Source organism: Desmodus rotundus, chromosome 7 (assembly GCF_022682495.2).
Source record: "Desmodus rotundus isolate HL8 chromosome 7, HLdesRot8A.1, whole genome shotgun sequence".
In the NCBI taxonomy this organism is placed as follows: Eukaryota; Metazoa; Chordata; class Mammalia; order Chiroptera; family Phyllostomidae; genus Desmodus; species Desmodus rotundus.
Window position 1 is genome coordinate 89,922,796 of NC_071393.1, and position 72,089 is coordinate 89,994,884.

The 72,089-nt window shown below is 42.8% G+C and overlaps 1 pseudogene; it reads left to right on the plus strand.

The window, feature by feature from the left end:
* The first annotated feature begins 7,237 nt into the window (after nucleotides 1-7,237).
* On the plus strand, nucleotides 7,238-37,750 carry LOC112311030 (LYR motif-containing protein 1 pseudogene; annotated as a pseudogene).
* Nucleotides 37,751-72,089: the final 34,339 nt, after the last annotated feature.

A 72,089-nucleotide genomic window follows, 5' to 3' on the forward strand; every position in this document is an offset into this window, starting at 1 on the left:
TGCAAGCCCCAGGCACAAAATGTGTTAGAAGTTCTACCCCACCAAAGTATTTTTGGTCAGGAATTTTTCCCCTCAGGTGGCTGAACTTTCTTTCTTTTTTTTTAATTAAATGTATCGATGAGACATTGATTAATAGGATCATATAGGTTTCAAGTGCACATTTCTATGATCTGTATATTGCATTGTGAGCTCACCCCTCTCCCTGCCGACTGGGATGTCCCAGGGGGTCGGTGCTCTTTGCCAGGGGTGGTTTACAAGGTTATACAGGGTAACACAACCTCCTCTGAGTAAATACCTTCACCAAAACATGACTCAATTTCTGCTTGACAGCTTTATTGTTGCCATTTGTCTCCTCTCTCTTTTGTTTTCTTTTTCCCTATTTTTCTTCCAAAGAGTTGGCTGTAATCCCCTGCATAAACTCTTGATTGTTTGTTTCGTTGCTGTTTGTCCACAGAAAAAGCCACCCCATTAAAATCATTGACCTCTCTAACCAAAATTGGTTGTAGTCACCATATCGTAGAAGATCAAACTGCTTATCATCCATTTCAGCATCTCTGGCCCTTAGACAAGAACTGACACAGAATATAGTAGAAGCTTAATAAATGTTTGATTGTGAAATATTGCCATCCCCTTGATTTCACCATCATATTCTTACTAACACAATTGTGCTTCGTAGAGCCAGAAGCCCTGGCCTCTGGTCATAATTCACTCCCTAATTAGCTGTGTGACCCTGGGCTAGTCATGTCCCCTCTTCCTGGGCCTTGCTCGCTCCATCTACCGAATGACCCGGGTGGTGGTTTCTGCAGTCCCTTCGGGATTCAGTTCTGTGAGGCTGGGGTTCAGCTCTGTCATGCTCATTTTTGCAAAGACCTGCTAGACCATAGCAGGCTCTCAGCGAATATTTGTGGAAAGAAAAACTTAGGAATGCTGTCATTCTAGGTTTTAAATGGATATCATTGTGAAATTATACTTTAAACTTGTGTTTGCTGTTAAAACCAAAACTGTTCTTGACTGTTTCCAGTTTTTCTGATTTTCTTCTACCCGGGACTCAGATGACTTTCTGCACAATTTCTGGAAGATTTTGAGTCCTTTCACAAACAAAATTTGACACTTACCTCTAAGTTGACTCACTGGCCTCCTGCTGTGTTTCTCACCAAACCAGATGATTAACACACAGCAGGTGGGCAGCAAAGACATGGTGCCCATGTGAGGAATTCAAGTCACTTCATCTCAAAATCAGTGTTTATTGGAAAACCATTGAGAAGCCTAATGTATAATGTTAGTGTGGGGAGGAGGCACATCTAAGACAGCCATTTCTTGGAGCCTTTGAAGTTCAGGGATTTTCATCTGAATGTTCATCTGGATCACACACTCCCAGATCATATTTTTGGAGATAGTCGCAGTGTTGGCCATTTTCCAGAAGTCCATTTTCATTCACAGAGTCACACATGTACCACTCATTTTAGCTCCAGATCATAACATTGTCTTCTGTTGTTTTTCATTTGTCTTCTATAAGTTGGAGATTCTTAAAACCAGGGTCTAGAGATAGGTTTCTGGTGGTGGGGGGGGGAACAGTGCATTTTTCTGAGAGATGGTTCATAGCTTTCAATAGATTTCCAGAGGCCTCTGTGACCCCAAACATTAAGAGCGAGGATCACGCTTTCTATGACCTCCCTCTCCCCCAGTGCCCAACAGTGTGCTCCCAGCCCCCTCTGCTGGGAGGGGTTGCTTTGATTCTGAGAAGACATCTTTATTGGAGAGGACAGTCCCATGAGTCTCCTTTCACTTCTCCAACAGAGCAGTCAAGGCGATTGTACAAAGATCCAGATTCATCAAGGGAACCGAAAAGCCAAGCAAGCAAGCAAATGCCAATTTCTCAGATTCATGCCAATACTGAGGGAAAGTGAGGACTGGAATGCCCAGAACTGCGTCTTACAAGTTTTTACATCTTAGGGGGTGAAGAACCGTGGATTAAAGGCCTGGGCCAGCCAAGTAGGCAGCTGAACTTGATCTGAATATCAGATCCAACAATTTGGGTCCAATGTTGAGCAAGCGAAATGGAGGCGAGTGTGTCTGTGATAGAGAATGATGGCCAATAACATGTGCCCAAGAGGGTCATCATACCTGACGACAAGCACAGGCACATGACTGCAAGGTTCCCATGCCTTGTGCTGTGCTGTGTTGGACCCCAATGTGGGGGTGGAGTTGGCAGGCAGAAGATATGGGAATGTTCAAGGTCAATTGTCTGGCTGGCCTGGGCCCTTCAGTCATGGCCTTTTGCTCAAAACAGTTGTCAAAACTGGTAAGTAGTTGGGGGTATCCTGGCTTCATTCTAGGTAGTCCTGGTTCCTATTCCTCCTGCTTGCTTCTCTGCTTCACTCCCCTCATTCCTCACTTCCCCAGCCTACCTGGCTCTGATGTTTCAGCTTCATTTCCCATTCCTGGATCTGCTCTTGCTGCTTTGGGAAGATGACAAATCTGGCTAGTCCAACCTTTAACCAACTTTACATGTGTGCACTTAAGGACCATGGTATTGCACTTCCCCTCCGGCTACTCCGTTCCTGTCTCTCCATGCAGCCAGTCGGGTGCTCAGTGGAGGCCCTGTGATTGGCATTAGTCAAGGGTGAATCAGAAGAACCTTAAGAATTTGAAAGTAAATAGATTCTAACTTGGTGATTTTGAAAAATAAAGCCACCTGGAGTTTTACGGATAAATGTATATGAATTTGCAAAAAAAATTCTGTTTGAATATATCTCCTTTAGTAGTTCCACCTCACCTTCCCCTTCCCTGCTACACACACACACAACCGTGCTATTGGATGAGTGAAACATCTCTCTCACAAATGAGATATTCAACTGCAGAAAACAGTAAACACACAATTTCTGTTAACCAGAATGCCCAGGAAATAAAGAATTATGCTTATCTAAAATTTCCAGTAAAGTTCTAGTTAAAGAGTCCCTCTTCAAACTTTGTAACAATAACTATATTTTAAATAACTTTCTTTAAGAAAAATAAGGAGAGGGGCACAGAGTCTGCAGCCTTCTGTGTCATAATGAAGATGCACATGCATAGTGAAGAACTTGGATGCCTGTCAAGTCCCTTATATACACCAGAGCCAATGTGGAGCATAAGGCACTATGCCACCTCTCGGAAGTTTGGCAAGATTGGGAAATCGGTGATATTTCACTTAGAGGCAGCCAGCTTGCTCATGTGTCTCTACACTGGGTTTCTCTCCTTCCCTGCGTTAGTCACTCAGTCCTTGACTCTTGCTCCCTATGATGGCACTCACTAATAATATGTAGCGCATACACCTTGCCTCAGCTCTGGTTCCTGGAAAACCTGGGCTACAACAAAGAGAATGTATAAACCTAGTGATTGTCATTGGCTTTTGGTACAAAAATTGAAAATAAAAAATATAAAATGTTATTAAAATATTTTATAAATGTTACATATAAAATATAAAATGCTACATGTAAAATGTTATTTCTCAGACTTGTCTATGTTATCCAAAATTTTAAAAAGTAGTCATAGATCTATTCTTACTTGGAGAAAAAGGTTATCTTAAAAGATTCTCATTCATTATAATCTTACTGAATTCTTCCAGTAAATATGAAACTCATTGTTAAACAAATATACACAAAAGGTTGAAAGGGACTTAAGAGACATTCAGGGCCCTCTAAAGACCAGTGTTCTTGAGGACTTCCTGAGCAGTTCAGTTGGATTCGCCCAGAATCTCTGGCCCTGCCGTCATCTGGGACAGAGTTTCCATGGAGGCTTCCTGTCTATCTCCCACACTGCGCAGGTAACATAAACAGGGCCAGAGCAACGGTGCTGCTCCAGAGCCAGCATTGGCCCATGTTCACACCCTCATGAACGTTCCGTCGTCTTCGACACTGCGGCCGATTATTTGGATCTTCACAACCTCTTTGCTTGTCCTTGCTTTGGCTACAAGTTCTGGGATTTAGTCTTCCCTCCTACCATTCCTAGGTGGGCGGCTTATCTTATCTCTCACTAACTTCCCCAGGCTTTGAATTTAATAACAGAAATATCAAATCGCAGGCAGGGTTTCCTCTGCCCTGTCCCCCCCCCCCACATTTCCTCCCTCAGTATCTTTGTTCCCACCAGTCCTCCACACACATTGACCACCCCCTCCTTTCAACCAGCTACCCCCATCATCTTTTTAAATTTAATTAAATTTACAGGGATAACACTGGTTAATAACATTAAATAAGTTTCGGGTGTACAATTCTGTAATATAACATCTGTATATCGCATTGCGTGCTCACTACCCAGAGTCTAGTCTCCTTCCCTCACCATTTATTTGGCTCAGTTCAGCTGTCAACTTTCTAGGAAACCACTTCCCACAGAGGATCCTGTGCATGCTTTTCTGTTTAGTGCATTCTGTTTTGTTTTGAAATCAACATTTTAGGTGTCTTGTCTTCCCAGGTCTGTCCTTAGAGCTTCCTCTTCGCATCCTTAGGAGTTAGCACAATCACCCGGAGTGGGTGCTCAGTACCTGCTGGTAGAGCTTCAGTGTCTCTGAGCTCTGAGTTGCTAACCCTTCCTGCCATGTATGCTCTGGAATGAAATGTCGTCGTCAGAAGGAGAACCCTTGGTCAGAGGACCCAGGGAGGACATATTTTGTTTTGGTATTACCTCCCAGTCAAGCTTTTCTCAGTAGGTGATAGGTGTGCAGAAATAGACACATAAACTTTTAAAGCACAGACTTTTACGTAAAAAAATACAAGAAGAATAGAAAGAAGCAAACGCCACTCCTCCCAAGTACTGTAGCTGAATGTTACATGTTCATCCTGAAATGGATGAGGGCCTGGCAGAGAGAGCGAGTGTTATTCTCACAGCTGAGTCCAAACCTTCTTTCCTTGCACTTTCACAAACTCTGCCTGCACACGTACATCCTCATCCGTCCATCCCTTTCACAGAACGTATAGAAACGGGTGAGTGAAATGAGCTCAGATGCCTTGGGTTGTCATTATCATACCCTCCCTTCCCCACACTGGAGACACCGTCACTTACACAATGAGCATGCTTTCCTGTACACACAGGCCTTCTCAAGTTACAGAACGCCTTTCACGTATGTTAGCTCTTTGCTCATCACTGATACACTGTATGGATGACAGAGGTTCAGGTGACGGAGCAGATCGTTAGGATGAAGGACCCGTTCAACCCTGCCACTGGCTTTCCATGTGATACTGAGAAAGTCACTTTGTGTTTCTGGGCCTCAGTGTCCTTATCAGTAAACTGAAGACAATAGGGTAGTTGACATTAATAATAGCTAACACTGACTGATCACTTCTCATGTGCTGGGCAGTTTTCTCATCTGTTGCCTACATTTGCTCTTTACTTGGGATTCTCTCTTTCAAGTTGGCTCATGCACAGCTCTGGAAAGAGCACCAAACATGTTCCCCCAGAGTCTGTGAAGAAGTTTCTAGGAGGGGCCAAGTATCTGGCTGAAACATGCACTGGTCTCACCTACGTCACTTTTGGGAACGGAACCATGAGCGTTACATTAGTCAACTGCAAAATCCTTCTCTTTGCTGATTTTAAATTTAGTTTAAATTTTCTCTCATCCAGGATGCCCTGGCCAGGCAGCTCAGTTGGTTGGAGCATTATTCTGATACACCAAAGTTGTGGGTTCAAATCCCAGTCAGGGTGCATACAAGAAGCAACCAAATGAATGCATAAATAAGTGGAACAATAAATTGATGTTTCTTTCTTCCTCCCTCCCTCTCCCTCTCTCTTGCTCCAAAATAAATTTAAAAAAATTAAAATATTTTTCTCTCATCCAATAAAAACTATGAGCAATAGAAGTATGAAGGGAAAGCAGTGGGGGGAAATTGGAAAGGAGAGAGATGACTATGGTTGGTCTCTGTTTCATTCTACTAGAATAAAGGAGGGCAGGAATCCATCTGAAGGAAACTCTACTCAGCCTCCCTTGATAATGCATAAGTACCCAGGAAATTGCAGGCCTTGAGATGAATTAATGCACCCACTCTTTTGCTCGTGATGCCCTCCAGGATAACAGGTGAGGGAAGTGACCAGAAGGGATCAATGAAGATCAATGAAGATGCCATTACTCAGCTGCCTAGGGAGTCTAGGGAGTCCAATGTTGGGCTGCATTCAGCCATGCAGGACAGTCCAGGCAGGGCCACCTTCCCTTGGACTTGGCAATGTAGAAGCTGAGCTATGAGCCAAGAATAATTTTTTGCTTAATTTGAGAGGAGTTGGCACCCTGGAGAATCCCAGGAACATTCTGTTTCTTCTCAGCCCAGTGCAGCTTCCTCGACAGGCTATCTACTTGGTCAAAGCACATGGGGCTGCCAGGAGAAACAGTGGGAGCCAAACAGCTCTCTTTCACAGAGATTTCAATTAATTTGGAAGAAGATACTTGAACAGTGACTTCACTGGGAGGCCTGATGTTGAAATACCAAACAAATTTCACACTCATTGTTTCAATATTTGCCATGGAATTCTTGGCTGAATTCTGGCTAGAGACTATCACTCTTCTTGGACCTGACACCATACATAAGGAATACATACACATTCCTTCTCTCTTATTTATCGTACCAGAAGCTCTACTTGAGAGAGTCGAGTTTCATGGTTAGGCACCCAGACTCAATCCACACAGACGCAGAGGAATCTTGGTACTGCCTCCTTCTCTTCCTCCCTTCCTTCTTTCCTTCCCTCCCACCTTCCCTCTGTCCCTGATGGACATAAACCCTGGAGGTGATTATTTCTAAGTCCACACCAAGGAGGCACAGCTATGGCCCTGTGCAAGCTCACAGCAGAGAATGAAGGAAGCCAGAAATGTATGGGCCGCCCACTTGACTAGTCAGCTCCTGGCAATTTAGGTCAACTGAACTCACCTAGACAAACTTAGCTGCAATTGTGGATGTGAAGTGTGGAAAGCAATTGCCCACAGGGTCTCACCTTTTATTTTGGAACCACTTACCCCTAACACATACTGCTCTGGAGTCAAATTACTGGTTTGAAACTAAAAATGTCATAAGAAAACATTACTGGACTGGTCAGTGAATAAAAAATAAAAAGTCAAAGGAATTTCAGATTCCTCCACCTCAGGGCAGCAAAAGAACAGGGTTAGGACTCCAATCCTAATTTAAACCTTAATCCACATTTCCCTATTACCAGCACCTTTTCTCTCCCAGCACAAGAAAAAGAACTTTCCCAAAAGTTCCTGTTTTTCCACTCAGCTGCCGTAATGACCAGATCAGTCACTGTGCTAAGAGCAGCCCGGGGGTTTGTCAGACACAAACAGGAGATGGCCACTTTTGGCTTCCCCAGCCACAAAACTCTGGCGGTCACCCTCCACGTGTTAGAGTGCACCTCAGCTCCTGGCCCTGCTAAACGCAGCCCAGGTGAAATGTGCTGGCAGCACAAGGTGAGCCAGCAGACGACCACTGAGCTCAAAGCCAAGGGGGCTCAGGCCTCCTCCTGCCAATGACCTCAGAGGTGGGGCCGGGTTCTCACACAGCCAGTGTGGAGATGCGCTGGAGTGGACATTGCTGGGTTCTCAGTCCCAAGAACTGCCAACTGGAATCATTTTAGAAACACATGTGCTCACACTTCTTCACTGCCCTTCCTCCCTTCGCAGTGCTTGGGATTTTCCCGCAGATGTCCTAGGTCTCTCTGTCTGTATGCAGTTGAAGTGGGTGACTCAATAACACCTTAGCGCCCATTAAAGCAATGTGTCACCTTGCCCAAGGACATGTGCATTTTAAAAGAGGTCCAAGGGGAGTCAGGTACCCAAAAGAATGGTGGACCTCCAAGCACCAGACTTTGGATGGGGATGGTTTTGAACAGAAGGGTCCTTTTCCATGTAGGCAATTGTCTCTTCTGCCATGTGAGGGGTAGCATTTCCAGGTAGAAGAACTGAAAGAAGACCACTCCTCTACAAGATAAGGTGTGCTCAGTAAATAAGGTACCAAAATATGGTGTTTTTATTTCATTGCTCCTGGTCTTCATGCAGGTCCACGGGTGAACTACAAAGCAGCATATTGATGTGCAGGTAGTAAAAGCAAAATGCAGTACCTAGGTGTGATAGGGGAGGACAGCCTGTGTTGTTGGACCCTGGATCCTCACCCCAGCTCTGCCTCTTCCTCATGGGCCAAGGGCAGGCAAATTGCCTAACTTGTCAAACCCACCTTGAGTCCCAGTTTCCTCATCTGCCCGATGGGATGACAACACAAGCAGCCTCATAAAGGCATTATTAGAGTCAGTGTGAGAACCTATGTGAAAGTGCCTTGGAAATGAAAAAGCACTCTAGACAATACGTGGTATGATCAATTTCATGAGGGCTTAAATATGACATGCTCTCCGAGTTTTTAGCTGTGAGTGTGAATCTGTCAAAAGCACAGAGTGGTGGGGAGGTGGGAAGGAAGGAGAGGTGGTTTCGTGTATGGGGGAATGGTAGATGAGGCAGGGTGCCCAAATATATTTGAATGCATTTCAGCCATAGTATACATTAAGTTGTATCATATTTTGAGATGAAAAGAAGACTTGTGCTTTAGTTAAATCACTTTCATTCTGCTCTCAAATCAATGCTTTGTGCTTGTTGAGCACATGTGCTGACTGTGCCCTTCTCTCACTGAAAGCGAACAGACATCGCTCTCCATGCATAGCAAGAGATGTTGGCAAGTTGAGCACCGACAGCTGGCTTTGCAGATGTCAACAACAGCTGCATTTTGTCATTCCAAGACAGGAGTCCTAATCAATCTCCTTCTCTCCTTGTTTTCAGAAACTTTGACGTTTATGTATAAAATTATTTTATCTTCCTGGTTAAACTCATTTTGCAAGCACACCCAGATGTAGCCAGGTACATTTATAAAACTAGGTTCAGTTTGCTCAGGAATCTGAAATAAAAATGAATTACATCAAATTATTAGTGAGAGAGGAATCTCAGTGGAAGGCATGATCCAGTTTACTAATCACTTCTAGGAAAGGATCTGAATGATATGTCAACTACCTAAATCACTTGGCCCCCACAGAGATCTTTCAGCAGGAATCTGTAAATAAAATGGATATTCAATATTTCATGGTGCTTTTTTCTTACAGCAGGTCTGTATAACAGGACCATCACTCCATAGATGTAGAAAGGCTGAGTGGCTCAAATAAAACCAAGGACATGTCTGTGAGAGGTCATCTGTGCTGTAAGTGTGGGGACTGTTTTCAGTGCTGGCTGTTGGAACATACCTCATGGATAACTAGCAGCTATCCTGAGGAGGCTGCCTTTAGCCTGCTTTGCTTCACACCTGGCCAATGGACGTGGTCCCTCTTTCAGTGTTTGCTTCATCCATCACAAGGTACCTAATGCAGATGTATTCACAGGTGCCTTTTAAAGGGGAATGCAAAAACCAAGCTGATGAGAATAGATGCTGACTTAGACAGACGTGTCACTGGGCAGCATTTGTTAGAGTCAATGGCTCAGGGCAAAGTCTTGGCTGTGCACGTGCTGGGACCTGACTATGTGCCTTGTTAAATGAATGAGTGTTCACAGTGATAGGTTTTTATTGCCTGGACAACCATGGCTAATGGAAACTATCTAATGAAGTGGATAATGGGGACAAGAATGAAATAGGGATATTCAGGTATCTTCACAAACAGGGAGTTTATTACCAAGGTAGGGTCTGCCTATTCTAAGAAGAACTGTTTTTCAGGCTTAATTTCTGCCAGTACCTTCTCTTCCTTCAACTCAACAGAGGTAAGGAAAGAGGCACATATGAAAAGAAATAATCATACTGGGGCCTCTCCCCTTAAAAAAATGGGGGCTGTTTTAATTTACACAGGACCACCTGTTAATTTATATAGTCAGCTCTTCATTGTCCCCAGTGGATAGTGTCCGCAATGACTTTTCCTTGTCCAGGACCAACCTGTTTATTCTGTCCATTGACAGGATCACCACCTTTGCTCAAAGACATGGCATGTTTCCTTGCAGATGATGAGAGTGAAGTATTTAAATCAAAACGTATTCTATTCCTCTGTCTGCTACAGTGGTTTTTAAACTATCTTTGTTTTAGCCATAGAACTGCTTGAATCCAAGTGTTAAGCAGAAGCTCATGGTGGTAGAAAATATTGTTGCTCTGATCAGAATGCCTCATGTTCCAACAGCCAGCACTAGCAGCTATCCTGAGGAGGCTGCCCTCAGCCTGCTTTGCTTCACACCTGAGAGCCAGCACAAGCCAGGTACTTAGACCCTGATGGGCAGCTGTTAACCACAATGGATAGGCAGAGAGGTGTGGCAGGGGGGCTAGCTTGGGATGATTCTGAGGGGTAACTCATGCCCCAGAGTATCCGGCAGAAGCTCCTCTCTGTGGGACTCTGCTTGAGACTATACTTGTTTGGCATCCTCTGATTGCTGGAAAGAGGGAGGGCTTCTCTAAGTTGGCAGAAGCTGTCTGTTGCTAATAGGGGGTAGGGAAAAGGAGGAGCTAAACAGGGGCAGTGGACTCAGGAGACTCAACAGCCCTTGAGTCAAGACTTCAAACCATGGCATCCTCAGCTTGCTGTTGGACTGTGCATCCAGGCAGGTACAGTTACTCTACATTCAAATGTAAATCAAAAAGATATGTAAAATCATTTCTACAGCATTCTCCCATGTTAAGAAAAAGTAGCAAAAGAGGTCATAAGATAAAATAGATGTCATGAAGAGGACTCCTGGGAAGTGTTGGTGAAAGGCTTAGAAGTGAGGTTGCTCATTGGTTTGGCCAGGCTGGCACTTCTTTAGCCCACAAGAAGAGTCCTGTAGCTTGTATCATGGAGCTCATTGTTCCCATGCCCACCCTCCCTGACCTTGGTTCTGACACTGTCTCATAGACCAATTCCTCACACCTGACTCAGTGCCACCTCCCTTGCCCCCAACTCTCAACTTGGCTCTCATTTCCTTGTCTTGCTCTCTCCTTACTCTGGACCTGACACACAGTACAGTAACTCCTCCCACTGATGACTCTAGGCCTTCTTCTCAGCTCTGTAACTCAAGGCCCCCAGAGAAACAGCCATCCTGGTTTGCACACCGGGCCTCTCTTACCCCAGGATTGACCCACTGGGCTTCTCTACCCCTTCCGGTGGAACCTGGTCTGATTAGTGAAAGGATATTTTCTTTCCCTGACTTTCATGGCACTTATTTTCATTTGCCATTCTATATATTTTACTTATTTATCTTTTCTGTCATCTTCTACTGAAATGTAAGTCCCATGAGGGTAGAATTTTTAAAAAATCTGTTTTATTCTGTATTGTTTCTTCAGTTGCTAACACATAGTAGATGCTTAATAAATCTTTTTAAAAATTACTTTTAAAAGACCAGTAAGTCAGGAAATGTTTTCATGTTCTTTTTGTCCTTTTTTTATAGTACAGTCTGTTTTGGTAGAAAGTTTTAGCTCAAATATAATAAATTACCCAGGTTTCTTTTTCCCCAAAAAAATTTTCAGGAGGGAGATATAAGGAGAGAAAATACGACATGTTAAACAAAGTGCAACTGTGTGTTAGGTATAGTCTTTAAAATTGATAAAAAGAAATGAAACTATGGGTGAAAAAAAACTTGATCTGTAACAGATTTTTTAAAAGGTGGTGTAGTTAGGTTAGAAACATGTGTAAACAGATTACTTTTAGCAATTTGACATATAGTGCTTTTTTATGCAAGGCATTAGGTATGAAAACATATTGATGCTCTATAGAAAATGTAGAGAAGGAAGTACCCATTCTGATGGCAAAAGCTGCCTACTGGCTTGCCATGTAACCTCTATTTCCACGCATTTAAGGGTTAATAGACTACTGAGTGAATTACCTATATCAATATTCCTCTGGGGGTACACCATGACAAATTCTTGTCTTCTATTTCTAGCTTGTTTCCAATCTCCACTGTTGACAATTCTAGATGGAACAGTCAATCTAAGTTACTGACTGAAGATTACCAAGGCAACTGACTTATTTAATAGAAAGAGCTCTCATGAAATGTTCAGAGGTCCTACTTGACTATCACTAAGTAGCATGTGTCCGATCAACCCTTCTACCTTACAAAATCTGGGAAAAATTAGATGCAGAAAAACAAAACCTGTTATTTTAAGGCATCAAGAGCAACCAAGGCAGCCAGGACTAGAAGGGACATAGAAACAGCTGGGAATTTGCAAGTGACACAGGGACAGTAACATAGCCAATTAGAGTGCCTCACCACACCAGTGACCACAGCAAGCAGTTGGAGCTCAGTCCTGCTGGGGAGCTGTGATGGACTATGTAGAACAAGCCTAGAGATAGCCCAAATAAAGAGCAGGGAGTCTGGAGTTTCATCCACCATGTCTCTGTTAAGAGCTCCTTCTGGGAGTGTCTTAGTCAGTTCGGGCTTCTATATCAAGATAGCATAGACTGGGTGGCTTCAACAGTAAATATTTATTTCTCCCAGGTCTGGAGGCTGAAAGTGGAGAGCAAGGTGCCAGCATGGCCAGGTTCTGGAGAGGACACTTCCTGGCTTGCAGCAGCCACCTGCTCACTAGATTCTCACATGGCTGAGAGAAAGAGCTCATCTCTTCTGTGTCCTCCTTATACAGACATTAATGTCATTTGCAAGGGCTCCACTGTCTGACCTAATTGCCTCCCAAGGGCTCCACCTTCAAATACCATCACACTGGGGTTTAGGGTTTCAACATACGAATTTTTGGGTACAAACACGTTCAGTTCATAGCAGTGGGCATTAATTTTCTGACATTTCTGGCTCGTGTGAGCCAAATATGCAACCATGACCTCACAAAAGTCCCCCAGAGGAGAAATGTGTGAGTTTTCTGTAGTCAACTTTCAGTGTGTCGAGGTAACAAGGGTATACAGTTAATGTCAGAGTTGCAACACTCTTTGACACAGTAATTCCTCTCCTGGGTGTATACTCAACAAAAATGCCCTAATGACAAGGACAGGAATACGCATAGGAGCATTACCTGCAGTAGCTCCCAACTAGAAATTACCCAAATGGTTATCAGCGTTCAATGGACAAACACAATGTGGTGAACGTGCACATTTTCCACGCCTCCAATGCTGGTCCCGGCTACCATCACCTTCCACTCGGAGCCCTGCTGCAGACTCCTAACCTGCCTTCCCGCCTCATTTTTGCTCTCTATAGTTCTTCCTCCATAAAGTCGTGTCTATCTTTTAAGTAGTAAATGTTATCTTTTAAAGTCAGTTACCTTTCTAAGGCATAAATCAAATCATATGACATTGTCCTTGCTTAAAACCCTCTAATGGGGTTTCACTTCTCTTAGAACAAAGTACAGGCTCTCTCAGGTACCCTGCCTTCTCATTTGTCCTTCTCTGTCTGTTCCTCTCTCTGGTCAGTACACTCAGCCACAATGGCTGTTTGCTGTCACTCAACATACTCACATGAGTTCCCCTCAGAATCTTAAAGCTTAAAGTTCCCGCCACTTGCATGCTCCCCAGACCCTCTCAACATGGCTACTTCCTTCCCATTTGTAGCCGAGGTGTAACATTTGTATAAAAAAGTGAACAAATCTTAAGCAATAAAAAAGCACAGGAGAACTTCAAGTAGAGGTGACAGGGCCTGCTCTGAGTTTTAGAAAGGTAGTCCTTGCAGCAAGGAGGAAAGGGAAGTGGGAGGAGGAAGCCAAGATGAAGGGAGCCAGGTATTGGGGTATGTGTCAGAAGTGAGATGAGAAAGACTGGACTTGAACAAGGGCATTGGCAACAGGAAGGGAAAGGAGGGAAGTGAGAGATTTAAAAGAAGTTACCTGGCATCTCAGGCTATCTGTAGTGGCTTATAGAGGCTTTAACTACCTTATTCTAATCAGTTTATGGGTTTATCCTGATCTAGAAATAAAAACCTCTCTAACTGCAACTTGGATTATACCTTAGTGTTTTTGACTAATCAGACCTGTAATTACTTTTTCTTAGGATGCCTAAGGTTTTGACCATGCTAACTCTTTTTACTAACTTCCCTGGCTCATTGAAAAACCTGATTCTTTTGATGCAATATGTTACTAATAATTCCTTTCTCCTCTTTCTCCTGCTTCATCCCAGCCAGTATGTGAATAAAATATTGAGCTGCTGATTAATGACCCCATATGTGCCACTTTGAGATTTCTGAAGGAATTATCCAAGTGCCCAGACACTCTATAATGTCACATTTAAATTAGAGGCTGGATTTTTAAAAGGTTGTCTTCTGTTGTGAAGGCTGTTATAAGGATGGTAATCAGTCCTAACTTCCTTTTAAGAGAAAAAATAGAAACATTACCTTGTTATGCCAAGAAAAGAACACAAGATACACTACTTAATACTGTGCAAACATGTACATTAACTCTTGGACTTCAGCTACATTTAGTTGTAGATGTTGCAAAGTATGCCTTCTTATGAGAGTTTAAAAATAGAGGGGGTTTCTTGTTTGTTTGTTTAGTTAATTGCTTTTGTGTTAAAATTCTGCATTGACGTTATTTCCCCCTCCCTTGACTTTTTTGGGCACTGCTCTGGCTCTGTACTTCTTCCCACAGAGGGGATTGGTAGTTGGCATTGACCTCCTCATTACAAAAAAGCACACCACCTATCAGGGCAACGAGCAGTCAATCAACTATTGATAGAATGAGCTGACTATAATGGAAGTTTCATGTGGAAGCTCAAGGGAGCTGAGGTCCTCGAGGAGCTCTCAGTCATCTCAGTCCTGAACAATAACCAAAGTGACAATGACAATAATAATAGCAGTAGCAGTCATTGTATTGGCATAAGATTGCTGATGTGATTAAGTGTTGATTATGTGCCTGGCACTGCTGAGTACCTTATATAATGCATCTCATTTAATCTTCTCAGTTCTGTTATTATCCAAGATCGCATTGCTGAAAGAGGCAGAGCGAAGGTACAGACCGATGTGTCTGATGCCAAAGAACATGCTTTCCCCACCGTATTATACTGTAGGATCTGAGCTGCTGCAATACACAGCTGGATATTCACCAACTTAGCCCATGATGGTCCCTCCACGTAAACTGTATCTGGGAGAGTTTAATCTCTATTGAAAGGAAAATGAACACTGCTTGGATGGGAATGCATGACCCCACATGTGTACAACTATAGAAAAAGAGCGAGAGGAACCAAGATGGCGGCGTAGGTAGACACACTGCGCCTCCTCGCACAACCAGAACTGACAGAGAATCGAACAGCAAGGGGGACCGACACCAAGGAAATAGAAAATAAACATTCATCCAGACTGGTAGGAGGGGCGGAGACGGGCACAGGGGTGGAGAGGACTCGCGTGGCTGTGGCGGGACTGAGACTGGCCGAGTGTGGGACAAATGGCGCAGGCAGTCCGAGCACTAGCAGACCCTGTGGCCCCACATTTGCACAGATAAACCCAGAGGGCCGGACTCAGAGTGGTGGAGAGTGGGCCAGGCAGAGTGGCGGGTAGCACCCTGCGGCACCACATTCGCCCACAGATAAACGGGACGAACGGCGGGCAGCGAAGCAGACCATGTAGCCCAGGGCTCCAGCTCGGGGAAATAAAGCCTCAAACCTCTGATTGAAAGCACCCCTGGGGGTTGGGCGGCAGCAGGAGAGACTCCCAGCCTCACAGGAGAGGTTGTTGGAGAGACCCACAGGGGCCTAGAGTGTGCACAGGCCCACTTACTCAGGAACCAGCACCAGAGTGGCCCAGTTTGATTGTGGGTAGCGGAGTGAAAGACTGAAATCCAGAGGAGAGTGAAGCAGGCGCCATTGCTCCCTCTCGGCCCCGCCCCCACGTACAGCATCACAGCGCAGCGACCAGACCAGCGTTACCCCGCCCCGGTGAACACCTAAGGCTCCACCCCTTAAAGTAACAGAAGCGCCAAGACAAACAAACAAAAAAATGGCCCAAATGACAGAACACTTCAAAGCTCCAGAAAAAATACAACTAAGCGACGAAGAGATAGCCAACCTATCGGATGCACAGTTCAAAGCACTGGTTATCAATATGCTCACAGACTTGGTTGAATGTGTTCGAAAAACAGATGAAAAAATGAAGCCTATGCTAAGAGAAACAAAGGAAAATGTACAGGGAACCAATAGTGATGAGAAGGAAACTGGGACTCAAATCAATGGTATGGACCAGAAGGAAGAAACAAACATCCAACCAGAAAAGAATGAAGAAACAAGAACTTGGAAAAATGAGGAGAGGCTTAGGAACCTCCAGGACACCTTGAAACGTTCCAACATCCGAATTATAGGGGTGCCAGAAGGAGAAGAGGAAGAACAAAAAATTGAAAACTTATTTGAACAAATAATGGAGAACTTCCCCAATCTGGCAAAGGAAATAGACTTCCGGGAAGTCCAGGAAGCTCAGAGAGTCCCAAAGAAGCTGGATCCAAGGAGGAACACAACAAGGCACATCATAATTACATTACCCAAGATTAAACTCAAGGACCTACATCCAAGATTACTGTATCCAGCAAAGCTATCATTTAGAATGGACGGGAAGATAAAGTGCTTCTCAGATAAGGTCAAGTTAAAGAAGCTCATCATCCCCAAGTCCTTATTATATGAAATGTTAAAGGGAGTTACCTAAGAAAAAGAAGATCAAAAATAGGAACAGTAAAAATGACAGCAAACTCACAGTTATTAACGACCACACATAAAACAAAAACGAGAGCAAACTAGGCAAACAACTAGAACATGAGGGTTGTCAATAAGGGAGTGGGAGGGGGAGAGGGGGGGGAAAGGTACTGAGAATAAGTAGCATAGATGATAGGTGGAAAATAGACAGGGGAAGGGTAAAAATAGTGTAGGAAATGTAGAAGCCAAAGAACTTATAAGTATGACCCATGGACATGAACTATGGTGGGGGGAATGTGGGAGGGAGGGGGGTGGGCAGGATGGAGTGGAGTGGGGGGGGAAATGGGACAACTGTAATAGCATAATCAATAAATATATTAAAAAAAAGAAAAAGAGCAAAATATGTGAAAATAAACTTATACACACCCATAAAACTGAGCTATTCAGTCTTAACTTATAATAAAGAGGGTTATTTATCATACAAAAAATTAATGTCAGTGTGAATGCAGTGAAATAGGCATTCTCAAACATGAAAGGGAATTTCTATTATTGCTACCTGCCATACAGCAACTTGGCAAGTATGTTGAAGGCATTAAAAAGTTCACGATCTGTGTCAAAGTAATTTCAAATCTAACAATTTTGATAAAAATCTTACATACAAAGATATTCATCAAAAGATTATTTATATCACTCAGGACTACATGGGATGAAGGCTCCTTGGGGAAATGTTGATTCCAGAGCCGAGGCAGGCAATGTAAGAGTCAGTCTGGAACATGTTGAGCCAAAATGTAAGGAAACCCCAAAATTACAGGGTGCTGTCAAAAGACACAGAAGTAATCCTGAAGGGAATGCATGTTAGGCAACTTGAGCATCAGAAAATGAAAATCAATTGTAAAACACTAAAGAAACATCCATTAGTCTATGGCAATACTTAAAAAAACAGTAAAAACAAAATTCATTTATTTCATTCTTTGAATTGGTACTTAGAACATAAGTAAGCAGTACCCTGCATTTGAAGAAGGAAAAACTCTTCTTTCCAGAAGGATGATAGTTATTCAATGTAGGTGAAATAACAGAATTAGAAAAATCACCATTTGAAGCTCCAAGTAAAATAATTGTGTAGGCAGGAATCACTCATGATGCTAAAAACAATTGGGGAATAAGGTAGGCATAGGGTACCAAAGTAGCACCTCATAGAATGTGTACTAATTGCTAAGGGAAATACACACCTCTAAGTCAAGAAATCTAGTGGTCACCCCCTCAATCAAGTAATCAAACTTCACCTCACTGATGACGAGACAATCTGATGCTGTCCCCTCCTAACGATGCAGTTCCTGTGAAGTGTCCTTGTGAAATTTGTTCACATAAATCCAATGAAGACTTTAGATCTAACTTCCAGGAATGAGTTAAATGAACTATAAGGGAACAATCAGGCAAATTCAGAAAATGTTAAGTAGAAGAATGTTCTTTTTCTTAGGAGAGGCATGTTGAAGTCTATAAGAGTGAAATGTTATGATGTTTGCGATTTACTTTTAAGTGGTCTCACAAACAGTAAGAAACGTGCTCAGCACACATGCCTGTATCCATGCAGACCCATGCACGCGCTCACTCACAGACACACGAAGAGAGAGGAAATATGCCGCAATGTTTTAAAATGCATTTAAAATATGGGTTACACTGTAATATTCTTTCAACTTTTATATGCTTAAAATTTTTCACAATAAAAAGTTAGACAAAAACATTATTTATAAAAAACTAACATCGTGTACATGCCCAAAATTATATGCTGAGTAATTAGGGAGCGGTCCTAGAGTTGATATTTTGCATGTATTAAACACCTTTTCAAAGAATTTCTAAACATGTAAGCAAATATCCACAATGCAGTGGTAAGAGAGAAAAACAGGAGGCAAACGTTACACATAATATATACAACTTGATCTTGCATTTCAGATTCATCCAACACATTCACTGTATGCTAGGAGCTATTCTAGGTGCAAAAGAGGAAAATACACTTTAAGATTAATAGGGTTGTCCCTGGCTCTTAGGGTTATAGGACATCCTTGTTAGCTTCTTGATACTTTCCTAAATTTTTCAAATTATGCAATCATTTTTATAGTAAAAATAACAACCAAGCATTTTGCTTAAAGCTTGTCAAATGCCTGGGTCACCAGGAATTCAGTATTAATAATCACTGATATTGACTGAGTGCTTGGTAAGTGGCAGCCTCTCTTCTTTATGCTGCAGAGAGAGGAATCTGCGGAGCCCTCCCAACAGCCCCTTTCGGTGCTACTCTCCATGTTACACACAGGAACTGAGCGCCAAGAGCTTTGGCAATTTGCGGAAGGTGATGATTCCTAAGGTGGGGAAGCGTTGCCCTCAAGGAACAAGTGGCAAAGTTGGAAGACATTTGGGTTGTCGCACTGGGGAGCGGGGCAGTGGAACCCAGGGGCATTGTTAAACATCTTACAATGCACAGGACTACTTCCCGCAACAACAACAAAAAATGAACAGCCCCCAATGTCAACGGAGCTGAGGTTGAGAAGTTCTGACCTGAGATCACGTAACTGGAAAGCAGTAGAGCGCAGCTTTGAGCCCAGGCAGGCTGACTCCCTAGTCCACACTCCTTGTCACTGTGTATGCTGCTCTTAGACATGTGCTGCACCAATGTTTTGTCATTAAATGTTACCATGTTTACTTATTGAAGGTAATAAATAGGAAGAATAGTAATTGCTGCCACATATGATGCTTTGTGATTTAGCCAAACATTTAAGTAGCCCTGGCTAGTATGGCTCAGTGGATTGAACATCGGCCTGTGAACCGGAAGGTTGCCAGTTCAATTCGAGGTCAGGACACATGTCTGGGTTGCAGGCCAGGTCCCCAGTCGGGGGGCTGTGAGAGGCAACCATTTGATGTTTCTCTCATACATTGATGTTTCTCCCTCTCTTCTCATCTCTCTAGAAATAAATAAATACAATCTTTAAAAATGTTTAAGTAAAATATAAAAATGATAATCCTTATCTAAAAGTTCCCAAGGTACAAAGTAACTAAAACTACAAACCATGTAATATAAGGACATTCCATTGCTGTAGTTCCTTTAGAAAGCAATTTTGTGGTTTACAGCAAAATCTTAGTATCTCTAACCTTTGATCCAGAAATCTCACTTTGGTGCTCTGAGAATATAAGTCAAAATATGGCAAAATCCTGGTGTGCAAATATATATTTCAGAGGGAACAAAAGGAAGTCACCCTAATAGGAGTGCTTAATAAACCAGGCACACGTGCCTGAGAGCATCTGTGTAAGCTGGTGGGACATCACTTTTAGTGTGATATGAGGTAAACAAAAGAAACAGGATATAAAACCATGTACATATGTTTGCAAGCATGTTACAAAGCAGCATCATATAGGAGATGTAAAGAAAATACACTACGAGAGTTGCTGGGTTAGGACAGTAGGATACAAAGTGAATTCTTTGCCTTTTCTTATTTTCTCTCTTTTATTTTCAAAATTGTCTGAAATGGAGCTCACTTTTAATGGAATAAAACAATCAATATATTTTTAGATGTACTTAAAACTGTGGAAAATGCTATCTTTTTTTTTTTAAGGGAGGCCCTTTATGGAACCTGAAATAAGTGTAAACAAGCTTAGGACCTAGATTTGAGCACTTTAAAGGTAAAAACAAATCCGAGAACAGAGCCAAAGTCCTCCCAACACATTCCCTATGTCGCTATTACAGGAGAAAATCTCCTCCCTGGCAATCTTAATGTCTCCTTCTCCCTCTACAATGACTTGATGCATAAAAATTAATCTTTTTCCTCTGCTTTGATCCCTGAGCTCCTTAGCAAAGATTCCATCTTGTTCTATAACACGAGATGAAGCATTTTGCCTGTTATAATGTGACAACGGCCCTACTGAGCACACCAGTTTGGGTCTGAGTGTGCCATAGCCAAAGAGGAAATTTTAAGAGACAATTCCACCTAGAACTGTTTGGCAAATTCATAAAAAAGACACATTAACACTGTGTCTGAAAATATTGCCCTTAATGAAAGAACACAAAACAGAGCTGGGAACAGGGGAGGTGGAAAGGGACGGAGAAAAAGAAAAGCGGAGGTGAGATGCTGCTGGGGTTTTGCCACCAAACGCTGGTCATGTACATCAGTCAGTTTCACCCTCCCCACCCCCGCAAAAAAAATGCATTTGAAACCGTTCTATGAAAATGATTGTTTGTCAAGGCTATGAAAAAACATTCTTTAATTAGTTTACTCAAATATTAAGTCTGACATCTAGAATCTCAATATTAGCAAAAATGTGATAATTATAGCTAGAAGGGTTTTTTATTGAATGTAAATTCATGTATAACACTTTTAGCATATCTCACTCCCCATTGTTATTTTTCATAGTGTTCACACTTAACTGGAAGCCTTTGGGCTCCACTCTGAAATCGGATCTCAAATCCATAGTCTGCACACTCCCTTCTAAAGTAGTTGCAGTTCAGCACCGACTGTGACAAAGGACATATCTAATCCATCCCGAGGGGAAATGCAACCTCGAGGGATCCTGCTGTTGCTGGTGGAGATGGGGTCCTTTCACGGGGTCACGTGAGAAGCGTTTTGGGGGAGGCTCACATGGAAGGATGGGATGCGGTAAGCTTTGTTGAAGTAAACACAAAGGGCTGCCCCAGAGTGAGCTCCGTCCTGCTGTGGAAAAATTCATCGTTGTATTCATCAGGCCCAGAAGTAGGGCCAGTGTCCAGGCATTTTGTACCACTGGTTCAGCCCATGTCTCTGCCCCCATCTGGCTTGCTTAGTCTATGCCCCTTGGCTGCACCTCGGCTGGCCCTGTGCCCAGGCCTAAGTGATCTGCTATGGGACCCAGGTGGCTGCTAGGGCCACATGGCTGCTGTGGAGAGAAAATATGTGGACAAACGGGATGAGCACATGTTACTGGACAAGAGAGAGCAAGAGAGCTCTTTGTTAAGCTTGGGGTAGGACAAGGAGTTTTTCAAAGTAACCAATTTCCCAATCCTTTACATGCTGGCACTGATTCTCTCTAACCAATCCATTTCCTAGATCTTTCGGAGTTCTGTGTCCCTTATCCAATCTGATTCTTTCCCCAGGCTAGGTGCTGCCTCTATGGTTGCTACCCTAATTTCTACTGCACATGCCTCATAGTAGAAGTACCCCTAAGCCCTGAGCCATATTGGCTTCTACTGGGCAGGTACCCAGCAGAGAAATTTCCCCTTTATTGTTCCATCCCTCTCCCCAGTAATCAGTGGGGAACAGAGCAGTGGTTCCCTGGGGAGTGTGTGAAGTTGTAGCTTCCTAGGGAAGCAGGCCCGATGTTGGGTTCAGTTTCCCAGTTTGTTAGGCTTCTTAATGTCTGATTCCCTATGTTCCCTTCCTGTATTAATATCTAGCTACCTACACTAGCACTCCCAAGTTGGGGGCACCCGAGACTTCAGAATGCCCACACTGCTCCAGAAGGGGCTTTCTGTATTCAGTGGAGTCCCACGACACATCCTTTCTCCACAGGGAGGTTCTGTGTGTTTTCTGAAAATCATTTTGACCAACTTGACTGTTAGTTCAGAGAGGGAGTTTGCCAACTCAACCTAGTAATTAGCTTGAAGGAAGAGAACAGGGAACATGTGTTTGGTGTTAAAGTGGGTCAGGTGTGTGCAAACAGGCATTTGCTCATTTTAGCTTCATGGCTTCTGCACTTTATAGAGGACTCGGGGAAGTCAATGACTTACCTGCCCAACATCATGTGATTAGTGAATATCACAACCAGAATCGGAGTTAGGTCTGCCTCATGTCAAAGCTTGTGCTCCGCCCTCTCTAGGACTTGTTGGCATGGGGGAGGGGAGAGTGGATGGCCACAGAGCATGCTCTGGACACCCCATGACAGACACAAATTAATACACACATGCCCAAGTGTGGGCTGACCATGTCACCTTCTCCCAAATATTAGTGTATTTTTGCATGTTCTTATAATAAATATTGAGAAGTGGTACTGTTCGGTGGTGTATTTTGTTTTTTGTTTTGATTTCTGAGAGTGGCAGCCATTGGCTAATCTTTCAGGGTTGTAATCTCAAATGCCTACAAGAGCCAAGCTCTTCTAAAAGACATCGGGACAGAGCTATACAACCAGTACCCGACGCCACTCTGGGCAACTGTGGACCTGGGTGCAGAGTTTTGGATTTTTCAAGAGATGCCAGAAACTTATTTCTTATTTTTGTGTTAACATTCCAGATTTTTTTTAAAGATTGGCAACTATTAAAAAATTTCTTTTTAACTGTGTAAGCCAAATAAAACACGAGCCTGATTTGGTCGTGCCCCTTTGCTTTGCAACTGGTCTAGGTGACAGAGCTGTGCTAGAGATGATATGGTAAGAAGGACTTCAGGTCATCCCTCGTAGAAGTAACAGCCTTGACTTAATTGCTCCCACTACATAGTCGGTGAAGACACACCTTGTCCAGGGCCTGAGCTTAACCTTTTAGGCAGTGCTTGTCATTTAAATAGTATTATTTGGAAAAAGGAAACAATTACCACACATTCTACATTAAAATATGTATAAATTTCAAAACCAATGATCAGGGCAAGGAGTGAGAGGGATTTGCAGTTTTGCAAAATAGAAAAACAGGGAAGAAAAGGCACTGGTTGGTATTAAGCTAATGTTTAACAGAAGCCCTATTCCAACTCTGAGGAGAGACCCATCATGGGATTTCTTGGTGGAGTTTTTTTCCCCCAGAGGGTGCACATTTCCTACCATTCATCCTCTCCCCCAATACTTCCCTCATTACCACCTTGTTACTCTACTGATTCCAGCTGCATTTTATTACTGAAATCCTCCTTTTGCCAAGAAAGAAATCAAATGTGAAAGATAGACCGGTGCTCCTAGCAATGTTGGTTCAGGCAGCCCAAAGGACACCTTCAGGCAACCTTACTACCCAGCAAGATGAGTGCACTCCTATGAAAATATGCTTAGATGAAAGCATTTCAATGCACCTTTTGCTCACATAAACCTCCGGGTGCAGGGACATCTCACGGTTCTGTGTTGAGAAGTGGAGGGATCAAATTCTAATGAGATCACAGATGTGAGAGACTATTTGGGGAAATCCTGTATTACTTGTGTGCTATTAATATTTTTAAATGTCTCCAACTGGGCACTGACATAACAAATTATTTCTAAAATACTCTTAGTAAAACAGCTCAAGTGTATAAATTTTTAAGTCTAAATAAAACCACTTTGCTACCATTTATGGGAGGAAAGCTGTGTCCTCTCTCTAGTTCACCAAGAAGAGGTGAAGAATTATATGTCTGGGAAATTCGTTACCTCAAGTGTTAAGCTCAGGCCCTTGAGCTTGTGGCCTGTGATTTTTTTGGCAGTGGCACAGTTTGACAGAAAGCTTAAATAGCATGGCTTTGCCCCAGGTCACAGAGCCGGTAAGTAGCAGAATGGGTACTCTGACCTTGGGCAAGACCATGCTATGTAAGCTGTTATGGAAGGTATGTCCCAGAAAAAACTGACATGAAATTTCGGTCCCCACCCCACTCTTACTAGCTGTGTGTACCTTGGGCAAGTTCCTTCATACCTCTGAGCCTCATTGGCCTTGTCTCTAAAAGTAAGGGGGAAAAATTTTTTAAAAAACACATCAACAACTAACTTATTGCATGTATTCTCTAAGTTAGAGAGCTCAGTTATAAGTGCATTACATACCTTATTTCACTTATTATCATTAACTGATAATGATAACATCATTGATTTATAAAATTAATTAATAACAACTGAAAATAAGACCATTTGCATAGGATCACCATGACGATTCGGTGATAGAAAACAGGTGAAAGCTCTCTGCCAACCAAAAAGATACATAGGTGTCAATGATAACAAATCATTCAAAAACAAGACAACAGGCCCAAAATGGAGTTGCTTATGCCAAGCGCCATGTCCCTGAACCAAGACTTAATTACAGTTTTGGCCCTCCCAGAAATACAATCTTAAACCAGTAATTAGGAGTCACCTGATCAGCACTTGTTAGGTAACCTGCCTGACAGACCCTTCCCATCCCCTAAAGGGAAGTAACTTTGCAATAACCAACCTCATTTTTTTTTGCCCAGTATGACTTCCTTATTCCCTCTCCTTTCTCCTTTTGAAAAATCTTTCATTTTGTACAGATCCTTGGAGCTCCTTTCTATGTGCTAGATTGGATGCTGCCTAATTTAAATGAATTTTTGCTCACATAAACTCTTAAATATTTTAATATGCTTCAGTTTATCTTTTAACAATATGCAATAAAATTTAAAGCACCCGGAAAAGTCCACAGATTACAAAACCGTTATCTGTGCCCTGAAATATTTTTTTTTATCAGGGATCAAATTATTTTTTACCTCAAAATTGCCACAGGATTTAAAACCCATGGACCTGGAATTTCTATTTGGGGATTTAGTGATCTAAATATCATACCAAGGCATAAGTGATGTATCATAAGTCTTTTCCTAGGCCTGGGTTTTGCCTGGGCAGAGGGTACAGAAAGAACACACAGTCCCTTAAATCTGGGGAGGGTGGGAGGGGCGGGTAACAATCCGCGCCACAGAGAGGGGTATAGTGCAGAAAGGACAGCTGGGAGGGCTGGAAGCAAACCTGGCTGGCTCTGATCATGGACGTCTGTTAATGGACAGAGAGGAAATTATTAATTCTCAATAATAATAACAACATAATAGATGTTTCCTCAAGTACAGTAGAGGTATTTCATTCTATCAACTAGTCTTATGTAACTGCCACACCAGCACACCAGGACAATTACACCAGAAGTACCAACTGCAAATTTAAAAAGCCAAGAGGATAAATCTATCAACCAGTTTCATTAATCTGAACACCACTATGTTGGAATGTGTGGTGACTTGAATCAGCACAAGGCCGATGCTTCCCTTTGCTTGTCAAACTGCCTCTTCATTGATAATGCAAATTGTGACTGCAAACAGCATCTCTGGGGGGCGTTTAAAGTGCTTAAGGGAACACAGTGCACACTTCAGAAGCGTTTCTTTTATATGCAATTAGTCTGTTCATGACACATCATTCTTATCTATTCATTAAAGTCAGTCCCTGGCTTAGCTGGAAGCGTTTTATGGGTTTATAGACTCAGGGAAGCTCAGAACTGGCTGGAGCCTAAAGGTCATCCTCCTCACTCCCCCTCTGGTGGTCTCTCACTCTCCAACATCCGTGCTTGATCCTGCCCACTGAGAGGCCTCTCTTGACTTCCCTGGCAACCCTTGGAAAGATCATGAACTCTGGGGTCATTAGGACCTGCATCAAATCCAGCCTCATCCTTTGCTAGTAACTGGAGGCTCAGTTTCCTCAGGACTGTGTGCAAAGGTGGCTAGCATTTAGTGCGGTATCAAGATGACAGACAGAAAGTCTACGTGTCGTGGTTCCCTGGGGATGGGAATGGGAAGTGACTACCAATGGACTCCAGGTTTCTTTGGGGGGTGATGGAAATGTTCTGCAAATAGATTGTGATGATGGTCACACAACTTTATAAATTCATTAAAAGACATTGCATTGTAGACTCAAAACAAGTGAATTTAATATGTACATTATGCCTCGATGAAGATGTTAAACAAAAGAAAACAAGATATAAAAAATACATAAGGACTTTTTTTAATTACAAAATTACCCCAGGGTGCTAAGCACAGTATACATGAAATAAAAGCTAATTTGGGGTATTGTGGCAGAAAGCATATATAGTAAAAAAAACAAAAAATAGTTTTAGAAAGCTTCTGCTTTATAGTGTTGTAGAGTATAATAATTAGAAGAATATAGTATATTCTTCTGCTTCAAGAATATTTTTAAAAATTGTCTCTATAAAAGATAAAGAGGAGATCATAACACAGACTGAAAAAAAAATAGAGTTCATAACCCCTTAAAAGAAATCCATGAAACCAATGTGTTTAAGAATTCAGAATTTTTTGAATTTTAGAAATGTAATATGGGGCATTTTCCATAAATTACATAACACCCCCAAAAGGGTATGTGGCAACATCTCATAATTAAACACATTAGTATTTCTTTAATGAAATGTATGAATATTCATACTAAGTAGGATAAATACAAGACTACGAGTAGACTTATGTCAGTTCAGTCCCCTTTTTGCCTGCCAGGGAGCTTATTACAAATGTCAGAAAGTCTTGGTCCGTCAGACTTTTGGATTTCAGGAATAGGGGTCGGGGAGCAGTTATTGTCGCACCCAGCACGACCTTGCCTTTCACATGGGAGACACTTCAGTGACTGTTACTTGCAAGTCCTCCCTTTTCTCCCTGTCTTGTCCCCAGAATGTGACAGCCTCTCCCAAGGGAAACCCTGAAGTTGGGGACCAAGATCAGAGATAGATTAGAATTATTTGCTCTGCCACTTCTGAGCTCAGACGAGGCTAAGATACTGAAAGAAAACAGGATAATACAGAAATGTAAAATGGGAAATATTGTTCAGGATGGGGTAGGAGAGAAGAACCAACGAAATTGTTTTAACTCAGGATAACAGAGAGCATACCCTTAAAAACTAGCACAAAAGCACAGAAAGCAGAAAAATGAACATTTCGGGTCTGATCCATTAATAAGTCCCGTATCCTTGACTTGGCTCATTTATTTCAGAATTACCTTGCGGCGATGTATAAAGTCCTGCAAAGGATTTACCACCTGCTCTTCTCCATCTTTGATGCACTGTGTGAGTGATTCTATCCTTCTGCCTCCAAACTGGGAATCTGGCTCAGCAGGGGTTCAGGGTGCTAGGGCACTGTGCCCAAAAGAGCCTGGCTGTTCCCTCAGTCTGGTGAAATGACAGCCCACTGTGGCCGTGCAGACCAAAACCTACATTCCTGCGTTTCAGAGCAACTCTTTTGCATTAGACTCCAACCAGTAAAGGCAGGGGCCTTGTGAATCAATGTGGTATTTCCAGGGCGTAGCACACTGCTCAATGAACTCATGTTGATTAATTGAACGGATGAAAGAACCAATAAATTGAATGCCAAATAAAAGGAGTCTGACAGTTTGCTGTTTTGCAAAGACTATGCCCCTTGCTCTGGGATCAGATATTTCACAGGAAGGATGCTTTTCCTTGGGCTCTCCTGTGGCCCCAAATGACACGTTCTTCTAAGCACCAGTTTCTTCCATGGCTATGCTGCATTAGGAGCTGAGGGAGGTGAGGCAACTATGGGAGTACGAGGATGGTACACTGGCATCCTAAAAATATCAATGTAACTTCTTAACACCTGACTGTCATCCAAGGAATCATTACCCACAAGCACTACTAGAAAAGGGTGTGCATTTTCATTTTCCTCATCACACTGACCAAGCCATCAAGTAACAGAGCAAGGCAGCTCCCAATTTTCTAGATGAGAGGGGTTCAGGGAATGGCGGGGTGGGGGACAGGTAGAGGACTTGTCTAAGTGCTGAATTTTCACAGCACGCAAACATTTTTGCATAGACTGTGTATTCATCTGAGTCGTCTGGGAGATACTGAAGAGAGTGTGGAAGGGCTGGTAAGGTCTCCCAGAACAAACTGTTGCCACTGCTTTAGAGAAACACAGCCTACTCTACGTGCATGCCAAAGAGATTTAGGAGAATCATTATTTGAAGTACAGAAGACTCATAGGCACACAGCAGCATGCTGCATGCCAGAGGGAAACGGGGTGAGGAGGAGGTAGGAAAGGGCATAGGGGGATGAACGGTGATGTACACCTGAGACCTGTATAATTTTATGAACCAATGTCACTCCAATAAAGTCAATACAAAGAAAGAAAAAGTACAGGCCTACCTCAGAGATAGTGTGGGTTGGGCTCCAGAACACGGCAATAAACCAAGTATCACAGTAAAATGAGTGGCAATCTTCGTGGGTGGAGGGTCTTGCCTTTCATTTGTGAAATGAGGTGTGGCTGCATCAGCTCTTTCCTTGGAGCTCTGTTTACCTTACTACCATGTCTCCCCCCCACCCCACCCCACCAACCCCCACAAACAACCTCATCAACTTGCAAAATCACAGACTCGCAGATTCAGAGGAAGCCTTTAAGATGATCAGACCACCCACGTGGTTACTCGCTGTAAGGTAACCTGCAGGTACAGGGACCGCAGGAGCCAACATTTGTGGAGTTCCTGAAATAGCCTGGCAATTCATGCATATACACACACTTATTTACATTATTTCATATTCTTGTAACCACTTACCTCAGTTTCCCCCGAGGAAAGCAGGACTCGGACACTTTGCAGGACTCTCATGTGGCCCACAGCTAACAAGAGTCAAAGTGAGATCCAACCCATAGAAATGCCAAATTCCATGCTCTCTCCACCAAAGCCTGCGGCCCTGCTCCCTGCCAAGGGGCCAATGCTGTGTGGCTGTAAGAACATTTGCCCCAAGAATGTGTAGAAAATTCTGTCCTTGGACCTTTCCCCCACTGTCCTTGAAGACAAAGGAGGCCTCAGAGCTGGGATGTCACTGCTCTTGGGCAGGCAGGTCCCTCCAATGTGGTGTGAAGACAGGTAGGCCCACCCTCTGCCTCAGACCCCCCCTCTCCCAGGGCCCAGCTTTTTCAGCTGTTATCCCAGGGCCAGGTGTCTCCTCTTAGCTGGTGCTTCTCTGCCCTGAAGTTGATTATTCGGAGGCTGCAAAATTGTGGAGAAAAACGGCTTCGTCTTTTGAGATCCAGAGTCTGAAGCCCATGCCTGAGAAAGCAGTTCCTCTCCGTTCGTCTGTTACCTTGGTGGGAGATAAGCAATCAGGGGCACACTGGAGGGACCAGGAAGCCCCCGCCCTCCCCGCCTTCCCACAGAGCACAGGGGCCACAGATGCCTATCTTCTTGGTATACGTATCTCAACTTTTCTGTTTTGTTCTTCCTTCCCTCCCTCCCTTTCCTTCCTTTCACTATTTCATTTTTTGCCTTCATAGAATCACATTAAAATAGAAATTCTAGTAAACTTAGAATCTAAAAGTCTGGGTTCAGAATCTAGTGTTGGGACCATCTGTTGGTAAGTCACGGCAGCACCTTAGGCTTCAGTCGCCTCACTTCCTAGTGATGACAGTAACCGAGAGGAGGAAGCACCGGGAGCCACAGGTTCCGTACTCCACCAGGGCCAGATATTACTTGAATGACTGGAACGGGCACTGCCCTGTAGTAAGTGCTGACCACGGCCCAGGGCGTATTTCAGAGGTTCTGTATACATGATCGCATGCTATCTCATTCGGTGTGACGAGAAGGGAGGTGACCTGTTGCTTATAACAGAAGGGGGAAAGGGCCTAAAGACACTGTTTTGGGCAGACGTATTTAAAGACCTTTTGGCTGTGGTTCTGGGGTCTTCAACAGAAACACTTTAGGTAAGTGGTTAAATTAAATAAAAATAAACAATACATCCATTCAATAAATCATAACACAGCCAAAGAAAATAAAATTGTAGAAAATTTCATGACATGGAAAGATGGTCCCACTATTTTTAAGCTGGTTACAAAACAGACTACACATTATGATTCTTTCATAAACAGTATGGATTTACATATACAGACATACATCCCAACATATTTGCTTTTGTTGTCTCTAGTTGGTAGAACTGTGGCTGAATTTTGTTGTTTCTTTCTGCTACTTTGATATTCTGCAAAAAAGATGTATTGCCTTTGCAATAAAAGATTTTTAAACAAATAAAGTCAAGCAAGTCCAAATCAGCCCATTCATCAACTTCCCGTGTCTGGAGTATAAGTGCTTGGCCCAGTTAACCCTCCAGCAGCCGCATGACTGGATTCCTTGTATATAAACGGCATCCTTGCCCATGAATTCTCAGACACTAGACCCCAATCTCAGCTTTGGCTGCAAAGGAAATCTCTCCCCTGGCTATCCAGGAAACCACCACCGCAGGCAGCAAATGTGTATGTAGGTGGATCAAAGACTCTACATCGGGCCGGTTGTGAAGCCTGGTAGAAATGCTCAAATTTTATACTGCACATATGAATATATTTCCATGAGAGCAAAGGCAATTAGCAATCATTCTTTATATAGCATGTTTTGGGCACAAATGTTTATACCTGGCAAATTATGAATTCACAGTGGCTATTAATATCTATGTAATTTATATAGAGAGATGAAAGTGCGGTTTAGTAAACAGTCAGCAGACTGAGAATAAAATATTTGTTTGGTCATCTTCCGCAACTTGTTCAAGATGATTTAGCTGCATGTGCCTCAGCTTCCTCATCTGTGTGGGAGCCATAGCTTGGTTTAATGGTGCTACCAAGAACCTTTAAATAGGCAAAGCTGAGTCTGAAGCCCAAGGATGTGCTTTGGAGATTGTGCTACCTTAGGCAAGTTACTTAACTTTGTTCTCCTCAGGTTCTCTTGCTGCCCAATGGGCAATACTTCCTATCTCACAGAAGTTTTATGCCTGGCACACAGGGACTCTTCTGCTGATGATGGGGAGAACAGCCTGGCCATTGTGTCTCTCACTTGAATGGAAGAGAAGTTCCTTTTTACTTCCCCATTGAAGTTGTGCAGAGTGCCACATAGACACAGTTGTTGAGCGAGGGACATTGCTCACCTGATACTCAGCTGCCCTAAAAGGGTCTCAGGTTTTTAGCAGCAGCAACTTGCTCCAAAGGCATGCTTTTTCTTGATAATAAAACTTCCTCTTTCCAGCAATGGAACTTTTAAGTGTTGACAGTTTTAGATAAAAATTTTTCTAAGTTACATTTTACAATAGTTATTTATCATTCTGGCTTCTTAAACTAGACACTCTGACCTGCAGGTAACCTTTCACTGATGTCTCAGGTCCCCATTTATTATGCAGCAGGGTGACAGCTCTCTCCCTGTGTTAACGTTAGTTTTTACCCACCTCTTCCAAGTTCTTGCTTCTTTTGCTGCTATGGTTCCTGTCTTGAGAAGCAATCCTATCACCTTCTAGTTGCAATAAAATCAATGCTATAGGATTATCCAGTGCAAACTCCTTCTTTTGAGAAATAAGAAGCAAATTTGGAGAGGTGAAGAGAAACCGTGGACCTAAGTTCTCCTGGAGGTGTTTAGTCGACTATGGATTGGAGAGCTGAGGACAAGAGTTTCATATAGGAACTACATGGTAAATAAAAATCAGTAAGGATCAGATAAAAGTCTGCTGAAAGAAGGAAAGCACACGGCTTGAGTCCAGCCACTGTGCAGAACTTCCTTTCCAAAGACCCTTAGAAACATTTCCTACACACGTCCCCACCCCCTCAGAGCAAGAGGGCTGGGGGACCTGGGAGACTGACCTCCAGCTAAGAGGGGCCACCTGTATGTGCGCGCACACACTCTCCTTGTACGCACACACACACCCTCCCCCCAACAGTAAGCCCCATTTAACCCCTGTTGGCTTAAACAGGACTCATTTTTAAATGATGCACTTTGAGATAACCTGCAGATCTGTGCACCGAACATGTTAAAGGCCTGCAGGAATCTACATCAGAGGCTGGACACATCCTTATTCTCATCTCCCGCCCGTTCCTGCAGCAACGGCCTCGCGTGCTATCGAAGAAACAGGCCTTTTCTCTCCAAGCTCACAGAACTGCTGCCGGGGAAGGAACAAATACAAAAACTTTAACAGCATCTCAAGAGTGTTCCCCCTTTGCTCCTCAGCAACTACTGACAATCAATGTAAAAGTAATCCTAGTTTTTATTTGAAGCTATCTTGGCTTTAAAAGAACCTTCCCAAAAATGATTGATGCGATGAATTAAACCCATAGGTAACCCCTGAAATCTGCTTTGAATAGCAATAAATTCCTAACAATATCTTCAAGGCCTGCAGCAACAAGATCTAATCTCTGAACTCCTAAAGGTCAAGATTTGCTGTCTGGTAGCACGGCTCAAGAGTAAATGCTCCCTAATGCTGTGCTAGGCGATTGCTTTGCACTCCAGACAATGTCAATTTTGTCCAAGTAGCCGCAGATGTGTCTAGCATTAAGTCAGAATGGTGTCAAGGGCCCTTCTTGAACACCGGCTGCTTCTCAGAGAAACTGGTCCTAAAGCCCTAGTCTATTACAGTCCATGCCCAAAAGGCAGACGTTTAAGGCTTAAAGGAGGATGGAGAATAAAGCTGCATTAGATTTTTTAATGTTTCTGAGTCAGGAGACCCAGGGGAAGAAATTCTCCGGTGATCCTAATGTCCTTCCCTCTCCCCTCTCACCACTGCCAGTCCTTTGGATTTCCTGATTAAGGTGTTGCTGTGCTGTCCATGAAGTCTACTCTTGATTTGTTTTCCTGATAAACCATTCATCACCACTGGGGTCCACTCCAGCTATGGGAAAGCTATAATAGACTAATGAACTCATCCAATTAAGAAACGTCCATGTTACAGGAAGTAGTGTGCCATGGGAAGGCATGGGCTGGGGGCGGGGAAGCAGAGCATGAGCCAACCTCGGAGCAGAGTACTCAGTATAATGAAGCCCACAAATGCAACAGTCCCTATGCCCCCAGCCCTGAAAAGAAGACACTGCTTCTTCCTAACTCAATGCACTTCTTTAGTTTTTTAAATTGGCAAGACTCAGATGAAAGTATTTTGTTTTTAAAATTGGTAGGGCTGAGTGTAAACCAAGTAGCTCTCATATTTTACTGGAAAAACACATTCATTTGCCACCATTAGTATCTCTGCTACTGTGGAGTCATAGATTTTTAAAAAATTAACTTTATTGAAGGAACACTGGTTAATATTGAGTTGTTGATTTTTCCCCCCTTTCTTTCTATGCGCTCATCATCCTTGGGTTAGCCTTAAAATAAGCCACTGTCTACTATGCAGGCTGGCATGAGTTCCTAAGGGCATACCCTGCCTGTCTATAGAAGAAATATTTCTCTTTTTAATTTTAGGGAGGGCGGGGAGAGAGAGAGAGAGACAGAGGCAGAGAGATTGACTTGTTGTTCCACTTATTTATGCATCCGGTGGTTGATTCTTGTATGTGCCCTGACCAGGGATAGAACCTGTAACTTTGGCATGTCTGGACAATGCTCTAAGCAATGCTCTGAGCTACCCAGCCAGGGCTGAGGAACTATTTCTTGAGGCAGGGAAGCCTGAGTGTTGCTCCTTACCTTAAAAAGAGACTCTCCTCTTTGGCGGTATATCTCACATATTCACTTTGCAGTGTCCATGACCCAGGAGGAGGGAACGTGCCATATAATTCTCTCGCACCTCCTGAGTCTCCTTAGTAACTGCTGTGTAACAAGTGGCAGAGGTTACCATCATTCACTGTGGACCATCTGTCAAAAAACACAATGTGTTCCACAGATATGGAATTTGTTCCACAAATATGGAAATCGACAAAGGAGGTGAGCCTAACTTCTCTGCATCAGAAAACAGTATTAGTGGGAACCCTAGGGCTTGATTTCCTTCTTTACCTCTTCTGCCCTGACTGCATCATGTGTTTGGTCCTCCCTCGCTGCCAGTAACTTGCACTGGATGCTGAGTACCAACAGGAAGAACGTTAACTTAAACCAGGGTTGTAAACCGCAGAACCCAAGCGGGTAACACATAAATGGGAAAGGCTGCAGGTGTAATGCGGAGGTGTGTGGTGGGCACTGCGGCGATCTGGAGGCAGCAGCCATTCAGCTGGAGCCAAGAGTTGCCATGTAGAAATAATTGCATTGCTGAGTCATCGGCTTTTTTTTTTTTAAGAGAAAGAGAAATCCAAATTTTATTTGGATGAAATCTCTAGAATGTTGAACATTGGTTCAAATTTTTCTTAAAGATTTTATTTATTTATTTTTAGAGAGAGGGAAGGGAGAGAAAAAGAGAGGGAGAGAAACATCAGTGTGTGGTTGCCTGTCACGCACCCTGCACCAGGGACCTGGCCTGCAACCCAGGCATGTGCCCTGACCGGGAATCCAACTGGTAATCCTTTGGTTCCCAGGCCTGCACTCAATCCACTGAGCCACACCAGCCAGGGCTTAAATTTTTAAAAACATTGTGTAGGCCAAACAAAACTCAGCTGCCTATAAAATCTAGCCCTTGCAATGCCATTTGTGATTTCTGCTTTAAACCCATTTATAGCTCAGCTCAAATAGGAAGTCCTCTGCCCAATGAGACAATGCTGGTGGGGAAATCAGGAATAGTGGAGAGGTAGCAGAGGACTAGCTGGGGGGAAATCCTACCTGCATGTCCACACAGGCCTGAATATTGAGCAAAGCTCAGGATTTTATATGTACGAATGGGTTCATTCCTCTTATGGAACCCATTCCTCTTATTCTAAAAGGAGGAATATGGGAGTAATTAGTAGCAAAAGAAACTAAGAAAGGTAGCTAAAGAGGCTAAGAAAAGTGAATTGTGAGTGCAGATAGCCCAAGGTCTAAACCAGGGATGTTGCAATGGACTGAATGAATTTCCTCCCCCACCCACCCAAATTCATTATATTGAAGCCCATATCCTCAATGTGATGCTTATTTGAAGCTGGAGCCTTTAGGAGGTAATTGGACTTAGATGTGGTCATGGGGATAGAGCCCCCATGATGGGATTGGTACCCTTATGAAAAGATAAAGGGACCAGAGCTGCTCTCTCTACCACGTGAGGGTACAAGAACACAGCCACCTGTAAACCCAGAAGAGGGCTCTGACCAAGAACCTGACCGTGCTGTCACCCAGGTCTCAGACTTCCAGCCTCCAGAACTGTGGGAAATAAATGTTTGATGTTAAAACCACCCAGCCTATGATATTCTGTTATAGTAGCCCAGACTGATTTAGCAGATGCTAAGCAGGATTCATCACACCTGCCAGCTCCAATGGACTAGATTGATAGGCTACTGGGAGGTTGGGAAGTTGGAAGGAAAGAACGCTAACAATAGTGGTATCTTGAGTGCAATGTTTTTGCTACCTTTGGCCTGAAAGAGCAGAACATTTAAGCATTACCAGATAATTAGCTCAGAAAGGCAGGGTTCCAAGTCCACATATAAGGCAACAACATAACCATGCGCTCTCAGAATGTTATGCTTTGTATCTTTAAGTCATGTTTATAGTGATTCTATAAAATACGTCACTATTTGGATTTACATTACTTATTTTGAAACATAAAAGAACATTCACCACATTGGAAAGAAGAGTTTAAAATATAGATTCTAAAGTGAATGACTTGATATCTGTGATTATGTAGAAAAATATCAAATCACACTTGGCCCTCAATATTTAAATGTTAGAATTACGTTGAGTCTGTGTTCCACTCTGGAAATCCACTGAAGTGGATGCAGTAGTGCACTCCTCACATTCCCCTTCAGGCCCTGGCAATTCACTTTCCCGGCTGCTGGGAGTGTTGGCTACTGCTGGCTCACAGCTGAGACCTCTCCGGAAACTGCCTTCGCCACAGTGCTGCTTCTGGGGGCAGCCTCCATGCAACCGCAGATCAAAGGAGGCTATCAAGTCGTGTCCCTCCCTTGCCTCAATTAGGTCAACTCTGAAGGCCCATCCTAGTTCCAAAGCTCCCTTAAGATCACCTGAAACCTCTGTTGCAACTACATTGCTGTTCAGTTCCTTCTTTGCCCAATCTTACTTCCTTTTCTTTCCTTGTGCACATAAATCTCATAGTCTCAGTATCGGTTTCCTGGGAAACTGACATACAACATGACCTCGTTGAAGTACAATCGACCCTAGAACAACACAGGTTTAAACTGCATGTTTTTTTTTCAATAAATCCTGTAAATGTATTTTATCTTCCTTATGATTTTATAACATTTTATTTTATCCAGCTAATTTATTATAAGAATGCAGTATATAATGCATGTAACATATACAATGTGTGTTCGTGGACTGGTTATGTTATTCGTAAGGCTTTTGGTTAACAATAGGCTATTAGTAAAGTTTTGGGGAGAGTCAAAAGTTACACTCAAATTTTCAACTTTGTGGGGGTTGGTGCCCCTAACCTGCACATTGTTCAAGGGTCAACTATATAGAATAGATGATGAGAGATGCTGTGGACCAGGCTAATTTTAAATGACTTTCACATTGATGGAACAGAATTGCAAATTTAGAGATGCAAGGAAGATATTATGTCAATTTTAGTGAAAAACATTTTCATATGTGAATATTTAGCTTTACCTATGTGTAGGGGATATATTTTGTTGCAATTTATCTCTGTTCCTTTGAGGGACTTCTTCCCACCCCAATCATAAGATTTGAGGAGCAGGTGCCAACTGTGGTGTCCAAGTCCCTGGAGGCAGGAGTAGGCAAGTGACCCTGGTCTGGCCAGTCCTGGTCCACCATGCGCTGTCTGTAGGGATTAGTCCAAGAGAAGGGCTTGTGACCAAGGCAGAGACGATCAGAGTCATTCCACAGGATTCAAAAGAACAAGTCAACAAAGACGGGGTATCTCTTTCCTCTTACATCCTGAGTGATAATAAAGTAAACCTGGAGCTGCTGGCAGCACGTACCTCTCCGCCCATCTACAGAAGAGAACAAATCCAGCACTTAAAGAGAAGCAGAGCCAAGGGATGAAGTGATAAAAAAAAGACAACACTGCCTATGTTCTTGGACCCAACTGTGCTTCAGTCAGAACTAACCTTGGACATCCCAGTTACGTGAACCCAAAATACTCCCCTTCATTTTGCTCAGGCTGTGTTGAGTTGGGATGTCCATCACCTGCATCTGGAAGATTCCTGATTACTTCCCTGCATCAGTAATCCAGTGACAGATGAGAACAAAAACAAATAACAACTCTGAGGGATAATAACAAAATAGAGGTACCTAGCGTCAGAGGCCAAGAACTCTACCAGACCCTAGCAGAGTAATACATCCATGAACTAGCAAGGATGCATGCTGGGCAAGTTCTTTATCTAAAAGCTCACACCTAGCTTCTGTGGCTGGGGAAAGGTAAGACCAATGCAGAGGTGACAACGGCAACACAGCAAGAAGTTCTTGGCCTCCACTGCCGAATATTCAGGCTGGCAAGGAAATGGCAGGTGGCATTGGGGCAGATGGAAGACACCATTGAAGAAAAACAGTACATGCTAAATGAAACCAGGATGCTGTTACAGAAAAACAAAAAATGCACAGACACAGACCTGATTAAGCAGCGTATAGATGAACGCACAGCCAGGATCGAAATTGGACTGATTACCAGACTCCTTGTGCAAGGCCAGTTCATCTGCCTGCAGTGGGGCTTACCTCACTATGAGGCCAGGGCTTCGAAGCCAGGAAAAACTGAGGAGATTTTCAAACTATAACTCAAGTCTCATAATGAGGTTTCCTAATCCAGAAGAAAGTTTATTTCTCAGAAGGATGAGCCAATTAGATCTTGAATGTAAACCAGACGACAAAACCTTTCTCCTTGACTGGGGAAAAAATTCAAATATCTTCTTAAAAACCTACAAAACATTGGTACTCGCCACCTGACATGTGCTCACAGTTTGTCAGGGCCTTCCTGCCTGAGTGGACAACACTAATCCTAAGGGGCACGGACCTCACTTCCTCTCCTAAGCATCATTTGGAAATAAGACTAAGGCCTGTGGGAGGAAGACTGAAGACTGAGTGACAAATCTTCTCACGGAAATGCCATCGCCAGACATGTCAGCTGATGCAAAGAAATGACCCAGTTGCTGGGAGTTCTCATGGCTGCAATCAAATGACATACCTCCCTCAGAATATTTTTAGGCTTTTTTTTGTAAAGTTATAGATTTGCTTAAAAGTGGGCTTTGTGTGTGCATTTTATCTTTTGACCCTTCCAATTTGCAAATAACACCCCTTAAAAAGTGCATCATTGGATTGCCCATGGTTTTCCACGGAATGTTTATATGAGACCCATCCCAGCCTCCTTCATTCACATACGCAGAGCACGTGTCTCTGTTAAATGCATGTGTTTACTTTATCTTAAAGCATGTAATTAAGATGCACTTAAGATCTGAAGGCTCATACTGCATCATTATAAGTATTCTGCCTTAACATAATTAGAATGTGCAAGGTCAAAGCTGGTTTTCAAATTATGTCTAACAAAAATGGACCAAGGAGAGATGAAAAGACAAAGGATGTGCCCTCTCGCATGTGGGGAATCAGGTGAGAATCCCATGGCAGGTCACCTATACATCAGCGTCGTTTCTCCCTACCTCCAAAAAGGATGGGTTTCACCAATAAATACAAATCCTGTAAGTAAGGAAGGAAATAAATAAAATCTCAAACCTAGGAGAATTAATATAGGCAGAATATAGAATAGCACACAGGCAGAAATAAATGGGGGGTTGCAGTGTAAAACAAGTAATCACTGATGCCCTCACTGGGTGTCAGTTGGTTGGAGCATTGTCTGGTACACCAAAAGGTTGTGGATTCAATCCCCAGTCAGGGCACATGCCTAGGTTGTAGGTTCAATTCCCGGTTGGGCACATACAGGATGCAACCAATTGATGTTTTTCTCTCTCTCTCTCCCTTCCTTTCTCTCTAAAATCAATAAAAACACATCTTGAGGTCAGGATTAGAAAAAGATCATTGATGGCCTATGAAAATAAAAACAAATAGGACAATAAAAAATTGCACCGGGTATTTTTGGAGTAAAGGACACAGTGTTGAGTTGAGGGCAGGAGGGATGGAGAAGGTTGGCCTGATCTGGGCTTTGGCTGAGAAGGCTGATGGCAGTGGAGGGAGATGAGGACCAGGCAGGCAGTCTGGAGGAAAGGGCTGCCAGACTCATGTTAACACAGGGGCCTTCCAGGTCAGGGGAAAGCAAGTGAAGAGGCAAAGGCTCATCGGTTTACATACATCCTGTAGTTCATAAGCAGAGGCAGATTAGCTCTGATGCTAACAGAAATTAAACTTCAGTGCTCTTCTCTTGCAGAAGCCCATCCGGGCTCTAACATTTTGTTCACATAGTCATAGGTGTTTGTAAAATTTGCAAAGATAAGATATTTTAGACCTAATTTGTTAATAGGTGGTTTCAGTTTCTTTCTTACCTGATTCCCCCTTGTTCATATGGACCCTCATGTTGTGTAGTGTAATTGGTTATGAGTACCTTGGGGATCTAGCTAAGGTGAAGTTGGGGATCCATTTCGATTGGGTTCAGTGGATTATACTGATGTAGTTCAGCATCTCTTCCATGTAGGTCTATGGACATCTAGGGACGTCTAGTTGTATAGGGACGTCTTCTAGGAATACTCCTCTTGCCCACTTGGCTGGCTCATAAAGGTACAGAGCGAGAGGTGCTAGAGCCAGTGAATGTCACCTTTGCCATCTGACTTCAGACATACGTGCTGAAGGGAGGAGAAATGCAAAACGTGGTTACGTGAAAAGGTCTTCCAATCATCGGATGTGGAAAATTATAAAGAGGATTCAGTTCCCATCACCACCTACTCAGAACAGAAATTGGATCTCTTGTAACAATAAACTCAGTCATGCAGGGTACACAATTACTATGACTTTTCTAGAACTTTGATAAGAATTGCACGACAGAATATATAAGAATCCTTATGTTTACAGGCACTAACTGTTAGCAGTACTGCAAACAGCTGTGGGACAAGTTGACTGCTTTAAGCTTTTCCACAAAAATACTGAATCAAGTCAGACATTTTATGCATCTCTATAAAATACAACACGATGAAGATAACACAAAATTCATATACTGTGTGCCCAAAGGACTTCGACAATAAAATGATTAATTCATGATATCATTTCAAAGAATATTTAAGATTAGTCCTTGCACAAGAAAACTTGAAATGTTCTGAATTCTTAAATGAAAGAAACTGAGCTTTTCACCAAATTGAAAAACAATCCTACATTCCTAAAAATGTATGTGATGTTACTGATAACAATTGTAAAGCTGAAAAAAAGATATTCTAAATGGTCAAGAAATAAAAAAATCTTTTGTCAACCATATTAAAGGAAATTACCATTAAGGTTTCTCTATAGGAAATGTTATATTTGAGAAGACAACATGTTTTCAGCTAGAAAATATGGGGGGAAAGGTATTTTAGAAATATGCCAAGCAGATAATTAATGTTGGGCCTACTTCATGTTATTTTTCTGAATTTTGTGATAAATTTTTTAATTTATCACTTATTTTTATTTCTAGTATCCCTTTGAATAAACGTATCCTTTCATACCTAATTTTGTTTCTGTAATTTTGTATTTTTTGGTAAGGCCCCTCCCGCCACCCAGATTGTAGCAGCGTCAAGCCCCACAGAGGCTGTTCCTGGGGATGGATTTCCTTCCCTGGACAAGGGACATAGTTCAGAGGGAAAAGGTCTTGAACCAGCCCTCCCGGTTCCACCCAGTGACAGTGGGAAAGGTGTATGCCTTTATTATCTGCATTCACAGCCAGTTAATTAGACTTTGAGATAATTCAGGTGACTCATTACCACAACATCTTTCTACCTGCCTGCTGAAATCTACCTGTACCTGGGATTCCTTTACCAGGAATTAAAGAATCCCATTTTCAGCTTAAAATCAAATGTTTGTGTAAATTGGTTTCAGTGTAAATTAGTTTCATTTTTCACTGTTGTAAGGTCGGGGGTGGACTGGGAGGAACAAAAAGACCTGAAGGAAGAGGGAGAAGAGGAAGCAATAAGAAGGAGGAATGACTATGAGGACCATCCCCACCCAGGAGAGATGGAAGCATCCAGAAATGGGACAGAGAACAACTTCGCAGGCTGACAACTGTTGTGCCCTTGCCTTCAGTGTGGCAGTGCAAACAGGAGCTGTGCTCGAGGGTCCGGGCCTGCGCCCCAGTGTGGGCAGCTCGGCCGCTTGATTTAGAAAGTGTTTGGAGCACAGCCCCACATCCTACAAGAAGGTTCATTTCCCAGGGATTCGTTAATCAAGGAGCTCGGTACACACACCACTTCCTGTGGGATGTTAATGGTGTCTGTAAGCAGGAAAGAGAGCCGAGAATCATCGTTTATTGGAGAGAAAAATCAGTTCACTGCCAATAAAGTAAACTTGCCTTGATGCACAAAGACCCCTTTGTTAACAAGTAAACAAAAGCAACTTTCTTATGTAAATACTTTGACGTGGAAAAGTAGATTCTGTAGTTCACTAAAACGTAAACACTTTTTTCAAGCTCCTAAGCTTCTTGGAATCAAGCTGGACTTCGGCTGTTAATTTATGTGAGGCTGTTAATTTGTGCTTGTGGGTTGTTATGCGTGAAGGAGAAAGATGGGGCTTTCAGGGAGATGGTGTGCCACCTGTCCCCACTCTCATGGACTGGCCTTTGGCCCTGGAGGGGACTGGTTGGGCAGAAGTAGAAGGAGCTGTTTCCAGAAAGGTGGAGCGAGGCTCTGAGCCTTGCCAACAGCACAGAGTAGGGGAGAGAAGAAGGCTCCCGGCTGGGGAGCATGAGGGAGCAGAGCCTCGGTCCAGGCGGTGGCGTTCTCCTGTGCACTGTCAGCAGTGACCCTTGCGAGTAGCTGCACCAGGAGGGTATTAAGGAGGAAGAGGAAGAGTCAGAGCAAAGGAATAGGACAGGAGAGAAGGCCCTGTGGTGACTGAGCTGATGGAATCACGATCTGGCCCAGCGAGCTCTTTGGCCTCCTTCTCCTTCACTCATACCCTAATGAGATCTTACCATCGTAAGGCCAGGAAAAATGAGATCCCCAAAAAGAAAGAAGAGGAGAGGCAGTACTTCTTCAAACCTCAAAGTACCTGCCTACAGAGTCCGTGCTGAGGACAGTGTTACCTAACTCAAGGGGCTTGCCACGTGGGATAATCTATCAAAAAGTGAGACGTAGTTGTTGCAAGGTAGCTTTGTGCGCTTGCAGCTAGTAAAGGAGACAAGGAATCACACCCAAGGCTCTTCCTCCTGGAAGGGAGGTTTGGCCATTACTTATGATACATACACTGTTTGGTCTAATGCCTGCTGATTTCTTCTTTGCAGTTGGCTACACTTAACAGGTTGAGTTCCTGTCAGCTTATCCTGTTTACAGCTGCAGCTACAAATAATATACTACATTTTACATTTGGCAAGAAATAACATTTAGGACTGCCCAGACCTGGAGACCCTCGCCCTATCTAACAACAGGGCTTGGTCCTATATGGAGGGCAGCCCAGCGCCATCTATCACAACAGTGACAGGGCAGGGAACACCCCCGTAGCACGAGACAATGGGGCCAGGACTCGCAGAGCCTAAATACGAAGAGAGAACCCAAAGAGATGCATTTTAGGCCTGTCCTCCAGAAGCCCACATCAAAAGGCCAGCCCAGCATCACTGACTTAGCCCCCACCTTGGTGGGGAGTGGAGAGAGGGGTGCAGAGTTTCCTGAACCCTCGCATCCAAGATACCAGAACCTAGAACTCATTCTCCAGGACAGGGCTTTCCCGTGGGCCTGTGGCATCAGAGAGGCCCCCTAGGGATGATCCTGGGACTGGGCAGAGGACAAATCTCTTTCTTCTACCCCCCAATTTCTATCTCCTTGGAACATTGTTGTATCAAGACTCAGGACTGCAAATGGCAGAAACTCATTGAAACTACCTTTAGCTGTGAAAAAAGGGGTGGCAGGGAGGAGATTCTTTGCTTATATCGTTGAGATGCCCAGAGGCTTAGTTGTCCAAGTGCAAGGGCTCAAAGGATTTAATCAGGACAATGTCTCTAACTCCTGGTGGCTCTCTTCTGTTGGGCCAACATGTGGCAGAAATGACCCCAGCAGTTCCACACTTGTACGTGCTTTAGAGTCTGTAATCTCAGAGAGAGTATCTTTCCCCAAATTAGCAAAAGTAGCAAGCAGCTTCTTAATGGTCAAGCTTGGGCCATGTGGCCATTCCTGAGTGGATCATCCTCTTCCCATATCCAAGAGGATGGAAATGGGAATGGGACCAGCTCCATATGAAGCATGTGGACTGGGAGTGGGGGGTAACTCCCCAATAGAAAACTGAGAAGTACTACCAACACATGAGAAGAAAAACTGGACAAGCAAAAAAACAAAAACAAAAACAAAACCAGATAGGTACTATAATCATCACACATGCAAGATCTAATTTAAATGATCAGAAAGGGCAGGTTTTGAGGGGACAGGAGCTATCAGAAACAGTCCCAATAGACATGTGAAAGAGAGAGGGGCATTCCACAACCATTTTGTGGCAACAAAAAACACTTACAACTGTGTTCACTCGAGTCCCAGGTCTCATGTGGCTTCCGCTAGCAAACAAAACCACCTTCTGCAACCCTATCCCTTTCCCCATGGGCTTTCTGCATGGGTCATGGGCTGTCTGTTCTGATCATGACCTCAGAGTGTCTGCCATGCCCTCTGTCATCTTTTAACTAGGATAGCCCTGTCCTCAGCCCCCTTACCAGAGAGCCAGGGCTTGGCTCTTCCTTGCTCAGGGGCAGCCACTGATTAGAGAAGAGATGGGCACATGACATAGGAGTGATCCATCTGTGGGTCAGCAGGTGACTCCAAGGTGCCTTGGAGGCAACAGTAACCAAAGCAACCAGACTGGGAGACCGGGGAAGTGTCTAGTTCCTGTGGCAGCCTCTGTTCTTGGTGGTTGTCTGCATCTGGTACCAGTTCTGGTCCACATGATTCCTCACACCAACCACCAACCCTTTTTTGTTAAGAGGGTCTTAGGAAGATTTGTTACTTCAATTTAAACTTCTAATGCAGAACAACAACTCACCATACCCTAGGGGCAGCAGCTTCAGTCCCAAATCCTCTCTGGTGATAGACCAAGTCGCAGAGCCCAGAGGAGACAGCATTATAGCTAAATCTCAAGGTTGTCTTCAGGAAATACGGATGCTCAGGGTGGCAGGCAGTGTGATGCAGCCAGGAGGGGCATTGTGCTCTATCAAAGGCGCTGACCATACAGCCAGCTCTCCCACAGAGGGGACCGTGTCCCAGAACATCCAGGAAGGTGGAGGGGGAAGAAGGTCAGGACATCTGGCAGCCCACTGCCCTTACTGAGAAAGGGCTCTGAGATAGTGGCTTGTTAAAAACACCACAGCCAATGGAAGATGGAAAGGGCTTCAGGCCACCTACCTTTGCCCTGTAATGTAGGCAGGCTTCAGAAAGAAAAAATAACTATGGATAAGAACCAGTATAACAAATTAGAGAGAAAGCCATTGCTCCCAACCATATAATACATGAGTTTCCTACACTTGTCAGCTTGTCAAAAATGGAATCCTGACTCCTCTCTGTCAATGTCAGACCTTTCCTGCCTAGTTAACATTTACAGGTGGAGGCAGGGAAAAGGTAAGAGCAGCACTTGGTAAGTGCTGGGGGTGGGGCATTGCTTTAGAAAAGCACGCAAATCCGCTCCAAATCTGCTCCCCATTTTTTTCTGTTCCAGCTCCTACAGGGGAGATAGAACAGGTGGGCTTAATTGGCTCTGAACAAAGTCCTTGAAATTCCCTAGAAAGCTATGCAACCAGATGTCACTCCCTGGTGCTACAGAGATGTCTTTGTGGCAAGCCCAGTGGGAGGTGGATGGCAGATTTGCTTTAAGGAAAGTAAGCTCTCACCCTCACTTTACAGACATTCTAGGACACCCCCGCCCATGAAAATGACAACAAGGTCCTTACTCCAAAAGTTTACAATGTAAGTTCTAAAAGGACCACATACAGGTTGAAATTCAGTTAAAGGACATCTTGTCAAAACAGTAACACTATCAAAATTATCCCTGTCCCCGGCCCCGTGTTCTCTCACATTCCCTGATCTTTAAGGCTAGTGCATGCTCCTGATGGAAAGGCCAATTTTCCTGGAGAGAAAGCTGTGGATTGGAGTTGTTTTCATCGTTTACAATCTGTACGATCCTGCACATGTCATTGGTCTACTCTGTGCCTGTTTCCTTCACCATCGAGTGGGACAACTTTATGTTGTGTCTGCCATAGGCTTCCCATAGGACTGAGTATTTTCATTTGCCAGTGTGTGCCAGATGCAGATTTTCTACCAGAATGTATATCTTGATGAGCGGGATTTGAAGGAATACAGGTTGGAGCTTGACTCAGTTCCACCCTTAGGGAACTCACCAGACAACCAACGTACAGGAATGTGCCCTGTAAACTGAAGAGCACTTCACAAAGGGAAGCCATTTCCATTTCCGGTTGGACAACCTGTTACTGTCCTCTAGAATTATCCTCAACTTTGCCTTGCCTTTGTTCTCCTAGATAGTTTTGTCTACTCCCTCTTGGTCCCATCTTCTTTCTTTTAATGTACTTCTAAGTTATGGCACCTACACGACCTTGCCTTGCAAACAGAGAAGTTCCCAGTTTCTCCTCCACGTCAGTTTTTATTGAACAGCCCTTCCACCTGGGGACTCTCTGCCTGGGTCCAGCAGTCACGTGCAGGGTGGCATGTGAATAGCAAGCTCCAGGATGGGGATCCATCACATTAACAGGTGTGTCCCCAGAGCTGTCCCACTGGCTGCCTGGGAAACCTCCCTGCACTGTCTGTTTTATTTACATTGGTTTGAGCGGGGGGTTGTTCCTTGATCTCTGTCTGACACTCTCTCCCAGATAAGTGTGGCTCTGGGGCATGGCCCCAGGATGGCCTGTGGTGTCCCAGATGTCTTGTCTGTGTTTAGCCCAGAAATGAGCCATGTGCCTGTGTGCTGCAGCCTGTGAAGCTGTAGCCATGGAAAATACATGAAAGAGAAGAAGATGTTAAGGCAACAAAATAAAAAACGAACAGTGGAACTATATCAAACTAAGAAGCTTCTGCACAGCAAAGGAAACCATCAACAAAATGAGAAGGGAACTCATTATATGGGAGAATATACTTGCCAATGATACATCTGATAAGGGTTAATATTCAATATACATAAAGAACTCACACAACTCAATAGCAAAAAAAACACAACAACAACAACCCAAGAATTTAATTAAATAATGGACAGAAGACCTAAATAGACATTTTGTCCAAGAAGACACACTGATGGCCAACAGGTATGTGAAGAGGTGCTCTACATCACTAATCATCAGGGAGATGCAAATCAAAACTGCAATGAGCTGTCATCTCACGCCTTTTAGAAAAGCTACTATCAAAAAGGCAAGAAATAACCAGTGATGGCAAGGATGTGAGGAAAAGGGAGCCCTTGTTCACTGTTGGTGGGAACGCAAATTGGTGCAGCCTCTGTGGAAAACAGTATGGAGGTTCCTCAAAAAGTGAAAAATAGAACTCCCATACAGTCCAGCAATTCAACCTCTTGGTATTTATCCGAAGAAACAAAAACACTAGCTTGATGCATCCTCATGTTTATTGCACCATTATTTACAATAGCCAAGATGTGGAAGCAACCTAAGTGTCTATCAGGTGAATGGATAAAGAAACTGTGGTATACAATAGAATACTATTCAGTCATAAAAAGGAGGTCTTGTTATTTGTACTATTTGTGTCAACGTGGGTGGATTGACTTTGAGAGAATTATGCTACATGAAATAAGTCAGACAGAGAAAGAAAAATACTGTGTGGCCTCAGGTATATGTGGGATCTAGAACAAACAAACCAAGCTCATGGGTACAGAGAACAAAGTGATGGTTGTAGGAGGCCACCTGTGGGGAGGGGTGAGAGGCAAAATGTGCGCAGGGTTAAAAGTACAAACTTCTAGTGGCAAAATAAATAAATCATGGGTATGCAGTGCACAAGACAGTGACTATAATTAAAAATACTATCTTGTGTATTTGAAAGTTGTTAAGAAACTAAATCTTAAAAGTTCTCATCACAAGGAAAAAAATTGTAACTATGTACAATAATGGATATTAACTAGACTTATTGTGATCCCTTCACAATAGAAACAAATATTATGTTGTAATACCTAAAACAAATATATTGTTATATGTCAATTTTATCTAAATTCAAAAAATAAAACAAATTTTAAAAGATGACGCTATTGAAGAGCTAACCCAGTATAAACATAACCAACCAGTGTAAAGAAGCAGCTGAACCAGGGTCAACAATGTTACCAGGTATCAAACACATTTAATAACAACTCTGTCAAAACCCACATCAACAGTTTTAGAAGATATCGTGTGGTCCAGGCCACAGGACTCAACTTCTGCCTCAGTTTCCCTGTGTTACACTCCATTCTGCCAATAGTAACAAAGTTGAGCACTGGACTTCAGCAGGAGCCTTGCGGCTCCATTGGGCCCAAGTTCACCTACCTCTATATGAACTTGCTCCCCAGCTGCAAGCTGATGTCCACGATTCCTTCACTCTTTTATTAAACAGATAATTGTTAACATCTAGATGGCAGCTAGGCACTGAAGATATATAAAACAAAATCTCTATTCTCAAGAGCTCAGTGGAAAGCAGAAGAAATCTATCTTTTAATGAATAATCACAACACTGTGTGATAAATGCAGCTTTAAAAATGTGTTCAGCCCTGGCAGGGTGGGTCAGTTGGTTGGAGCATCATCCCATGCACCAAAAGGTTGTGCATTCGATCCCTGGTTGGAGGTGCTTGTGGGAGGCCAAGGATTGATGTTTGTCTCTCTCTCTCCCTCCCCCTCTCTCTAAAATCAATAAACACATCCTTGGGTGAAGAGTTTTTAAAAATGTGTTCAAGATGGAGAGCTAACACAGACATGGGAGTAACCCACAACAGTGGGGAGGATGACAGGGAAGGCTTTCTGGAAAAAGCTGACTTTTGAAAACCCAGTAGAAGGCTGTCAAGCAAATAGGGTTAAGTCAGAGGAAGAGAAAGAAGAACATTTGAGGAAGAGAGAACAGAGAATCACCCAGGACCACAGTCCTTCCGCCTCTGCCCCTGAGCTGCAGGGTCACCTACCACCAGGGTTCCTGTGGCCGCCATGCTCTGCTTTCACAAACGGGCCCCCTGGACAGCACCAGAACTGGCCACACCTTCTGCTTCTGCAGACTCAGCATCTCAGATCCTTGGCTAAATATACAGAGGCCATCCGTCTCTGCTACCGCAAGCCTTTCTCCAGTCCTTGCCCATGGTCCTGATTTATTCCTCTTATTCTGGTCCTTTGGTTGAGATCCCAAATTTTACTATTTCCAAATTCATTTGAATTATGACCCCGAGCGTGCAGTGAATGTTTTGTGTATGGAAGTGGGGCCAGGAAGTAAACTAGGCTCTGGAGGATATGATTTCAATGAATGGCAGAGGGAAAAAATTCAAGGTGGGGGTAGAGAGAAGGTGAGCCTACCCTTGGCACTGTGACAGAGTGGTGTACTCCTCACTGAACAGGATGAGAAGAAAGCTAAGGGAGGGAGATTTACAGTAGGAAAGTCACGATTTCGAACAGTAATTTCCTGGGCAACCCATCACACACAGGTACTGGAGGCATTGTGTATCCAAACAGCCCTGAGAGCGAGACCTTGCCCTTCCATGGGTCCGAGTTGAGCGACATTCTAAAGCTCCAATTTGTCCTAAGTGAATCAATGTGCAGAACTAATGAGGTCATCAATTTTTCTTCCAGTTAATGAACTCATCAGGAAGGGTGTGATGTAGGAAGATGATGAGATGAGCAACCAAACCTGATTAAATAGTTTCATCTTCATCAAAGAATCAGACACAGCACTGAAGCCCCATTATTCACTGGAAGGGGATAATTACAGAAAGGGGGCTGCCATTAGGGCCACCCCTCCCCTTACCCAACTGGCTCTACTCCCTTAGGTACAGAGAATATGTTGGACCTGGGCATGGGCATTCATTTAATTCAACAACTATTTGTGGGCAGATTGCTCTGTGTAAAGTGTGGGCCAAGAACAAAGGATGGAGACAAATAAGATATCCTTGCCTTTACTAGTCCATGGTTGATCTATTATGGAACAACAACTAACTGAAATTGTTATTAAGATGCTTTTCCAGCACTTTGAACCAAGTGCTGTGAGGATAGATGGGAGTGGGAGAGGGGAGGAAACCAGCAAGTTTTATATGTGGTCACTCTTGAGCTGGGCTTTAAAATTCAGCATAACTTCATTATAGAAGAAAGAAGGGATCTGGAAGGACATACTTGGCAGAAGGACAAGCTTGAGGAAGGATAAGGTGGTGTGATAACACCCAGCTTGTTTGGACAAACAGCTCTTTCTTACTCAGCTTCGTAGATGGTAAGCGATCTAAAACCATTCATATGGGTTTAAAAACAAAACAATTAGTCCTCTTCAAATACTCCAAATTAGATCAGTGAATCCCAGACTTTTTTTAGTGCTGGGATCTTGTTGTTAGGTAGATTTCATAATAGCATTTCCACTCACATTCTCCAAATTCTATGTCATTTATTTTGTTCCTTTAAAATTTTGTTATGAATAAAAATTTTATTTTGAAGATTTTTTGATCTTGTTCTCTTATGTGAGATGTTCTGACATCATATAGAGCAAAGTTTGGCCCAAGAACTTTAAATTGGACTTTCAAGAGCTTTGCAACCAAAGAATAGTAATGAGACATTTTGCATGACCCTGGTCAAACTGGAGAACTGGATTGTTCATTTTATGATGTGATGCTTGGTTGTACTTGGAAATAAATGCATTCTTATCTGGTGCATTAGTTCAGGGGAAGCTAAGCTGCCATAGTGATATAGGAACCATAAGAATATAGAAGTTTGTCTTTCTCATGCAACAGTACCAAGGTGGCAGCCCTGTTCAGAATGACCATTCAAGAACTCAGGTTTCTTCCAAGTTGCCACTTCCCCATGTCCAGGGCATTGTCACCATCTGCACAATTAAAGCTGGGATGCTACTATGTCTAAGTTCCAGGGAGAGGGAAAAGGAAATGTGGAGAAGAACAGAATGCCCAGAGCAAAAGTGATAAACATCATAACAACTCATATTCCATTAGCAAACACTTAGCCACGTGACTGCACTTAACTTTAAAGAAGGCTGGGCAGCCATGAGTAGCTGGCAGCCAACGATGTTACTATGGAAGGAGGAGGTAATGGGGATTGGAAGACAGGTAGCATTGCTCCTCATCGCCCATACTTCTGATCTCCAATATCTGTGTGCACCTTCTTCCTCCCACATACTGCCCTCTCGCCAAGGAAGAGTACTCCAAAATCTCTAAGTCCAGGATCTCTGTGAAATACACAGTCCTCTCAGGATCAGACTTCATTTCCCAAGGTCTGGTAACCTGTAAAACTAAAAGACATGTTATCTGTCCCACTTCCCGTATACAGGGTTGGAGCAGAATCAGGACAACCACGACAGCATGTAAAACACAGAACAGTCATAGGCTGATAGCAATGCTTAAATCCCACTGGAAGACTTCCAGTCAAGATGGCAGCATAGATAAACATGGCTCACCTCCTTGCACAATCATATCAAAATTACAACTAAATTAGAGAACAGTAATCACTTAGAACTGTCAGAAACTGAGTGAATGGAAGTCTGACCACTACAGAATTAAGGAAATCACATCCATCCAGACTGGTAGGAAGGGTAGAGATGTGGACCAGGCTGGACCCACATCCACATGTTGTCAATAAAAATTTGGGAGGGATATTTCAGGAGCGAGGAGACCCAGCCCCACACCAGGCCCCCCCATCTCAGGGTTCCAGTACCAGAAAGATAAGTCACCATAACTTCTGGCTGCAAAAACCAACAGGGACTGAGTCAGTGGAAGGAACCTCTGGAGCCCCAAGCAGTTCCGCTAAAAGCACCCACACACAGACTTACTCAGACTTATTCCAGCTGAGTGCCAGCACCAGGGTAGCAGCTTGAAAGATACCAGTGGCATACAGGGAGGAACTGAAGTGTCTGACACCCAGGCGGAAGCTGAGGGACAGCTTTCTCCCTGACAGAAAGGCAAGCATTGTCCCTTTTTTGAACCCTATCTCCACAGAGTTACAGAGCCAGAAGATGGTGTTGTACCTAAGACTCCACCAACCTGGCTAACACTGTTTGCCCCTGCCCTGGAGATCCCCTGAGGCTCCATCCCACCCTACTTACAGCTGTTAACAGTGACTTTTCCATATGACTGGTCTTGGCTCATGCTTCACATCTTCCTAAATTGTTTCAAACAAGCAACAGCCAGCTTCACTGAGCCCCCAGCCCCTGCACCTCTTGCTAAGTGGCCCCAGGCTTGGCACAAACAACAGCCAGCAGATTCATAGCTTGACTTCACTTGGGAATCTATGAGCCAGCACAAGTAGAAACCATCTCAGATTGCTTCATAACTCAGGCAGTGTGGACCCAAGAAAAACACAGGTGGGGGCTGACCTTGGCCTGCACCACCCAGAAAACTGCAGGATCTGCACATTCAGTGAACAGCTACAGACCACATCAGAGAACCTCCAACCTGCCCCTGAACAGCTGATCTTCCACTAAGGGTGGAGGTTGGTCATCAGTGGTCACAGCCAATCCTTGCAGCTGACTGGCCTGGGTAAATCCCTCCCATTGACCTGCAAACAGCAATCAAGGCTCAACAACAAGAGGAGGGTACACTCATCCCACATAAAGGGCACACCTCAAGTACCCAGGCTGTGCCACTGGACCCTACAAGGCACTTACTACTTTAGACTGTACTACCAAGACAAGGAATCATAGAAGCTCTACCTAATACATAGAAACAAACACAGGGAGGTGGCCTGAGGCTCCCAGGCTGCCACAGGGAGGAGACAAAGAAACATGGCCTAAAAGAACAGATCAAATCTCCAGAAAAAAAAAACAAACTAATCAAAATGGAGATAAGCAATCTATCAGATGCAGAGTTCCAAACACTGGTTACAGTGATGCTCAAGGAACTTAATGAGGACCTCAACAGCATAAAAAAAAATCCAGTCAGAAACAAAGGATACATTAATTGAAATAAAGAACAATTTACAGGGAAAAACAGTAGAATGGTTGAAGGTGAGAATCAAATCAATGATTTGGAACATATGGAAGTAAAAAACAACCAACTAGAATAAGAAGAAAAAAGAATCCCAAAAAATGAGGATAGAATAAGCAGCCTTGGGACAACTTCAAGAGGCCCAATGTTCACAATCAGAAGATGTCAGAAGGAGAAGAGAAAGAGCAAGAGATTGGAAATCTATTGGAAAAAACAATGAAAGAAAACTTCCCTAATTTGATGGAGGAAGTAGATATGCAAGTACAGGAGGCACAGAGAATTCCAAACAAGAAGGATGCAAAGAGGCCCACTCCAAGACACATGGTAATTAAAATGCCAAAGGTTAAAGATAAAGAGAGAATCTTAAAAACAGCAAGAAGAAAGAAGTTAGTTATTTACAGGGGAGTTCCCATAAGACTGTCAGCTGATTTCTCAAAAGAAACTTTGCAGGCTAGAAGGGACTGGCAAGAAATATTCAGTCATGAAAAGCAGAGACCTACAGCCAAGATTGCTCTAAACAGCAAAGATATCATTTAGAATTGAAGGGCAGATAAAGAGCTTCCCAGACCAGAAAAAAATAAGGGAGTTCATTATCACCAAACCATTATTATATGAAATGCTAACGGGACTTATTTAAGAAGAAGATCAAAACTATGAACAACAAACTGACAAAAAATACATATCTATCAAGAATTGAAACTAACAAACTAAGCAAACAAGAACAAAGATAGACTCATGCATACAGAGAGCATTTGATGGTTGCCAGATGGGAGAGGGGTATGGGGTAGTGGGTGAAGAGGTGAGGGGATAAAGAAGTAAAAATAGGTAGTTATAGAGCAGCCAGGGGGATGTGAAGTAAAAGTATAGGAAACGGAGTAGCCAGAAAAATTATACGCATGACCCATGGACATGAACAATGGTGTGGGGATTGTCTGAGGGATTGGGGGTGCTGGATGAAGGGGGACAAAGGGAGAATAATTGGGACAACAGTGATAGCATAATCAATAAAATATAATTTAAAAAATCCTACTGGGAAAGAATGGAAAGCCCCCATTGCCTCACATGGAGGAAATTCTCTGATAAGATCCTGGATATTCACCAAGAGAAATTTGTCTTCTTATGTGACCTCTGACTTCATCCTCTAAAACATCCCCCTTGTCCTTTGTCTTCAGTGGCCACATTTGAAGTGGATGTTGGAAGAGGCCCCTACTGGTGGCTGAACACCTTTCCCAGCTACTCCATGCTGATTCAGATTTGGGAGCCTAAGGCTTGCTTATGGCTGGAATTATCACATGCCTTTACAGGCTGGGTTCAGGGTTGCTTTGACAGTTCTTAAAATTCAGTAAGCCTGGTTGCTTCTAGTTAGTTTCCCATGCCAGTAACCTACCTAAAGGATTTTTAGACATAGTTTTTGAGTCTGCTTGACCTCTCTCTTTCTCTTTGTAAGAGAAAGAGTAAGGAGAGTGTTCTTTCTCCTGAAGTAGTGACAGTCCTGGAACCATCTAAACAAGGAGCACAGGTGAGAAGGCAGCACTTTAGTTTTATCTTTGCCAATGTGTGAGCAACTACAATTTTATGTCTTGCTATTTGGGGTGCAGAAGAAGCTATTTTTCTAACTTTTGAGGCTTCAAATTTCTGGCCATTCTCTATTCTCTTTTATCTCTGCTTGTACCCTTGCTTAAAATCATCTTTTTTGGGTAATCATCTTTTTTGGCTAAAAGCAAAGATTATACATATAAACATTCTGGATCTTTCCAATCTGTTTTTCTAGACCTATACTGTTAGTTGTTACATAGTCTGCTTTCAAATTATAATGAGAGACAGTGTTACCATATATTTTGTCATGGCAAAGATCACCAACTTTCTACCCCGAACTATCTGTTTCCTTACCATCTGCCATCTAACAGCTAAACCAAGTCTATGTAATTTAGGTTTGGGGTATGGCAGCACTACACCTGTGACACCAACTTCAACATTAATTAGGGTTAAGCTAAGCTGCTATAACAAAATGAACAAAGAGGGAGTGGCTTCAAGAATTCAGGCTTTTGTCTCTCTTTTCCCAATAGTTCTGAGGAGAATGGCACACAGTGATTGGGTGTTTCTCCTCCTTGCAGTCACATAGGGACCAAGGTTCCTTCTAAGTTCTAGCTCCACCATCCTCGTCATCTTCCTATGTGAAGATGGGTCTCAGCTATGTCCAGGTTCCAGCCAGAGGGACAGAGAGAGACCCAGAGGACGCTTGTTTAATTAATGTCTTATCTCAGACAGAGAAATGGCCCATATCCATCCAGCTCACATTCTGTTGGAAAGAAGAATGTCACATAACCAAACCTAACTGCAAGGGAGGCTGGGAGATGTAGTGTAGCTAAGACTGACTATAGTTGTAATGACATGGAAGAAGGGGAGAATGGATTACATGGGGACTGCTGGTGGTTTCTGCAACACTGCCTAAGACTGTAAAGGTGTAATTTAGGGGCTGTTTTGTGTTGTAATTTCTCACTAAGCTCTAGGAAATTCATAATAGACTTTAAAACTTTTTGTTTTACTCACCATTGTAAACTTAGTTCAGCAGCATGCAGTAACCATTGAATGAATGGCAACTGATTAGAAAGGAGTTCTAATGAAAAACAGTAGTCTCTCATCACCTTTAACTACAACCAATAAATAAATCTGTGCCGTCACAAAAAATAGAGGTTTACTCTATCAGAAAAAATAACTCCCATGGAATCTAGACAAACCTCTGTAGAATTCCAAAGTTCCACTGAACATAACTTGAAACCCTCAAAACTATTGACAGATCGGGGTTGAAGGCTTATCAAGAATCCACCCTGTGATTTAGATTCATGAGCAATTCTCCACTTCCACAAATAGAACAGAACCAGCATGTTTTCAGCTGTGAATTAGGAGAACTAAAAGTTTTTGTGGGAGCAGAATATTTTGTTATCTACAAGCAAGTACACTGCCCCTGCCCCACTTTGCCCACTTTGCAGCCACCATAAGCAAGGCTCTTTACAGCTGGCCCCAGCCCACCTTTCCATCCCCACACCTACCCTCCCTCCCCTGTGCTCCCTGAACCACTAGCTCCTTTTTTTGGTATACCATACCCTTTCATACCCTTATACCTGTTTTTCCTCTTCATCTCAAATGCCTTCCTCCTTTATTTCTGCCTATTTCAATGCATCTCTTCCTAATAGTTAGCATGTTCATGAAATCTTTCCTGATCCTTCCAACCTCATGTGCTTTATTCCTTCACAGCTCCTCGCTTTACCATCTTCCTTGTAACTTTTGCTTGTTTCCTTGATGAACTCTACTACTGCAGTGATAAGACTGTGTCTTATCACTCGTTCACTCCTGCCAGGTTGATCAATACAGGGAACCGTTCCACATGGTGTGGGGAATGTGGCCCAGCCCCCACTTGGAAAGGCCAGTGGGGAGCGAGGTCTGGCACACAGGACCCACGCCCACAGATAGGTTTTACTGTGGGGAATCAGGCCTGCATTGTACCCAGGCTGCTATGAAACTTGCTTTTGCTAAAACTCTCTCACCCTGGATTGAGGCACCAAATGTTTACTGCATATCTTTAACACCCTAAAAATCTGTGCTAAACCTCCCAAGTATGGAGTGTAACCAGTTCAACTACTTTTCCCCTTGATCTGTAGCATCCTTCTCTTTGAAGTAGTTAGCAGCATTCTTTCCTTTGTTATCTGTAAAAGGTAATCACCTACAGCTAACCTGTGCATAGTAAATGAGGACCATCCTGTACCCAGAAAAACAATAAAAGCCTCTTTCTCACTTAGAGAGAGGCAGTCCTGTCCCTTTTCTCCACAGGACTTCTGTAGTCCGCGTGAATTTGTCCATTGCAGCCACAATACGCAGACCCTGCCGGCCAGGGTCTACATCAGATCCAGCCTAGTGCCTTGAGGTAGTGGGTTTTCAAAAACAAGTGTCTTGAATTAACTCTCTGCACAGAAGTTTTGAGACTCTGGCTATTGGTTGAAATTCAATCTACTTTTAGGGAAGAGGAAGTATTTCCTTAATTGCCTATGTGGTCAGGAACTCTGATGTGTATTCGGGGTATGATTTCAGACTTAGCAGCCAGACATTGTATCCTAAACATAAGTGTAGTCAACTATTTATTTAACAATTGTGCTGTGAACAGCTCCCATAATAGAAACTAGGAATCCAATATTGAACAAGACAGGCTGGGCTCTTTTCCTTGAGGAGCTTATGATTCAGCCTCTCAGATAGCCATCAAAACCATCACCAACCATAGGCAGTAACTGATACTCTATTATGTACAAGTCATCATGCCATGGGGACTATGCATTTGCAGGGGTATGAAGGCAGGGAGCACCCAGAGATGGGTCTTGCACAGAGTCAGCATCAGTTGGGGAGACAGGACACATATTAAAAAAGAAAACTAGCAAGCACCATATGCTTCTTACCAACCAGGAAATCAGTCATGGGGGTGGTTATGGGTCTTTGGAGGTAGGATTACTTGCCAAGGGCAGGTAAGTCTGAAAGACCTCAATGAGGAGGGACTTGTCTGGGCCTTGGCAGATGGCTGGGACTTGGATACATGGAGAAGAGGGAGAAAGAAGACATTCCAGGAAGAAAGAGAAGAATGTGTGGTGAGCTTAAGAAAACAAATCAACTTTGCAGGAACAAAGCATTCACCCATCCTTTTTGTATTAACCCAGTACTCACAATGTGCAAAGCACTGGTGAGGTGCTGGGAGGTTGTTGCATAGGTAGAGAGTGTGGCCCCTTTTCCAAAGGAGTTACAATGTAGACATGTGCAAAAAGAACCAGCAATCAAGCCAGTAGTGTTTCATCTCCTGGTGTCATCCCACTCTCTGCTTTGATTTAAACAAGGGTAGAGAGTGTCATCTCCAGGAGAGCACTGGAAAAAGCACGTTTGCTTCCTGGTAATAGAGGAAGGACACTGAGGAAGCTCGCTGATTACTTCATCCCCTTAGCTCACTAATACCTTGGTAGATGTTAAATGATGATGTTCGATAGACACAGGGGATCTAGCTAGATATGGCAGACACTGTCAAGTTGGATGGAAATCTCAAACTTCCCTCTGCCCACTCCTCACTTCCTAAAATTACTCACCATCTCCTTCCTTTCTTCTCAAATAGCTCTTCTTCCATTCCCTTTTCTGCTTACCAGGGACTCAGGCAACTTAAAAAGAATAGAGGCACTCTAGGGACATTTCTTAGGGCAATGTGGAAAAAGATAATAAAATGTCAGATGAAATAATGAGTCACCTTCATCCTGAAATGCTTCCTTCATGGAGTAAAAATGTAATCAATACCTTAGTAAGATGGGAACTATCATGTATATAGAAAAACACATCCCCTTTCTGTCTTCCCTCTTACCCTTCTGCCTCTGCCTGAGCAGAGCCAATTATCTGTGTGAGAGGGCATTTTTATTTTTGTCAATAAACTAAATAAATTTCATATAAGTTAGGAACCTCTAAAGCTCTAATAATTTCCCTTGGCTCTTCCCTTTCCTACTCAAATACAGTTGGTTATCCCACAAAGAATCCACTGTGGTTCTAACTTTTGATTAGAATTATTCTAGAATAACATACATTTTCATGAATGACCTCCTGTGTCTTGAAGACATCATTTTCTTGATAAGTCCCTTGACTCTCTTTTTGCATGTCTGGCAGGGTAGTTTACTGGCTTTATGAAGTTCTCACCATTGGGGACTGAGCTAAGATCACCAAGCTATTTCCCATACCTCTTTTAGCTGAGCTTTGAATCACAAAAGTAGTAGAATCCCCAGCATGATGTCTCCTCCGAAATGAGCAATCCCTTAATTAAACAGAAGTAAATAGAGGTTACAATGTGTTCCTTAATTAAATAGATGTAAATACCCAATCACTTTGCTTTCCACACACATCAATTTTACATCATCTCACTTTCCTGTCTTCCAGGTGGAAGTGGAAAATCTGAGGCTCTGTTTTGGTCAAAATCTCCCAAGTGTGCCAGCCAGGCTGGGTGTTTAATCATGAACATTTACCTACTGGTTTATAGAATTCTGTGGTGCATGTCTACTCTCCCCTTGGCATCTGTGGGCTTACAGATTACTGTGAGCCTGACATTACTGGACCACCAAAGAGAAGCATGGTCCTGCCTTTTCCCAACAAAGCATTTTTATTCGTGCAGTGGGAGAGTCATACCTGGAGTCATGAGATGGGAGGTGGGGTGTGGGAAGGGTGTCTAAAATAAAAACTGGCCCCTCAGGGTTGGGCAGCTCTGGGTGACCCTCAGAGTTACAGTGCTCATGCCTGCTGCCTTTCTTTACACCCAGTCTCAAGGTCAAGCAGATTCCTTCTGCGGATTGGGAATATAGCCAATGGAGTTTGTGATGGTTAATTTTATGTGTCAACTTGGCCAGACTATGGGGCCCAACTGCTCAGTTAAAAACTAGTCTCAATATGGCTGTGAGGGTATTTGATAGTTATTATTAACATTTGCAATCAGTTGGTACCCATGTGACATTGTCCTTCATAATGTGGGTGCGTTTCATTCAATCAAGTGAAGACTTCACGAGCAAAAACTCAAGTTTCCAGGAGAAGGAATTCTGCCTTGAGATTGTAACAGGGAAGCCCTGCCTGCTGGCCCACACCTTGCATTTCAGACTTGCCAGATGGTACAGCCACGTGAGCCCATTTCTTAACATAAACTTCTCTCTGTGTACACGCATTCTATTGGTTCAATTTCTCTGACTAAGACAGAATGTGCCAGAATAAGAAGAGAACATTCTACTTCCAATATAAAGAAAATAGCCCAATTTAATCACAGATGGAAGCAAGCTAACTGATAGTGCCCACTAAATAGCTAAGGTGAGAATAGCAGTGATGTGGAGAGGAAGGAATTGAGTCCACACCACTTAAAGTGGGACTGTATTTAAATGGCTCTCATCACCTTGCTCATGCTAGCGAGGCCAGCAACTTGCTGTCCATGACTTGGGTGGTGATCAGAGGACAACAGTGGGTTAACAGCACTTTAACTGAGTCAAACTGTTAATTGGAATAGAATCCATCTCAATTTATTCCTAGAAACAGTTCTGCTTTTCTGAGGCATTAGGAATAAATTGAGGTGGATCCTGTTTCAATTAGAATTTATGATTAAGACCATCATTTCAGAAGGACAAGCTAAGCAAAACCATATGCATTTGAAAATCTATATGACTGAGGGGGTCTTCAATAAAAGGGCTACTTGCTGAGGAGAAAGTCATAACAGCCCAATACCCCTGGTGATTTCTCCCCAGTCCCTGAATTTTCCAGCAAAGTGGCCGACATTTGAAGGTTAGGTTCAAGGAGTATTTTCCATTGAATCACAGGATTTCAGAGCTGGAAGGAGCGCTTTAAAAATGAGGGAACTATGCTCAGAGAGGAGAAGTGACTTGCTGAAGACTGAGGACAACTAGGAGAGACTGTTTCCCCATCTTCCTTCAGAGGGATGGGTACGCCCTCCCTTCAGCCTCAAGAGTAAAATGATGAACAAAGGGTCTAAACTACTCTCTTGGGTGGTCTCTGCTTTGTTCTCTAAAATAATTAGAGAAAAGCCAATGTGCACTTTTCACTCTTGCCTAGAGAATCAACGGAGAAAAAGACTGCGTACTGAACCTGGCTTTTAGGCCCAGTTCCCTCATCTGAAGGGAAAATCTTACTCATTAAGACCTACATGTGCCAAGCAGTATAATAATAATCGACCAGATATCATCAGCACATCTGCTATTTGCCTAGCATTGTGTTAAGTACTTTATAATAAGTCTTCACAACAACCCTGTGGGTAGGACCTCTTTTTATCCTCCTATTTACACAAAGGACATTGAGGCAGAAAGAAGTTAAGTAAGTTTCCCAAAGGCACACAGAGAGGAAGTAAGTGGGATAGCTAAGACATGAACCTGGGCAGTGGGGGCCAGAATCAACTCTCCACTGTACTTGCTGTTCCAGGCCAGCTTCATTTCACATTCTGCCCCTCTTGCCAACTACACGCCAGCCAATTCAGCTTCTTTCCTGTTCAGTCACAGACCAACTTCTTTTCAGGCTCAGCCCTGGGTTCTGTCCCCAGCCCTGTCCTCCTTTTTACTGGACTTCTTAACTGTCCCTTCTTCAGGGACTCCATCCTTGATCCCCAGACCAGCAGACTCATATATCTTTGTATCCAGTATATCTTTTGGTCTAATATCTCTTTGTATCCCTCATGCCAATATTGCACCTCGTATATATGATGCCAGAACCATGGATGTTGGGGGCTGAATACTGAATAACACATCACTGATCACTGCTCTCTCATCCCATATATCCCAGTGATAAGTATGCCCACGTCTCTGCCATCACTAAAAATACTTGTCTATCTGCTCCAAGATGCCAACCTTTTGCAGCAAAAATCCCAGGAGATGCTACCATACTGCAGATTTTCTCTTAACATGAGCCAACTTATTTTTGGGTTGGTTGTTTCCCCCTAAGAGAAATAAGAAATCAGCACATTAGTGGGAGAAATAGCCCCAGTCAGTTTTCTCACCATTTGTTGTGGTGGTGTTTTTAACAGCAAAGCTGCTGGTAAGCTGGAGCCGATCATGGACTTCTGGGAGCTGATTGTAGGCTAGACATTATTAAAAAGTATAAATGTACAAGTAACTAGTTATATTGAAACCCAAGTTAATAAATATGCAAAACTCATCACTTCTTATTTACTTTACTACATTTTACTCTATTTACATTCTTGAGGTTATTTACGCCCATTGTGTCTGGAGGTGGGTAGACAAACTTCACAATGTCACACCACAGTTTCTCTCTTCCCAGCTTTGCATTTAGTGACGTCGTGTTGGTAGCTTGGAATGACATGGGGGGAGCATTTACCAAGGAAATCAGTGAGCACTACAATCCAGGCCTTACTATTATTTCTTTAGGGAGCTGGTTATTAAGCATTTACCAGCCCACCACTGCCAGTACCCAAAGACAAACAAGGTCAGTCCCTGACGCCCAGAAGTTTGTGATCCCCTGACAGGCACACAGAGAGGAAGAGAGGTAAGCGTGCTCCAAGGCAGAACGGCTGCATGAAATAGTGCAATGGATAGCGTCCAGCCAGGGGTGACTCGAATTCGATTCATTCACCTTCAGATGTGGGACGTAAGATCTGATTCTGATAAGAAAAGGTTCATACAGGAGACCCAGAACAACTGCTTTGACACCTCACTAATTTGGGGGATTCTTATTAATTAATTACTCAGGAAGATCTTTATATAGGCGCCACGTTTCAGTGTGTGATCAATTCATACGCTTGCCTTAAGGTGAGGTGCTCAGCTTCGCCTTCTGCCAGACAGAGATCAATACGTACAGGTCAGACTCTTTAAATCTATCACAGCCCTTGGATTACCTCCAAAGATGCGTGCTGAGAACCAGGCACTCAGCGTGGTGAGTAATAATTTGGCCTGTTCATTATTGAAACTCAGTAATATATGTTATTGATTTTTCTCCAAAAGATTTACCAATTTGAAGCAGTAGATTCCAAAACCAAGATAAGATATTAATATTATTAAAAATGTACTGGACTCATTTTTGTGGTTATAACGGCCAAGAAACTGTTAAAATTTTTAAAAGATGGGTTGGGGGCTCTAAGCCAACCAAGCTTCTAGTGATGACATGGTCACTGGCCTCTGAGCCTTGGGTCAAAGAGAGGATTCTCTGTTCTTTTCCCCACTACAGTCTTAATGGGGTTGTCACGGGTTGCTTTGCTAAATTTTAAACGGCTCTATTCCAATTTAACCTATACCTGTTTGTGGCATTTACTGAAAAGGTCAGCCATGTTCAGCTTTTAAAGTATAACTACACACCTAGGTATGTAGAAGGTGGGGCAAAAGTAGGTTTACAGTTGTGAGTATGCAAAACAGTTTATTTCTGCGTTATTATTAATTATTGTAATATTTTCCATTGTAACAACTGTAAACCTACTTTTCCCCAACCCTGTATGTATGAATGAACCAGAGAGTGAAGGAAAAGATATTAAAGGGACAAGTGAAGAGTGGGAGGAAATGTAAGGAGGGAGAAGAGAGGGAGGGAAAGAAAGAAAGGGAGTGAGGAGGGCCAGGAAGAGAGAGCAATGGAAGGAGGGGCTGAAATAGTGGAAGAGACTTGCAACATGAGAGGAATTTCTGAAGGAAAGGAGAAGAGAGAAGAGGATGGAAGGAGACTTTGGGTAAAGGTGGAGGAAAAGTAGGAAGAGAGAGGAGCAGTGAACTCAGGTTTGGCAGGAACACTGGTCTGGATTTGAATCCCAGCTCTTCCACCTGCAGCAATTGCTACCAAGGCCCAGCTTTGGTGTTCTATCGGTAAAATGGGGGTAAGAAAACCTACATTTCAGGGTTTTGAGGGAATTGGGTGAGCACAGATGTGTAAAGAGCAGTCCCTGCATGTCCTCTCAGAAAATGTCATGCCAGAGTGTCCGGTGCAGATGTGGTTTGTGATCCGTTCCAAAGAACGATTTCTTCACCCGAGCATCCACCCGCCTTAAAAGACAGCGCCCTACGTGGGCACCAGGGCACTTCCACTGGAGAGTGAAGCAAGTGCTGCCGCGGTCCCGCCCGCCAGTCGTCAGCGCACCGTGGAGGCGCAGGCAGCCACCAATGAACTTTCCACAAAGACAGTTTGCTTCACATGGATCTCAATCCATAACCTTTACGGGTCTCTGTAGAGTCATTAGGACCATTAGGCTGTGGACTCAGCACTGCTTTAGCTCTTAAGTTAATACAACCGAGACTTTTTTACTTTCCTATTGGGAAAGAACATGTGCAATTTTAGTGATTTCTTAGATCATTCCATAAGTAAATCAAATATTCTTTCAAGCCCAGTTATCAAAATTGTGTCCTTTGATACCATGTCTTCCATCAAACTACAGTAATCCAGATCAACACATTTTAAACCTCTGCTAGCTCCTCATATTATCCCTACTAGATAGAGTAATTAAATTTGTACTTTTTTTACAAGTCGTACTCAATAAATCTGAATAAATTAACAACGCATTACTAAGACTGCTACATTAAATTTGCATAGTGCATTTAATGAATATGCAACTGCGAGTGAAAAGGTCTGCTACTGCGAACCTTCTCCATTAGCATAACTACTTCCAGCATGTTTCTTAAATAATGCACTCATTTGCACATCACTGACTTGGCTAATTCTAACTTCAGTCAGGGTAGCCTTGTAATTAAGACTCTTGCTTTAATTTTTAATGAAGTTTATGTTACATCAATCCTGACAGTAATGAGGGGACATGGAAACAAAAAGGCTGCTAATAATTAAATTCACAAACCAGTTTGAGGGATAATAATTCCTGAGGAGAAATTACATGACTAATTATTAATTAAATATTCATACTATTGCACAGCCATCTCACTTAACGGCTCTTCTTGTTGGTAATAATATTGAGATGTGGACGCCTTTTGCCAGCCATTCTGAGTTTAAGGTCTCTGGTTAATTTGAGTGCACCATTAATCAATATGACACAAAAAATAAAATTGTTTTAATTGGCATCATTTTATTGTGTCTAAATATTACTACAGTTGGTTTAGTTTGTGGAGAATTAATCTAGTTTAGTCGGTCCCTGTTTTATAGAAACATAAATCTAGTTTATATCCATAAACATCTAATGGCAGGACAACTTGACCTTTTTTTTGTAGCATTACTGTTTACATATAATTACACCAACTCTTTAAAAGGTTATTTAATAGCTTTGCATTCATCACAGTAAAATGAAAAACATGCAATATTATTTAACTCCAGCCTGTTCTGAGAAGGTCTCTGAGACCCCCATTTAGCCCTGCCGAAAAGTAAGCAATATTAATGTGTGGGTTTTGAGGGAACGTATGAGAGCTTTCTGGAATGTGTACAGATTTACATGTTTGGGTCTGGATCTTCGAATGGCTAATTCATAACTGAGATGGGGTCTGGTTAGGAAGAAAATATTTCCCATTATCAGAACATCCCATTGCAGGAAAATGTGAGGGGGGAGGTTCCATGAGTCTAGAATTAGAAATGGCAAAAATTTCCCGACAAAGTCCAGTAAACAAACATTACAAAACCAGAGAAATTACCATGATGGAGCCTAATTGGCTGCAATGTTTATTGCAGACACACTTTTTTTTTCTCTCTCTCTCCATTTCTAAGTGGTATTTAGGTATCCGCCTTTATAAAGAGAAAGTCCCCATCTGTGGGCAACTTTAGCAAGGACAAGAAAAGAGCTACAATATTTAAATGGATAACATTATTCATTGAATTAAAACAGATTGTGACATTTGTTTAAAGCTCTGACAAATTCAGGACAAGATACTTCATGGGAACTGTTATGCATATTATAAAATTAAATAGATACAGAAAATGACTTTTTTTTTTTTTATCCTGCAGGGGCAGTTGGAAATTCTGGAACCAGGGCAAACATTTCATTTCATTTTTCTAATAATTCAACCTAGTGGATTCATCAAAGTGATCCAAGTTTATGACCATAAACCATGCAAGCATTCCCCTCAGCTATTCTTGTCACTTTGCTACAAACTAACAGCTTTGTAGGGCATTATCACTGGGCCTGATGTGTATCAATTGTTCCCTTTTACCAAATCTTAAAAATCTCTTTAACTTTTCTTTTTTATCTACTCTCTTAAACTAACACCTGAAGGCAATTTGAAAAGACCACTCACTGTGAGTTTATCAGCGCTGCTGGTTCACTTAAGGATGTCACAGTAAGCCCTGGGTCCTTGGTCTTGTTTTTGATTCCTTCACTTGAGGAAATCCTTTTGTGTGAGAAACCCTACTTGAGTAGCAGGAAGTCCTGCAAAGTGGGTAAAGTGGAGACCACAGAAGTGACTGGGCTTGCAGGCAGACCTCTGGGGTAGTGTTTGTTCTGGGGGAACCTGCAGAGTCCTGCCTCTTTCTCCTTTCAGTGAGGGTTGGGTGCGTGCTGTACCTGTCCCAGGTGTAGTAGGTGGAGGAAGCCATCCAGCCCCATGGAGACTAGCTGACCAGAGGAACCCTACTATATCTCCTTTTCGGGAAGCAGTCAGAGTGCCAAAAGAGGTAGGACTTGGAAGCCAAATGTGCCTGGGTTCTATTCTCCCTCTGCCTTAGTGAATAGCCTTAATGACTTCATCCCTCTGAAACCTAGTGTCCTTTTCTGGGTGGGGATGTCTGTGCTTCCTTGGCAGGTTGTTGTGAGAATCAGTCACATCTGCAAGTGTTTAGCACTGTGCAGGGCTCAGGAGAGACCAGAGCAAAATGCCCAAGGGTTGTTATCATTATCAGTTCTCCCAAGGAGGATTGTCAGAAATTCGACCATTGGAGAGTCCCTCCTTGGGAGGAACACCCTTGCCTCAAGGCTTCTTCTTAAAAATGCAAATTATATACACTGAAAAGGGATAGCAGATAAAGTCTTCATTGGTCACCAAAGCTTTTGTGTCAGTTAACTCACCTGCTCCCTTTTTCTGTAACTGGGGCCAATAAGACAATCCCAGACAGGTGAGTTAGAGCGGATGAGTGTGGAGCAGAGGGAGGGAAAAGGGGAGAGAAAGGAAACATGGATGGAACTTGTGAGGAAAAAATGTAAGTCAGGACAGTTTAATCACCAAGGTACTACATAAGGAACTTCAAGGAAAAAAACCTACCCCGTGGATGTGGATTTCAAAGTTCTTGAGCGTTAAGTCCTGTGAAATGATAACTGTTTTTTCAATGAGTTTATTTTTAAAATGATCACTATTAGGGTTATGATGGCATATATCCCAATTTTTCTAGAACAGCTTAACTTCAGCTACTCTGTCTCATAACTATTAAGACTTGGTTGTTGGGGGAAGAGGTAGTCTCGGTCATAAATTGTCCCCCCCTAAATGTTTGTTTTGCGATGAACTTCAGAAAGAAAGAACAGGTTGTCCCAGTAAATATTTCATTAGTATCATCAGATCTTTGTTTTAAATACCAATTACCAAAGGATAAAGCCTTTTCTTCCACCTGTCTTCACACTCCATGACAAATTGTCCAAGAAAGCACCATGTAGACCCTTGCCTGTAGCTAGGCCAGGTTGGAGTCACTTGAGGAAAATTCCTAGTATCTGGCTCTCTCTGGCCCTTTTAGTGAAACCTCAGATTTTGAGATGTGTGGTTTGGATAGCCGGTCTGACCTCTCCAACCCTCACCACGAACCTCAAAGGATGATATTGAAGATCAAGTAACACATGTATGAAAAGGCTCAGGTGCACAGTAATTGTACCTAGGGTCCCTTTTCCCTTTCCCAGAATCAAGCCAAAAATCTCCTTTTAGGGCCTAAGAATTTATTGCCATACAAGGGATTACATACGGATTTAAAAGTTCTGAATCTGGCCCTGGGTGGTGTGGCTCCGTGGATTGAGTGCCAGCCTGTGAACTGAAGGGTTGCTGTTCCATTTCCCCTCAGGGCACGTGCCTGGGTTGTAGGCCAAGTCCCCAGGTGGGGGTGCGCAAGAGACAACTGATAATGTTTCTCTCACACATTGCTGTTTCTCTTCTTCTCTTTCTCCCTCCCTTCTCCTCTCTCTAAACATAAAAAAATCTAATAAAATAAAAAGAACAAGAGATTGATGAGTTGATGCCTCTTTCTTAGATTTTTGAGAGGTTGAAGGAAAAATTAGAGTAGTAGCCTAGTAAAATGAAGCTAGAGGGTAATTAGTATCAAGGATTTTCTACAATAAGTGTGTATCACTTCAATAATGAGAAAAAAAATTAAAGAAGGAAAATTTTCTCTATTGCCAAATGGTGTTACTCTCTAGGCTGGTGCTTATTTTTAAATCCTTTTAAATTATAATAGTCACACTCTTTCATTAAGGGAAATCTGGAAAATCCACAGCCATGTAAAAGAAGGAAATTCACCCATGTTGACATCATCCAAAGGCAATCCTGTTGGTATTGGAGTGTGTTTCCTTTGTGACTTTTTTTTCCTGCATCCATGGTTTTGATGAAAATACTGTGAAGGTATATGGCGACTGTTGACTCCTGTTTCTTTCCCTGCTCTCCTCTCCAGATACGCCAGTCCTCCTGGGGAATGGTAAGAACAGTGAGAGCAATCCATACAACAGGTTGTGACAATTGCAATAACCCCCACCAGCTTTTTTTTTTTTCCCCTCCAAGACAGAAGGGAAGGGAGGAAGAGAAAGAAGGAGAGAAACATTGATGTGAGAGAGAAACATTGATTGGTTGCCCTTTGTACGCACTCTGACTGGGGACCAAATCTGCAACCTAGGTATGTGTCCTGACCGGGAATTGAACCTGTGACCTTTTGGTTTACAGGAAGACGTCCAACCATCTGAACCACACACTAGCCAAGGCAACCTCATCAGCTTTTACAGAAGGGACTCAGAAGGTGCTTTCCAGGTATGCCCAGGTGAGATGGTGTGGAGGGGAAAGTATTTGATTTTTTGCAATGAAACCAGGGGAGAAACAGAAGATCTGCTGTCTCCTGGCACAAGTGCACACTCTCTTTTTCACAATTGTAAATTGTCTGTCATGATATTGAAGACTGTTCTCACATTCCTCCTGGACCATCTCCCACGGTGTCATTACCTCTTATTACTATTCACCAAATTTACATGTGGACTTTCTCATTGTAATGGAGATGTCTCATTGTTAAAGCCACTGGGTGTAAGGAGTGCCCAGTACAGCCTACATGGACTGCACAACCCCACCTGGGCAACCTCCTGCTCTGTTCCTGGCCTCCTTATTTCTTCAGTCAAAAAAGTACAAACTATTCCAGCTTTCTTTACCTCTCCTTGATTTAATTCATTGTATATCTACTAACCTTTTCCTCCTATGGTACAATAGGTTCCTATTCTGATTCCTCCCTCTGGCCAGTACTGTCCATCCAATGCTGTCCTCCTTCCTCTCCTCACGATATCAGAAGCATTTGTTTACTTTATTTGTAGTCTTGGTACCACCATAATGGCCGTACGATGCTGGATAGACTATGTCATAACTTACTTAAACATCTTCTCCGTGGCTGAACACATGGGTTTTTCCCATTCTTCACTACGGAAAATAGTACTGTGATAAACACCTTGGAGCATGAAACCTTTTTAAACTTCTAATACTTTTCCCTTAGAATAGAATCCATGTAGTGATTTTGATATTTTATCTTCATGGGAAAAAAACTTATCCTCCATTAAAAATCAAGCATTCCCCACACATATTCATGAACATGTTAGACTGTTTTGTGAGGGGCAACAGAAATGATTTCCTTTCAGTCAAAGGACATCGTCTCCACTTTTCCCTTCTTTCTCCTTCTTACCTTACTTGCTCCTCAGAATCTACTTAGAAATCAAAACAAATCATAAACCTTGGGTAGGACATTGTCAGTGCCACTGCTTTGAGCAATAACATTAGGGGCAAATTACTTTACATCTTTACCAAACCCCTCCCTTGTCTCCAAGATCCCATCCAGTGCTAAAGGTCTTGAATCTTTAAACCTATATGCATTTATTCTGCTATGACACAGCCCTACTTCAAGTGTATCCCTCTATGCTATCATAATTAGCAACTGAGAATGTTCAATGTTTTATAACTAAATAATTAATTAAATAGCAAAATCTACTCTCAAGAGAAGCATTTGGCAAATGCTTTGTCATGCACAGGTTCCTATACTTCTTTTACCTGGTAAGATAAAGTTCCAAAGGGTTTTCTATGAAGTTGACAATGCTTACTTTCACAGGGATGGCAACCACTTTTTCCATTACTATTATTATTATTATTATTATTTTGCAAATATAATTCTATACCCTACAAAGTTGAGGATTAAATTCTCAGAATGAATGGTCCTGCCTTTGGTATTGTTAGTTTTTTAGGGCCAGAGAGATCACACTTCTTGCCCATTTTGCAAGTGATGACAACAATAATAACTTCTATTTGCCCAGTATTTTATCATTTGAAAAGCACTTCTATATGTTATACCATTTATTCTTCCAGACAAGTCCCTGAGTTAGCTAGTATACATGCGCCTATCCTTATGGAGGAGGAAACTGAGACTCCAGATCTATTTACCTGTCTAAGACATGACAGCCAGACCTCCTGACTTGGATCCAGTGAGTGCAGATTCAGTGTTCTCTTTCCTCTTCTTTTCTTTCCCTTTCTTTTTAAAAAAAACACATTTATTTATTTTTTAGAGAGAGGGGAAGGGAGGGAGAAAGACAGGGAGGGAAACATTGATGCAAGGGAGAAACCTCTATGGGTTGCCTCTCATAAGCATCCCAACCAACTGAGACCAAACCCACAACCTAGGTAAGTGCCCTGACTGGGAATCGAACCAGAGCCCCTTCACTTTGTGGGATAACACCCAACCAACAGAGACACACTGGCCAGCAGTTCAGTGTTCTCTTTATGTGACATAGATCTACCTGGAAAGCTACCAAATCTACTAAGTGAACTGGATAAACTGATATTTATAAACCTCAGAAGTCTCACAAAAATGATATTTAATACAGAGAAACTTATGCTTCTGTCCAAGATTCACCAGAAAACACTTGCGCTTCACTCTGTTAAAAGCCAAATGATATAATAAGAAAGACAAGCATAATTCACCTAATTTAACTTAAAATTACCTATTGAGAATTCACTGTGCTACCATGTGTTAAACATGTTAAATGAATTATTATCTCAACTAATCTTTATAAAACAGGTCTTTCATAAAGAAACCAATAGTATTCTTATTTTATGGATAAGCAAACAGATTAGAAGAGGTTAGTAATTTGCCTGAGTCATAGAACAAGTGGTTGTGGAAGCAGGGTTTAAACCTGGGTCTGTTCAGTTTGATAGCTGGAGTTTACACGCATGGTTCCACATTGTCTCCCCAGTCTCTCACGACGTAAAATCAGATCTCAGGATCAAATAGCAAAATTGAATACTCTCTGATTGGGGTTGAAGATGGGTTGGGAAATGGTAGTAGACAACACACTGCTCTTATTAAACAGCTGACTCCTTGCTCACAATTACCACCAGGTTCCTTTAACACCTGTGGAGACCATATAGGTGGCTGGACTCTCCCAGGCAAGTCAATTCGCTACTTTGACCAACTGTGATAGTTAAAAATGTCTCACTCTTCTCGACCTCCAGTCAGGATGGAGGCGTGGGTAAACACAGCTCATCTTCTCTCACAACCATAGCAAAAATTACAGCTAAAATACAAAACAACTATCCCCCAGAATCATCAGAAAATTGAGCTGCATGGAAGTCTGACAACCAAGGAATTAAAGAAGTGACCTTCATCCAGATGGGCAGATGGGCAGGAGGGGTGGGGACATGGAGACACAGAATGGGCAGTCCCACACTTACGTGTGGTAGATAAAAATTGGAAGGGATACCTCAGGAGTGAGGGATCCCAGCCCCATACCAGACCACCCAGCCCAGAGTTTCAGTGCCAGAAAGAGTCCCCCTAACTTCTGCTTGTAAAAACCACTGGGGGTTGGGGTAGTGGAAGAAACTGCAGGATTCTCAAGAGTCTCCTCTTAAAGGGCCCAAAACAGACTTAAGACTCAGACTCACTCCCTCTGGGCTGTAGCACCAGGGCAGCAGCTAGAGGGGCACCATTGGCACATAGGGAGAAACCAAAGTGTCTGGCATTAGAGTGAGTGCCAGGGGATAGCTTCCTCCTGGACAAAACCCCAGAGGCCAGGCAGTAGCCATTGCCCCTTTTCTGAGCCCTCCCTCACACAGAGCCACAGAGCAGCAACATCATATCTGAGATTCCATCAACCTGGTTCATATGGGTTGCCTCACCCTGGAGATTACCTAAGGCTCTGCCCCACCCAATTTACCGTTGTGCTTTTCTACAATAGGCCACTCTACTGAGACAGGGAGTCAAGCAGCTCTACATAAAAGTAGAAACAAACACAGGGAGCCTGCCAAAATGAAGAAACAAAGAAATACGGCCCAAATGAAAGAACAGAACAAAACTCCAGAAAAAGGAGTAAACAAAACTGAGATAAGCAATCTATCAGATGCAGAGTTCAAAATACTGGTTATCAGGATGCTCAAAGAAATCATTGGATATTTCAACAGCGTAAAAAAGACCCAGGCAGAAATGAAGATTACACTAAGTGAAATAAAAAAAAATGTACAGGGAACCAACAGTGCAGTGGATGAAGCTGAGAATCAAATCAATTATTTGGGACATAAGGAGGAGAAAAACATGCATTCAGAACAGCAAAAAGAAAAAAGAATTCAGTAAGTGAGGATGAGCTAAGGAGTCTCTGGGACAACTTCAGATGTACCAATGTTCACATTATAAGGATGCCAGAAGGAGAAGAGAAACAGCAAAAAATTAAAAACTTATTTGAAAAAATAATGAAAGAAAATGTCCCTAATTTGGTGAAGGAAATAGACATACAAATCCAGGATGCATAGAGAGTCCCAAACAAGATGGACCCAAAGAGAACCACACCAAGACACATCAAAATTAAATTGCCATAAGTTAAAGATAAAGAGAGAATCTTAAAAGCAGAAAGAGAAAAGCACAGAGTTACCTACAAAGGAGTTGCTGCAAGACTGTCAGCTGATTTCTCAAAAGAAAGTTTTCAGGCTAGAAGGGACTGACAAGAAATATTCAGTGATGAAAAGAAAGGACCTACAACCTAGATTACTCTAACGAGCAAAGCTATCATTCAGAATTGAAGGGCAGATAAAGTTCTTCCCAGAGAAGGTAAAACTAAAGGAGTTCATCATCACCAAGCCATTATTATATGAAATATTAAAGGGACTTATTTAAGAAAAAGAAAAAATCAAAACTGTGAACATTAAAATGGCTATAAATTCACAGCTACCAACAATTAAATCTAAAAAACAAACTAAGTAAACAAGAAGAACAGAAACAGAATCATAA